The sequence below is a fragment of the Quercus lobata genome, chromosome 3, assembly GCF_001633185.2.
Source record: "Quercus lobata isolate SW786 chromosome 3, ValleyOak3.0 Primary Assembly, whole genome shotgun sequence".
NCBI lineage: Eukaryota > Viridiplantae > Streptophyta > Magnoliopsida > Fagales > Fagaceae > Quercus > Quercus lobata.
In genome coordinates, this window is record NC_044906.1 from 17,945,918 (window position 1) to 18,010,766 (window position 64,849).

At 33.4% G+C, this 64,849-nt stretch overlaps 5 protein-coding genes, 1 long non-coding RNA gene and 1 other non-coding gene across 8 annotated transcripts; 5 read left to right on the forward strand and 2 right to left on the reverse strand.

Moving 5' to 3' along the window:
- The first annotated feature begins 3,196 nt into the window (after window positions 1–3,196).
- Window positions 3,197–7,493, forward strand: LOC115979812. 2 transcript variants are annotated; one of them, XM_031101868.1, is made up of 4 exons: window positions 3,197–3,309; window positions 3,970–5,340; window positions 5,445–6,420; window positions 6,793–6,942. In XM_031101868.1, the coding sequence occupies exons 2-4, from the start codon at window positions 3,976–3,978 to the stop codon at window positions 6,813–6,815; spliced, it is 2,364 nt and encodes a 787-aa protein (XP_030957728.1). In that variant the 5' UTR covers window positions 3,197–3,309; window positions 3,970–3,975; the 3' UTR covers window positions 6,816–6,942. The 2 variants fall into 2 exon arrangements, with proteins under 2 accessions (XP_030957728.1, XP_030957727.1); XM_031101867.1 differs by lacking the exon at window positions 6,793–6,942 and adding an exon at window positions 6,949–7,493 and having other exon boundaries at window positions 3,198–3,309.
- A 2,136-nt stretch (window positions 7,494–9,629) lies between these two features.
- LOC115979816 (protein DEHYDRATION-INDUCED 19 homolog 3-like) lies at window positions 9,630–18,019 on the reverse strand. The gene is made up of 5 exons (XM_031101871.1): window positions 17,565–18,019; window positions 13,022–13,164; window positions 12,060–12,137; window positions 11,076–11,332; window positions 9,630–9,981 (listed from the first exon to the last, which is right to left on the reverse strand). The coding sequence occupies exons 1-5, from the start codon at window positions 17,638–17,640 to the stop codon at window positions 9,873–9,875; spliced, it is 663 nt and encodes a 220-aa protein (XP_030957731.1). The 5' UTR covers window positions 17,641–18,019; the 3' UTR covers window positions 9,630–9,872.
- A 2,152-nt stretch (window positions 18,020–20,171) lies between these two features.
- Window positions 20,172–24,824, forward strand: LOC115979815 (syntaxin-43-like). The gene is made up of 7 exons (XM_031101870.1): window positions 20,172–20,662; window positions 22,679–22,955; window positions 23,195–23,284; window positions 23,564–23,641; window positions 23,825–23,902; window positions 24,020–24,166; window positions 24,252–24,824. The coding sequence occupies exons 1-7, from the start codon at window positions 20,457–20,459 to the stop codon at window positions 24,357–24,359; spliced, it is 984 nt and encodes a 327-aa protein (XP_030957730.1). The 5' UTR covers window positions 20,172–20,456; the 3' UTR covers window positions 24,360–24,824.
- A 2,063-nt stretch (window positions 24,825–26,887) lies between these two features.
- On the forward strand, window positions 26,888–26,961 carry TRNAT-AGU. The gene has a single exon. It is a non-coding gene; the product is annotated as a tRNA-Thr (tRNA).
- A 610-nt stretch (window positions 26,962–27,571) lies between these two features.
- On the reverse strand, window positions 27,572–32,936 carry LOC115979814 (exonuclease DPD1, chloroplastic/mitochondrial). The gene is made up of 4 exons (XM_031101869.1): window positions 32,710–32,936; window positions 30,629–31,292; window positions 28,165–28,370; window positions 27,572–28,065 (listed from the first exon to the last, which is right to left on the reverse strand). The coding sequence occupies exons 2-4, from the start codon at window positions 31,213–31,215 to the stop codon at window positions 27,851–27,853; spliced, it is 1,008 nt and encodes a 335-aa protein (XP_030957729.1). The 5' UTR covers window positions 31,216–31,292; window positions 32,710–32,936; the 3' UTR covers window positions 27,572–27,850.
- Window positions 32,937–48,597: 15,661 nt separating this feature from the next.
- Window positions 48,598–49,602, forward strand: LOC115981962. The gene is made up of 2 exons (XR_004089489.1): window positions 48,598–48,914; window positions 49,317–49,602. It is a non-coding gene; the product is annotated as an uncharacterized LOC115981962 (long non-coding RNA).
- Window positions 49,603–58,831: 9,229 nt separating this feature from the next.
- On the forward strand, window positions 58,832–60,382 carry LOC115980471. The gene is given in 3 exon segments (XM_031102713.1): window positions 58,832–58,984; window positions 59,441–59,953; window positions 60,038–60,382. Coding segments are annotated over 3 exon segments (948 nt in total). The 3' UTR covers window positions 60,320–60,382.
- Window positions 60,383–64,849: the final 4,467 nt, after the last annotated feature.

Sequence of the window (64,849 nt, forward strand, 5' to 3'; positions counted from 1 at the left end):
AGCCTAGCTCTTGGGTTATGGAAATTGGTTAATCACTTACACTTTGACTAATCTTATTAGTTTTGCTTAAAAGTGATTTAGCCTTTAAAAGCATGGTTTAAAGTTCTAAATATTTGCTAGGGTTGCTATAGCATTTTTTATTTAGTATCATAGTCAAGTTCATGGGTTTGAGTCGGGAAGTGTCATTGTGAGGGAGGGATTATTATTGGGGGAGACTACAATTCGACTCCTTACAACTACTCTAAAAATAGGTCCCTAGGGCACAATATCGAATGTTATAAAAGATTTAAGTATGTCTTATTCATCACCAATTGGTTATGAGGTGGAGTGACATAGCTCACGGTTCAGTAAATATTTTGCATTTTTATTAGCTAAGCTAAGAACACACTCCAAGGAATCACTTTCCATAATAACATTTCCAAGTCCCTTCTTACATGCAACTTGAACACCCAATCTTATTGCTGAATCTTCAGCAACAACAGAGGAGCATCCATGTAATAACTGTGTCTCACCCCCACACAAAAAATCCATCACGAGCCACAATTGCAATGGCTACCATTTGAACAGTTACAGCAGTATCACAATTTACTTTGATAACATCTAGTTCGTGTTTACACCATTTTAAATTTGGCTTTTCCCACCGACTTTCCTCAAAGCTTCTACAACCAAAGTAGTCATCAAATTAAAATCTCTAATTGGGATGTGTGGGGCATCATTTGTGTACGAGGCATATGCGTAAAAAAAAAAAAGGGACTGAATTTCTATTTCAACGGTCCTGATTAACAGCTGAAAGTTGATGATGCTCTGCAGTGTGGTGTGCGGTAGTGTATACTATCATTCCTAAAGTCAAAAGTACGGTTCAACTGCTCTTCAACACCAAAGCCCAAAAAAACCTGCTCTTCAAGTTGGAGGGTATTCCCGTAAAATCACCCAACAACAATAATTAGGACACATGCCTAACATGCATCATTCTATTCTCAGTTTGACAAATCGTTGCTTTGGTGATTTTGATTTTGTTATTTACCAAAAAAAATAAAAAAATTACTATTTTGTTGGGCCTCTTCAATTTTACTGTATTTCGTATCAGTTTTGGAAATATTTATTTAGTTTTTTGTTGTGAATTTTTTGTTGAAAGTATTATAAATAAAAAGTAAAAGTTAAATAAAATAAATAGTTGATTTATGTAGAACCTGTAGATAGTAAAAAAAATTTAGTTACAAAATTTGTTATAGCCTAAGACTACAACCTTATTCAATATCTTTTTATTAGAAATAAATTTTGACAAATCCATCATTTGATTACATCTTCTTCTTATATACTTCATACTTGCAAAATTTATAGAAAATTGAAGATCAGTAGTTATATCATCAATAAATTGTTTAAATTTCAAATTTTTGTAATTTAAAATTATGTATAAAATATAATCTTATAGATCATATAGTAAATAATATTTAATTGACATAAAATTTGACATGTGTATTAAAAGCGTAAAAAATATGCAATCCAACAGTTAGATTTTCAAAATATATAGTAATGTTAATGATATTGAGTAAGGTTATAGTCTTAAACTATAACTAATTTTGTAACTAAATTTTATATTAAAAAAAGTAAAAATTAAATTAAATAAATAAATAACTCACATAGAATCTACTAATAGTAAGAAAAATAAACAATAAGTGCAATCCAAACGATTACTTCATTAGGCGGATTGATTAAGGATTTTTTTAATTGAGTAACTTTATAACTATAGTGATATGCAATGACTCAGAAAGATTATGAAGGTAAATGGGGAACTAGAAGATCTCATACCACATGTTATCTTGTTTAGGATATTTTACGATTATTTTTTATTTCCTTTTATGGTCAAATCCTCAATTTAATAGTATTCTTTTGTTGAATTGTAATCAAAAGAAATTCTTCTCATTTTCTTTCTTTAATTTTTTATAGAATCAATTTTTAGGCTCTTACACTTTCTTGATTTTTTTAATCATTGTATAAGCACAATAACCGTAAAAGCCAAAAATAAGGATCCATTAACTTTCAATCTTTCATAGCAATAGTGGGCACCAATCATATCAGCAAATTACTATACTAGCTCAAATAATTAATCACGAAAATAAATGTCCTTTTCACTATTTGTTTTTGTTTTTCTACTAGGCCAAGTTGTGAGTTTCACATATTGCAAAAAACCATCATTACGACAATGGTCCAAACAACATAATTATGTACTCATTTTCTCGGTTTGAGTTTTCAACTTCTTTCTTTTACACACAATTTTTCATAACCGTTCACATTGTGCACATAACAAAAAATAATATTAGTGATGGAATAAATTTTTTATTTTTTATTTTTATAGAGAGTTTCAATCCATGACATTTATTTCTAATTATAATTCTTTATTATTAGACTAAAACATTAATCGATTTTTGATGTAGATGGGAATTGAACTCCATATCTCTTATTTAACTATAAAAAAATTTACCGGTTGAGTTAACTAGAATAAAACTTAGTTATACATAAAAAGGTACACTCTCTTTACTTTTTTGACCAATTCTCATATGTAAAAGGAAAAAAAATAATTGAAAATTTTTTTTTACGATTTTTTTTTTTTTCATAAAAATGGTATAAAAACTTTTTAAAAAAATAAAAGTAATTAACAAATACTTAAAAGATATTTATTAACTGGAACCAAATTTTATTATTGTGATCTACTATTGCTTAAATCATAACATGTTACTTGTTACCTTAACATTATTTTTTTTTAATTTTTAAGTTTTAACTTACCGATACACAATAAAAATGTCGTTAATGATAACCCTATATAAATTTGATGATTCCCTAATCACAATTTCCAAACTTTAAACATCTCTCACTTGTTTTTTTTTTTTTATATATAAAAATAGTAAAATGTTAAGAAATAGTACAAAGATAATATTGCCTTGGAAAAAGGAAAATAAAAGGACGAAAATATCCAAAAGGGTCAAATTCACCGTTCAACTGCCGTAAAGAATAAGGGCATTTTGGTAATCTAACCAGCCGAGCCTCCTCATCCAATGTTGTTGCCGAGTTGCGTAGGCCATAAGTGTCAACGTTATTACGACATAAAAAAATAAAACATATAGAATATTAATAATTACGAAAAAAAAATTATTAATATTAATATTAATATTATTATTAATAATACTCTCTCTCTCTCTCTCTCTCTCTCTCTCTTTGTTTACATTTGAAAGCAAAAACATTTTCAGAATCCGTGTAAAAAAGAAAAACACTTTCATTGTTTCTGGTGCTTTTCTCTTCCTCCTCTCTCAGGTACCAAAACCCCTCTCTTTCTCTCTCTGTGAAAATTTTACTTATGAATATTGTAAAAAAAATATGTATATATTTTTAGATGGGCACAATTTTTTTGTTTTTTGTTTTTTGTTTTTTATGTTTTCTGAGTTTGTTTGAGGTTTCATTGGAAGTTTTTTCAAAAAAGAATGGTGGGTTTTTATTTTTAGATAAATTGGACTTGAAATAAAATGTTATCCAAAGGTAAAGTTTTGGGTTTTTTTTTTTTTTTTTTTTTTGGTTTTTGTTTTTTTTGTTTTGGGTGTAAAATTTGAAGCAATTTGTAGAACAAATCTGGGATTTGAATTTTATTTTATGGCTGTTTTGGTTTTTGGGTTTTTGTTTTCTGTGCTGAAATAGATCGGTGATAAAGGAATTTTGGGTGAATGGTACTTTTTCCTGTATCAGATATAGCTATATATTAAATATATATTTTTTGGTTAGAGCATTTTGAGTTGTGGAGCTTAAGCTAGGAACACAAAAAAGGAGGTTAGAGAAAGAATCTTTAGGATTTTTGTTACTGTATATTTTATTGGATTGGATTGGATTCGATATCATTTGGTGAAACAAAGAATCTTACATATTTGTTTATGTGATTGAATTGGGGTTTTTGGAAATTTTGTTTTTCTGTTGGTTTTGTAGGAATAGATGGGCAGGGGAGGAAAGATGAGTAGCAAGAGGAATTTCAGGAGAAGGGTCAGGTCTGAAGATAAGGGTTCTGATGATTCAGATGAGGATTATGTGGTTTCCAATGAAGAAAACGTGGTCTCAGATGGTTCTGATGAGGATTATTGCTCTTCTTTAGATGGATGTGCTTCAGAAGAGAGTTTTGGTAAGTTTATTGAAGAGGACGAGGACGAGGAGGAAGAGGAGGGGGCGGTGAGGAAGGTTGTTAGATCAAAGGCTAGATCAAAAGTGCAAAAGGGCCGGTCGGGGCAGCAGAAAATTGTAGTGAAAACAAAGAGAAAGAGGAGAAGGGTTATGAGGGATGATGAAGAAGAGGATGAGGACGAGGATGAGGATGAGGATTATAAAGTTGATGATGATGATGATGGGGAGGAAGAGGAGGAGGAGGAGGTGGCGGACGAGGATGAGGTAGAGGAGCCAGATTACGAGGATGAGGAATTTACCCCTGATGAAGATGATTGTTCAGATGCGGAAGAGGAATTGATGCGTAGAAAGAAGAGAAATAATATGAAAGTGAGCAAGAGAGGCTTGCAGAAAAAGGGTCCTGTTAGAGGTAGGAAAAGGAGAAGGAACCATAAGGTTCCAAAGAAGCCTTTGGGTAATAAAAGAAGAAAGAATGGTGGGTTTAGGAGGAAACTTCAATTTGATGATGATGATGACAACGACGACAACGAAGATGACAACAATGATGATGATGATGATGAGTTTGTTAATAATAGACCGGTTGTGAGAGAGAGGAGCAAGAAAAAATCAGGTCGAAGACGGAGGAGGTTTGTTGTTTGTTTGGATTCAGATTTTGTGTCTTCTGGATCATCTGATTGTGAATATACCATTTCCGAGGAAGAGAAACATACTATCTCTGAAGAAGAGAAACATACTGTCTCTGAAGAAGAGAAACAGCCAGTGAGAGAAACCATGGAGTTTTCTAGAAGTTTGAGAACTAGTTTAAGGAGTTCATCTTTGCCAAGTGGAACTCAGGAGGTCGGGAATTTACATCAGCCAAGAAGACGTCTGGTAAGGAAGGGTAAGGAGAAGTTAGAGGAACCTTTGGTTAAGAAGGGTAAGGAGAAGGTGGAGGAAGTGAAAACTGAGGTGGTGAAGCAGGTGTGTGGAATTTGCCTGTCTGAAGAAGATAAAAGAAGATTTAGGGGAACGCTGGATTGCTGCTCTCATTATTTTTGTTTTGCTTGCATAATGGAGTGGTCAAAAGTGGAATCTCGTTGCCCTCTGTGCAAGCAGAGGTTCAAAACAATCATTAAGCCTGCAAGGTCAGCAGCAGGAATTGATTTGAGAGAAGTGGAGATTCCAGTGCCTGAGCGTGATCAGGTATCTTATTGCTTTCCTCTTACTGTTCTGTGCTTATTTATTTTGAATTTCTGGTTGCTTAATGCTTATTTTCTGGTTTGAATTGGGTTCATTGCTTTATACAGGTTTATCAACCCACTGAGGAAGAACTTAGGAGTTACCTTGATCCATATGAGAGTGTGATTTGTACAGAATGTCATGAAGGTGGGGATGATGGTCTCATGTTGCTGTGTGATATCTGTGATTCACCCGCACACACCTATTGTGTTGGTCTTGGACGGGAGGTACCCGAAGGTAATTGGTATTGTAACGATTGTAGTAGACCCAGTGCTATGGTATCTTCAAGCTCCCAAGCACAAGATCATCTGCCTGATCAAAGGATTAGAAGCAACAACATGTCTAATAGACCCCCACCTCTTGTAAATATTAGAGAAGGTTTAGACCTCAATTCAATGTCCTCACCATGTACACCATTTCCCCAAGGATTTGGGAATCTTGCATCACCTAGATTTCCTGTTGGAAGTTCCCCTGCAGCTTCTCCAGTAACTGGAGCGGCACCAACTCTTTCAGGGAGACGTTGGATACATCGTCACATACAACAACTCATTTCCTCTAATAGAAATTCTATGGCTGGTAGAACTGATGGGATGTCAGCTGTCAATTCAAGTAGTGATTTTTTAAATTCTCTAAATAATCAAGGCAGGGATACAACAAGTCAACAAACAAGGACACACGACACAGGGATGCCATATCATATGTTCTTGGAGGATAGGTTACGCGACAATCCCTCTTCATCATCCCAAAGTAGGGATTTCTTTCCCTCGAGATTAAGCTTTGTGAGAAGGCAAGCAGGTCAGGACCAGACTATGACATCTACTGATAGGTCTTTAAATGGGACATTATGGCCTGAACAGTCAGGGATGAATACAATACCGGGTTATGAGCAACTCCATCCATACAACAGATCATCAAACTTTGGGTCTGATGGTAGTGCATCACCTTGTACAGTTAGAGAGGGGATTGAGTTCCACATGGCAAAGGAACAATTGCAATTAATGGTTAAAACCCATTTGAAGAGCTTGGCCCGAGATATCGATTTAGGTATGCAAAAATTTATTTTATTTTATCAACATCGCATAGCCCCTAGACATTGTAAGTATTTAACACTATAGTTGTAGTGTCTAGGGAGAATCTTCAACTACGGCACTCAATTGGAACATAAAATCCTTGTTTAGGAAATACTAATTAGAAACATAAGAATAAGTTCTATAATTATTTTCTAATATATGATGCTGCCACTACTTTTGATGCATTCTATTTTGTTGAGTATTTTTTATAAATAATAAAATTTAATTAAAAAGCACAAAAGGGGTGCAATCCTACTACAGGGGAAGTATACAGAGGAAATGCCCAAACAAAGAAACAAAAATAAAGAAAAATACAAGAAAACTAATGAAAGCTCAATGTATTCAGGAACTCCAGACAGTCTGCAGTAGAAATAATTCTGGAAGTTCAGCTTAATCAAGTCTAGCTCTTTCTCCTTAGAGCAACAATTGTTTCTTGCTGAGTTGATTTCTTTTCTACCATGTCTGTGGAAAAGCTCAAACTGCACTTATTCTTTTGATTCAGGGAATACTTTCAAGGACATTGCAAGGAGTTCTACACACACCATATTAGCTGCATGTGGGCTTGAGCATACGAGGAGCGAGGTTTATTATTCCATTCCCCCACCATCAGTCTGTTCCCACATTGAATTAATGACAGGTGGACAGACAAGTCTGATGAAAGGTTGCTGCTCCTCTTGTTTCGATTCTTTTGTAGGGGACGTGGTGAAGAAGATCATGGACTCAAAAATGCCACCAACATGGTTGAGTCTAGGTCTTTAGGGATATTGATGCAGCAAGTATGTCTTGCTGCACATTTTTTGTTTAGGAGTTAGACAAGAAATTTGTGGTTAACTTGTTTATAGAGATTATTCACTGACATTGAACACACAACACTATTCTTACTCAATTATTTTTATAGCTAATATTCAAGAAGTCAAATTTTCTTCCTCTTAATGCATTGGTTGCTGCATTAAAAAATTTTCAGGGGAAAACCAAAATGGTTCTTAGTCACTGCTTGTACCTGTTTAGCACTGCTTAATGGTAATCTTGCAGATAATTTCACATGAAGGTGTCGTTGTTAATGGCTTAGTTTGGCATTTTTTTTGTTTGTTTGTTTATATATTGCTTTTTTAAAGATTACTTTTTTCAGTTACCTTGGTATTTTTGTTCAGCTTATTTTTTAAGCAAAATTTAAGAGTCAAACACTGAAATAAGCTATACCACACAAAACACTGTTTTCATATATGACAGTTGTTTCAGTTATTTTAATGTAAGACATAGTCGTTAACTGTTGCGGCCACCTTGTTTCATTACAGAATCTTTGGTCACTGAGTCAAAACCAAAAGTACCAGTATCTTGTTAGCTCTTTATTAAAATAATAATAATAATAATAATAATTACACATTTGGTCCTCAATTTTTACCCTTTGTTTCAAAATGGTCTTTTATCTTTTGAAATATTTTATTAGTCCTTGTACTTTTAAGTTTGTGTAAAAAAAAAATCCATATCATTAACTCTTGCTTTGAAACATATATAAAAGAAGTAAACAAAAATATTTAAATAACCAATCTGTCCTATCTTTTGCTTCTATCAAAATCCTTCAATTTTACTTAAAAATCTCAACTCAAAATCAAAATAAGAGTAAAATAGTAGACCTTTTTGACACAAACCTAAAAGTATAATAAATTAAAATGAAACATCTTACTACTTTTCGGCCCTTCTTTTTCTTTTTCCCAAACTTTTGCCTCGGCTCAAGAGTTTTGACAAAGTCTAAAGACAATATATTTCAATAGTTGTTTTATATGAAAGTGACGTCGTGGAAGTAGTTGTAAAAAAAAAGTTCTGAAATTTATTGTGTTTGTAAGTTGTAACATTGTTTTATTTGAAAAAATTATGTGTCCCAAATATTAATCATTATAATTTGGGTTAGGTTAATACCAGTTGTGGCACCAGTGTCAACCAGTTGCAAAATAGAAGAAGTTAAACTTACAAACACACTACCCCACCACAAGCCAAGTTGGATAACACAACAAGTTACAACTTTATTCTTTTTTCTTTCTTTTTGTTTTCTTTACTAACGTAGTTATCTAGAACAAGTTACAAGTTGCTAACACACTACAGCCACCACAAACACTGTAAAAATCATTTTTAACAACTTTATAGGTATCCACCAAGTCCTCCATTATGCAACCACTGACACGGTGACACCAACCCCACAGAAAAGTGCCTTCACTTTGCCGGGAGGATTCATCACTTGAATGGGATTGATCAAGTGCGTCTCTCTCTCTCTCTCTCTCTCTCTCTCTCTCTCTCTCTCTGTATATATATATATATATATATATAATTATTGAAATGATAAGTTGTGATTAATGTACAATAAAAATAACGTCAGAAATAATCTTTTAAAAAAGTGATATTACACTAATCACAATCTTCTATCTTTGTATGTTGTAAAATTTGTTCTCTAGAATTAATGAAATATTTCATCCTAAGTAAAAACAACCAAATTCCAAACACTCAAATTTTTAGCTTCCCTCTTTTCTACTTTTTTAATGGGTACCTATTGGGATGGAATCAAAATTTCATCTATGAGGAGGCAAAGAATGAATTAAAAAGCTTTTAAAGTTTTAAGAATAAATAACTTTCACATTAAAAATAATTTACAAATCAATAAGTCATATTAAAAATCACAATTCATAGACAATAAATTTAGTTAAAGAGGTGGCGATTTTAAAAAAAAAAAATGATAATTTAATAGTTGGAGGTAGAGGTTTTTTTTTGGGGAGGGGGGGGGGGGTGGAGAATATAAACCTGAATATCTGTGTTAGAAACACCAAGTTGAGCTTTTTAAGTTTATGGGAAACATTTGAGAAGATGTTGTATATAACAATTTTAACAAATAAATTCCCATTCCAATCCCAATTTACTGGATGACTCAAAGATGAACTTCCAAGCAATATATACTTAATGCAAATGTCAGTTGCAACATTAATATGCCATTCATGGGAACTAACTTTTTTTTTTCTTTCCAATTTATGACAATTAAAAGATGATATAAATAAAAGTATGTTGCCTAGAAACTGAGCCAAGAGTTTCCTTAAACTTAATTGGGAACAATGAGAATGCTGTTTATATCTACAAAATGATCAAGATGAACTTCCAAGAACATAATTAATGCAGATATCAGTTGCAAATCAAGGCCAATCATAGGAAGAACTCAACTTTTTCTTTTTCAATTTATGACCAGAATTTGAAAGGTGATATAAAAGTATATTTCAGGCCTAGCAACTAAAGTTCACATGCAACATAAATTACACTCATTCCTACACCTTATTCCACACTCTGGGTTTTAATACATTGGCATATTCACTACAAACAAACCATATGTTGATGCAGAGCTGTTGGTTGTAACTTTGAATACCACTAAGCAGCCATTATGAACCTTCTTCATAAATTGTCATCAAGAATGGTGGACAACAACAGCCCATGAACAAACTCACATCTTTTTGCCTTCTCTTCCTGATCCTTGATAGAGAAGGGAGATGACTGAACATTTCTGTCACCAAAAAAATAAAATAAAATAATAAAAATCAGAAATGGCCAGAAAAATAACATGAAATTATATAAAACATGATGAATTTGCCGAAGCAAGCGAAGAGTATGGTCACTTCGTAGTAACATGGCTTGTGTTTCTGCTAAACATTTTCACACTAGCATTTGGCTGTAAGCATTGAAAGTAAGAGTATGGCACGGCACTTGAGATGATGTGTAAAATGGCATACAGTTTACAAATGCTTTTGGTGCATAAACCAATAGATCATATTTCTTCAGGGGTTAATTTGTCATGTTTGCTGCATATACTTATTGGTCATATCTTCCTGGATTAATTTGTCATGTGCTACAATCAAACGTATATGGATGTGGCAAAATTCAGAATTTGTATTTTGCTACAGGCACATGCATGATTGCAAATCTGTGTGGGGATGTTGTGTTTCACTTTCTTTTTTTGATGAATGTTGGTTTTTTTTTTGGGGGGGGGGGGGGGGGGGGGGGGTGGTGTTGTTTCACATTCAACAAGCTTTATTCTGGAGTGTCTAGCTTGGCCTAGAGTTATTAGGACAGGAGTTAAGCCAGCTGGGTAAGATAGGTGTTTTAGGAATGCTTCAGTGTCTGGTATTCTGGTGTTTTAAGAAAATGCATAGAACAGATGGGAAACCAGTTCAGCTTGACTAATTCGACTGCAAAGACTGCACAATCTTAATCAACCTCAAAACCGCACAAAGCAGTACACTACTTATCAGTTATGCAGTACAATACATATCAATTGCAAGTTTGAATGATATTTATAGATTAAAAAACACATAAATTACATGGAATATTCCCAAATCAGACATGAATATATAGAAATGATATTATGATTCCCTCAACCAAATATTCCATCACAATTTGTTATGAGACTTTAACATGCTTCAAAGGAAAATTGTGTGAAATACCCTTTCAACTAGAAGAAAAATCTCCACATGATATTAGCACACAATCAAAGACAATGGCTATATTGATAACACATCAACATTGACATGGATCCTAGCACACAATAAAAAATAACTTACTAAAATGGATTAAAAAAAGGTTGGAAATGCAATTACATACCGCTCTGACACTTTCTGCTCTGTTTTTTTCTTGACTGAGCTTGTTTCAGGTGAAAACTGAGGTTGAGCACTTACAAAATCATCAGCCATAGGCAAAATAAATGATGACAACAATGGATCTGGTGCTGCATTGGATGAAGAGACTATACAGGAAGACCCCCCAAAAAGGGACTGAAAGTTTCCTTCTCGCAGCTCTTTCCTCAATAAAGATAGTGTAGAATGTGCTCCACTTTTACGTGTTTTTCTCTTGCGTTGCATGTAAACAATTGTTAAGGAATCATTGTGTCAAACTCTTGTGATAATTATTTTATTAGTAATTACTCGTACTCACCAGTGAGTCTTGACTTCACAACCTCATCTTCAACCTTGTTCTTACAAGAAGAGGAGGTGCCACTTTATATAAAGAAAGCGGTTACCAAATAATTGGCAATGCACAAAGACTTAAATTTAAGTATATTGATGGACCCAAAGACCAAGAAAGTAGAAAAAATACATCTCAAGAAAAGTTAATTGACCTTCACACATGACTTACTAGTATGTGTTTCATTAGTCTCCTACTGGAAATTTTTGTTTTTTTTTTTGGGCAGGGGTTGTGGGGGGGGGGGGGGGGGGGGGTGGGGGGTGTGTGAGTTAGTTAAAAAAAGAGTAACAAATGAGGGAATGCCGGGTAGACAAATGAATGAGTTAAACAAAAGGCAAGTAGTGGGTGGATGGATGAAAATCAATTCTTCTGTTCTTTCCAGCACCTTCAGAGGAACCAACCCTTCAGAGAAAGTGCAGGAAAAGATAATTTGTCAATTTAAAACATTAGAGATCCATATCATTTTCATTCTCTCAGATGCCATAAAAGTTGTTACTTCAAAACACATGCAGAATGTTCAAGCAAGTTGACTTGGAATTCAACTCAAAAAAACTGAATTGAAAACGATACATGAAAAGATTGCAGACTACTTGTAATAGATAACAACTCAAAAGAAAAGGATATCTTAAATATGTTTCCATGTTGTAGGGTAATGTGCGCAACCATATCAACCCCCACCCTCATTGCACAAACTGGACATACCTGCAGAGAAACAATACCCATAATGAGCAATATTAAGGTCCAATAAGCACCCTCCCATTAGGGACACTGGAAAATTACCTTTTTTATCTATTATATGACAAACAAAAAGCCACTAAACCAAAGATTTAAACTTCCACAATCTTAAACTAGACAGGGTACTAATCAAACTTAAATTTTCAGCCCATCAGAGACACCCTAATCCACACTATCCTGATCATATCCAAAACCACTAGCGGGTTGAAAATCAAAGACCCACAATCATGTGCAAGTAAGTGGCTTTTCAAGAAGTCAAGCCCCACTTTCCTAAATAAACAAAAGGGGTACGTACCATCATCAGCTGCAAAAGCCTATTGGTTGGTATGAATCAATATACCAAAAGTCAATGCAATTAAGGGTTACAATCTCTTACATCAACATTTTTTGTATGTATTAATAGATTAACATAGTTTAATAGGATACCAGCATTTCATCAACAATTTCATTTAATCAGTGAATAAATGAATTCTAATGCCACCCAGGGCAGTAAAAGTTGAAGCAGCAGCTACCTAATACCATAAGAGGAAATAAATAGGACCAGCTTAACTCTCTATTGGCTTAAATTCCAACTCCTTAATCAATAGCCATGCAGAAAAACTCCAATAGTTGGAAGTTAAGGCATTGTAAATTAGGTTGAGCAAAACATTGCTTGATTAAAAACAAATTTATCATGCCATCCATTAGATGCCTAGTTTATAAGCATCAACTAGCTTTTTAATAAACATGTAAACACAATGAACAAGGCATTTTGGGGAAAAGAAAGAAAGAAGATATTTCAAGGTTTCAACATCTTCTTGCTTGTAAGTTGTAACATATGGAGATGGTTATTATTAGACAAAGAGCAATACCCCATTCTTTGCCTCTACAGGATGCTCTTCATCAATGTGGCAGCACAGTCCAACAATATCGAAATACTCTGAACAGAAAGGGCATGGAAACTCCTCCCTTATATCGTCATCACCATCAATTTCTTCAAATCCCATGAACATATCTGCATTGCAAAACTTTACTTCAGTAAGCGCCAAAAAATATCACATTGCATACACATCACAGAACAATTAAGACCTCCATTTTGAGAAAACCAAGTGAAACAATACTGAGGGAAAAAACCAAATAATTGGACTTTCAAAGTTCAATTCTCTTCTGCCTCATCATCATTCTCGCAACCAAATGGAGCTTACAATGAAAGGTTTTGTACATCTAGTCCAATGCAAGGAGTTCTCAATTTTTTTTTTTTGATAAGAAAGATGCTTATTCAAAAAACTGCTGTATGCAAAGAAGCACAAAGCATATCAAACAATACAAAAAAAGAGAGAGAAGCAAAAACATAAAGGGAGAGAATCACTAGATGTGAGTCCCTAAGACCTAGACCAATCATAGAAGGAACCAACAAAGAGAGCAAGCGGCTGGTCATCAGATCCATCTAAATCCTCAAAAGTCCGCCGATTGCGTTCCTTCCAAATACACCACATCAAACAAAGCGGAACTAAGCAATATTTTCACTTTAGTTTCTTTCCCTTGTCTGCCTCTATAAGCAAAGAAACAAAACATATTTACACACACACAAAAAGGAAACTTCAAAGCCAAACAGTGGCATCAAGTTCAATGAAAACTTCATTTCTATACTCTTAACTAATCTTAATTGATTGGTAAGCTACAATATGCATCCCATGTGTTTTTGAACCCACGGTATTACGCTCTACCCACACCTGTGAGAGAAGAATGAGCCATTTGAGCCAAGGCTAATTGGCCTGATTAACAAAAAGTTAAAACCAAAATTTTAAATCCATATTTTTTTCCTTCATTTTCTTAGATATCAGTACACTTGACATTTTGTAAAAATGTTCAGGAAAATATTACAACAATTGCTTTAAAGAAATACCAAATTTGAATTAAAAAAAAAATCCAAAAATCTTTCATAACTCTCTCAGCAGCAGCAAAATACAATAAAAATCTTCAGGTCAAACATTACACCAACCTCTTAAAAGTAAATCTTCCATCCAAAATCGACACAACAAATAATTTAAGCTCCAACACTCAAGTCATCACCATTTACCTCATTTTTCAGCTACCAAACAAAGCCATAAAAGGAAGAGTCATTCAAGCCATATAATCACATTAGTCTCTCTAAAAGTAATCTTTCCCGTTTATCAAATCAAAAAGAAGAAATATAAAAATTCTAAGTTCTAACATTATAGTGATTTCCCTAGTTTTCTCAGCTCCCAAACGACACACAAAAAGTGTTATGTAGGTGATAGAAAACATATTTTCTAATACTTGAGCTCTGACATTAAATTCACTAAAACTTTCCCTCATCTCTCAGCTACCAAACAAATCCACAAAAAAGGAAGTGTTATTCACACTATAAGCATATAACCACATTAAATTCATTACAAATTGACCTTTTCCCTTTCTCAAATCTAAATGACCAAAAACTTGAGCTCCAAAATTCCAATCACCAAAATCAGGCCATATAACCACATCAACATTACTAAAAGTAAAGCTTTTCCATTTCCCATATAAAAATAACGAAGAACCCAGGCCCAAGCTCAAACATTACAATTTTCCCTAGTTTTCAACAATCACCAAAAATTCCCCCATTTTCTCATCTAACAAACAAACTCACAAAAAGGAAGTGTAATTCAAGCTATACAACCACATCAACCTCACTAAAAGTAAACACTTTCCATTTCCCACATCAAAATAAGCAAGAACCTAAGCTCTAACATTATAACCACCAAAAAGTTCCAATTTTCTAATTTACCAAACAAACCCACAAAAAGGAAGTATCATTCAGGCTATATAAACCCATCAACTTCAGTAAAGTAAACATTACCCATTTCCCACATCTAAACAAACAAAAACCTAAGTTCCAACATTCCAATCACCAAAAAATTTCCTCATTTTCCCAACTATCAAACAAATCCACAAAAAGGAAGTGTTATTCAGGCTATATAAGCACTTCAACCTCACTATAAGTAAGCCTTTTTCAATTTCACGTATGTAAATAACCAAAAACCTAAGCTCCAACATCCAACCACCAAATTTTCACTTAATTTCACAGCTACCAAACAAACCCACAAAAATGAAGTGTATTCAGTCTATATAAGGACATCAACCTAAATTAAAGTAAGCCTTCTCTATTTCCCACATGTAAATAACCAAAAACTATAGCTCTAAATTTACAATCACCAGAATTTTCCCTCATTATCTCAGCCTCCAAACAAATCAACAAAAATAAAGTGTTATTAAGGCTATAACACCACATCAACCTCACTAAAACTACGTTTTCCCGTTTACTACATCTAAACAGTTCTAAAGTTTCCAATCACTGGCATTCTCCCTCGTTTTCTCATCTACCAAACAAACCCACAAAATGGAGTTTTTATTCTTGCTACAAAACCACATCAACCTCACTAAAACTTTTAAAAAAAAGGTTCCACTCTCCCACATCTAAAATACCAAAAACATAAGCTCCGACAGTCCAATGACCAGAAATTTCCCTAATTTTCTCATCTACCAAATAAAACCAAAAAAATGAGTGTTATTCTTATTCAGGCTATATAATCACATCAACCTTAATACAACTAAAATTTTCCCCTTTCCCACATCTAAATAACTAAAAACCTAAGCTCCAACAATCCAACCACCAAAAATTTACCTCATTTTCTTGGCTAACAAACAAACACATAAAAAGGAAGTGTGTCTTTTCAGGCCATATAACCACATCAACCTCACTAAAGTAAACTTTCCCATTTTCCTCATCTAAATAACCAAGAACCCTAGCTCCAACATTCCAATCCCAAAAATTCTCCGTAATCTTCTGAGTGGCCAAACAAACACACAAAAAGGAACTGTGATTCAGGCAATAGAACCACCTCAAAGGTAAACATTTTCCATTTTCCAAATCTAAATGCCAAGAACCCAAGCTCCAACACTCCAATCCCAAAAATTTCCCTGATTTTCTCAGCAGCCAAACAAACACACAAAAGGAAGTGCTATTCTAGATATATAACCACCGGAAACTCACTAAAAGTCAACTTTTTCTGTTTCCCACATCTAAATAATCAGAAACCAAGCTCCAAGTTTCCAATCACAGAATTCCCCCTAGTTTTTTCTGCTACCAAACAAAAACACAATTAGAAAGTGCTATTCAGGCTATAGAACAACCTCAAACTCGCTAAAAGTAAATCTTTTCCATTTCCCACATCTAAAAAACCAAGAACTCATGCTCCAACATTCCAATCCCCGATATTTACCCTAATTTCCTCAGCTACCAAACAAACACACAAAAAGGAAGCTCAATTCAAGCTATATAACCACCTGAAACTCACTAAAAGTGAACCTTTTCCATTTCCCCCATCTAAATAACCAAGAACCCAGGCTCCAACACTCCAATCCTCAAAATTCTCCCTGATGTTTGCAGCTACCAAACAAACACACAAAAAGGAAATGTTATTCGGGCTCTAGGACAACCTCAAACTCGCTAAAAGTAAACCTTTACCATTTCCCAGATCTAAATAACCAACAACCCAAGCTCCAACATTTCAATCCCCAAAATTTTATCTAATTTCTCAGATACCAAACAAGCACACAAAAAGGAAGTGTCATTGAAGCTATATGACCACCTCAAACTCAATAAAAGTACACCTTCTCCATTTCCCACATCACAATAACGAAGAATGCAAGCTTAACATTTCAATTCCCAAAATTTCCCTAATTCTCTCAGCTATCAAAGAAACACACAAAAAGGAAGTGTTAGGCAATATAATTACATCAACCTCACCAAAACTAAAACTTTTCCATTTCCCACATCTAAATAACCAAGAACTCAACCTCCAACATACCAATCCCCACAATTTTCCCTAATTTTCTCAGCTACAAAACAAACACACAAAAAGGAAGTGTTATGCAAGCTATATAACCACCTCAAACTCACTAAAAATTAATTTTTTCCCATTTCCCATTTCACAATAACCAAGAACCCAAGCTCCAGCATTCCAATTCCCAAACTTTCTCAAATTTTCTCAGCTACCAAACAAGAACACAAAAGGCAAGTGTTATTTAAGCTATATAACCACCTCAAATTAACGAAATTTTAAACCTTTTCCGTTTCCCACATCACAATAACCAAAAACCCGAGCTCTAACATTCCAATCCTCAAAATTGTACCTCATTTTCTCAGCTACCAAACAAAAACACATACAAAAAAAAGGTGTCATTTAAGCTATATAACCACATCAACCTCACAAAAACTTAACCTTTTCCATTACCCACATCACAAATAACCAAGAACCCAAGCTCCAAATCCCCATCACCGAAAATTTTTCCCCCATTTTCTCAGCTACCAAACAACCACACCCAAAAAATAAAGCTCAAAATCCAGCTCACCTGATCGCGATTGCAGAGCCGACTGGTACCTCTTCGAAGCCGAAGAAAGCCGAGCGCTCCACGAATCACCATCCATAGCTCAACCTCTTTCTCCTTTGTCTCTCTCAAAAAAGTCCCACCCCAAAAAACGCACCGTTTCACACACCACAGGTCCTCAACTATCTGAGCTCTGCAGCTATGATATCCTCTCTCTCTGTCTCTGCTTTTTGATTCACACCCAATTCGATTGAGATTAAGAGTTGTGCGAGAAAAGAAACTGGGTAGGGTTCGAGCTCAGAGAGAGAGAGAGTGTGTGTATGTGTGTGTGTGAGAGAAAGAGAGAGATGAGTATGAAGGAAATTTCACCGAAAGAGAAATGGGAATTGAATTATCACTGTGGTTTTATATATTTTTTTTCTTCCCAAAAAAATTATATAAAAAAAATTTTCTATTTTCTTTTTTCTTTTTGGGTTTTGTTGGATTATTGGGTGTGAGAAATGTGTGGTGAGCATGAGAAATGGACAACAAGGTATCTCATGAATTTCATAGTATTTACAACATCCCTTTTTATAGTATGTGAATTCCACGTAACTTGAGTTTTAATTATAAATGTCAGATTCATAAAATAATTATTGAACGATCGAACATGATCTCAGGGTGGAGACAATGACCATACACGTGAGTTCTATTTCTTTTTTCTTCTCGTCAAAAAATGATTTGAGTGTGTTAGAGAGAGTGAGTTTATCTAGATAGATTTTTAGTAGGTATCAAAGTACTAAGTCACATTTGGTATGGAATAATTTATTAGGATTCTTGAGAATATTGAAAGATTCCAATATTTAATTGCAAATCACCCTTTTTGTGGGAATGTGGATTCCTTTCAAAAAAAAAAAAGTGGGTATTCACATTCAAATGCAACAATAGAGTTACATTTTGTATAAACAAACAATTTTACCTATTCTCTCTTCCTTTAACCAATAAAAATAATATATATATATAAAATAAATTGACAATTTAAATAATCATTTTTGTATTATACATGTCATTTAAAAATGTTCTACTATGTTTTATTAAAAAATTTCATGATTTATAATTTATATTTTGTTTCTCATAATTTATTTGGAAGAAGATTAAAAAAAAGACTTGAAGTTGTATTTACAAATCAAATGGTATTTTGGAAAAAAAAAAAAATTCTTATAAGATTCTTATAAATAAACAAAATCTAAACATCTCATATTTTTAGGATTTTTATTATATTTCAAATCAAATTAAATATAGAAATAATTACATTCTTAGACATTCAAATTTCCATGCATCATATTCCAAAGAATCTGGATGTTAAGAATAATGTGCATTCCCCTGTATCAAACACCACCTAAAAGTAATTATTGAAAATTTTGAGTAATATTTTCTCCTCACATAATAATACTCTCCATTAGTGTGACATTATTTTCACATTAACTCATTACTATCATGGCTTTTATTATATATTAATAACATATCATTTTCTCATTAAAAAAAAAATATATATATATATATATATATCATTTTTTTAGATGTTATGTCCCCTTATTAATTGTGAACAAATTATAAATAAATAAAAACCAATGAAAATGAATGAAAATTAAGTAATATTGTTTGGGGATATCAATACAAGAAAATATAAATGAATCATTTATAATAACATTACTCTTTTACCCCTAATTTATACAAAATGTTGAGTTTGGTAGTGTTGTGTTTATTAAACTGTGTTAGTGTCAAATAGACCGACATCTAACATTGACGTGCTTTAAGTATAGGTTTATTGGATCTAAGTTGAACAAAAGTTAAAACATGTTTTAATTTGAAAACATGATTCATGAAACTAAGATTTTAAATTATTAATTTACAAATGTCACCATTTTAAATTATTAATTTACTATTTTATTCGTAACATAAGTCTCAAAAAAATCAAATAAATGATAGTATATAACACGATTATTTCAAAAAATCAATATACCATGACATTTCACCTATGTTTTAACTATTTTAAAACGTTTTATTCTAATTAAAAAAAAAAAAAAGGAAATTTAAAACATGACTCTAACTAAAATTGTATTTCGTTGTTTGCTCATTTATTATAATTTCATTTTTAATTAATAGTATAATATAAAAGTTTAACCATACTACCATATTTGTGCCATATGGATAAAATTATTATATTTTGTGTGGAATTATACAAATAATTAATTCATCAAATATGAAAATTTATTAGAATTTTAATTGCTTAATTCTATAAAATACGTGAGTTTCAATTAATTTAATTGATAAAGTCTCTAATGATTGAATAAGAAATCTAAAATTCAACCTTCACCTACACAAAAAATAAAAAATCAATTAATATCATACTCTGACAATAAAAAATTACCATTAAAAATAGAGGTAGGAAATTCAAACTTTCTCAAAAATTCCTATAAAATATAAATTGGAGCACTTATTTGGGCACCTATAGGTGTAGCCTATAGTAGTAGACCCAACCAACCGTACCAAAAACTATTTAATATGGGACCCACCCAACAAATATAATTAACTAAAACCACACCAAACCGTTATAACACTGGCTTTCTCTCCTTGGACCAATCAAAATCTCTTTCCTTGACACTATAATTGTCTCTCTCTCTCTCTCTCTCTCTCTCTCTTTAATAACACCACGGCTCTTTTTAACATTTCCAAGTCACCACCGCGCACGTGACCCCTCGATCACCGCTCACGTGACCCCTCTCACCCTCTCTGTCTCTCTCTATTTTCTCTCTCGCTTTCTTTTGGCTTTTCTCGCTCGCTCGCTCGGCCATGAGCGAAGCTCAGATCTGAAGAGATTTCGGGTTTTTTTTTTTTTTCGGATCTGAATTTTGTGGTTTTTTATTTTCTTCTTCCATGGCGTCGAGGAACCGGACGGTGATTTTCAGGAAGTACAGGGATGCGTTGAAGACCGTTAGGGCTCCGACGAGTTCTTCGCCGGCGTCGATGAGCTACGGCGGCGGTCGCGGTAATGGTCCGGTGATTGAAATGGTCAACGCCTCGCTTCTTCATCCTAATCGGTCTTACACTCCTCTTAGCACTGAGGATCCCGGTAATTCAAGGTCTCTTTTTTCTTTTTTTTCTCTCTGTGTTTGGTTGCTGAGAAAATGTTGGAAAAGTAAAGGAATTGAAGATTTTTTCAATCTTAATTAGTGTAATTGAGCTGAGTTAATTTCAATCTCAGTGTTTTCATTGTTAGGAGATGATTATAAAAACGAAGATCTTATACAGCTGAGACGAATACGATTGCTAATTAGTGTGTAATTGAGCTGAGTTTATTGGTAGATTTGAAAGGAAAGCTGGACAACATTGTATAATTTGATTTTGGTTACTGATAGATTGTTGGGAAAGTAAAGGAATTGAAGATTTTCAATCTTAATTAGTGTAATGAGCTGAGTTGATTTCAATCTGCATGTTTTCATTGTTAGGAGATGATAAAAACGAAGATCTTATACAGCTGAGACGAATAAGATGGCTAATTAGTGTGTAATTGAGCTGAGTTTATTAGTAGATTTGAAAGCTGGACAATATTGTATATTTTGATTTTGGTTACTGATAGATTGTTAGGAAAGTAAAGGAATTGAAATTTTCAATCTTAATTAGTGTAATTGAGCTGATTTAATTCAAGCTCTCTGTCTATCTGTGTTTGGTTGCTGAGAAATGTCAGAAAAGTAAAGGAATTAAAGCTTTTAATATTAGTGTTTTCTTATTTTTGATATTTTAGGAAATGATAAAACAAAGATCTTATATAGCTGAGACGAATAACATTGCTAATTAGTGTAAATGAGCTGAGTTTATTAGTAGATTTGAAAGCTTAAAAATTTACATGAAGATTTTTTTTTTTCAAGATCTTGAATTTAAATTATATTATGATTTGGGTTTTTAGGGTGTATAAGCCTTGTTAGGAGTTCATAATTTTTGGATTGCTATAGGTGCTGTTATTCTATAAAATATGTGTGGGTAGTAGTCAAATTTCTTTTTGGGGAAGGATCAATTTCAACCATAGGAGAAAAGAAAAGAGGATAGGATTGCTAGCCTTGAAGCAAAAGAGTGATGCTAGGCATACTACAAATACTAATGTGTCAACTTTTAAATACAACATAAAAAAGTAACTAAATAATTCATTTAGTATGTTATTGATGTGGCACCAACCGAATTCATTGCTACGTTAGTTTGAAAGCTTTTTGTGTAAAATTGATACTAGATTTAGCATTTTTTTTATAAGTAATAGTCAATTTATTGAACAAGCCTACTTCAAGTATATGGAAAAATATACACAAAGTAGACTAAGAATTGCAAAGTGTTATGTACAAGTGGACGATGATTCTCAAAACTTAGTAATGGAGTTACAATTAGTAAAACCCCACAACTAGGACCAATCAAACAACAATCTAGAAAAAAATTCTATCAAATATGTCCTGAAACTTTCCAAATTCTCATATGTACAACCTTATGCTCCCCCCATAGTGTCCACATCAAACATAAGGGAACTAGATTCCAAATATGAGAAGACTATGCTACAAGTGGGCCTGTCACCTGATTTTTAGTGTCGAAAGTCATGATGGTCTAACAATCTTAGTGTTGCTAGCATTTTTAAAGTTTATGAAGATGGGTTGATGGGGAGTAATATAATTTGGATTTTCCTTTGTTTGGCTTTTTCCCAATATAGCAGGGACATTACTTTTTTATGTGGAGCTTGTGTGAGGTTTTTGGTAGATGAAGTAGGCACTTCCAGTGCATTAGGCTTGCCTCTCAATATTGTAGTGTTAGAGATATATCTGATTTATATTGCAATTGGAGTGTAAAAATGTGAAGTGAAATACCAGTGGCAGTTTAAGCCAGGAGAGATGGTTTATCTGGAGGTTGGTGTGAGACCAAAGGGCATTTGTGGGACATCTAAAGGCTAAATTAATGTGAATATATAATATAGTAGAAGGCAACTATAGATTTCTGTTGAGTTTTTCTTTTTCTGTTGGATTTTTTTCTTAACGTTTTTAGTACTACACATTTTCCTTAGTTTGGCACCCAATCATGTAACAAATATTAGTGGGGAAGTCATATGTTTTTTTTGGCTGCAGTAAGGGTGCACTTACTGTGGGTCTACCTCCAGCTTGGGTGGATGTATCTGAAGAAATATCAGCAAATGTACAGCGTGCACGGACTAGAATGGCTGAGTTAGCCAAGGCTCATGGAAAGGCTTTAATGCCTTCGTTTGGAGATGGTAAAGAAGATCAACATTTGATTGAGTCTCTTACGCAAGAGATAACTGCTCTGATAAAGAGATCAGAGAAGAAACTACAGAGACTTTCTGCTGCTGGACCTTCTGAGGATTCAAATGTTAGAAAGAATGTGCAGGTATGACTTGCAGCAAGATGTGTTACTTATCATTGCTAGCACAGCTATGTTGATTGTCTCTGATATTTTGATTTTTGCGCAAGAGGTTGTCAATTATTTTGTTTCTGGACTCTGGTATAAACCATCATCCTGCATATGGCATATGCAACCAATATAAACGTATACATATCAACTTCTATCCTCTCAAATGGGTGGCTATTCTGGTGAACTATGCTTATGTTTGCACTTTTCTGTTGCAGCGCTCTCTTGCCACTGACCTTCAGAACCTTTCAATGGAGCTACGCAAGAAACAGTCAACTTATTTAAAGCGCCTCAGGCAGCAAAAAGAGGTGCAGACCAAACTTTCCTCTTAAAGGGAAAAATTACTAGACAATTGTGACTTTGCAATTACAAAGTCACACAATTCAGTGCCTCCTCCTTTGGCACTTGGAAGCATGTTTTGTCATGCATGGTTCCAATATATGGAATAAAACTACAGCCCTTGATGCTGCTACTTTTCTTTTAGAATATTTGGAACGGATCTCTTTTGTTCATAACCACAAGAATACTGAATAACTTATAAAGCATATATTCTCAAAAAGTTCATCGGTTATTATTTTGTGTTGCAGGGTCAAGATGGGGTTGATTTAGAGATGAATCTAAATGGAAGTAGATCTATAACGGAAGATGAGGATTTGGACAACATTGTATGTGTTTCTTTTTAATCTTCTCCTGTACATTTGGTTAAATTAATCACAAGAAGTATTAAATCAAATGATCTTTTTACTCCAAATTCTTTGTACTCTACGTGATTTGCTCTGAAAATTTAGCTTACTGTTGTGCCTGAACCTTACCTTAGATGACACTAATATAGTATAATAATATGTTAGGTGTTTAGTGAACATCAAATGACCAAGCTCAAAAAAAGTGAGGCGTTCACTGCCGAAAGAGAAAGAGAGATCCAACAGGCAAGTAGAATTTCTTTGTGCACCATTATCAAAATAGCTTTACACTAACCTTCTGCAATTTTATTATTTTTAATTAAAACTAATTTTTTTTCCTTTTTTCTATATATGCTTGTGTAGGTTGTGGAATCTGTAAATGAGCTTGCTCAGATTATGAAGGATTTATCAGTTCTAGTGATAGACCAGGGCACCATTGTTGATCGAATAGACCACAACATTCAGACTGTTGCAACCACTGTGGAGGAGGGGCTAAAGCAGCTGCAGAAGGTCCTTTCTTCCTTCCTCTTTTTTTTTTTTTTTCTTAGCCTCTGGGTTATATAGCAATGCTATGTTGGGTGCTTTGGGTTTGCAGGCAGACAGGACACAGAAACAAGGGGGAATGGTGATGTGCGCTACAGCTCTCATAATCATGTGCTTTGTCATGTTGGTTCTGCTAATCCTAAAGGAGATATTCTTGTAATCTTTGGGCACTTTTATCTCCAGATTTTGCTTACATTCTTATTGTTGTGACCCTCCCCTGAGACTTTTAACGCGCGAAGAAAGGGTGGTGTGCTGTGTGCACGAGAAGATCATGGGAGATTCAAACAACCCCAATATACTTGATAAAGAGACTGTATCTATTTGTTTCTTTTCATTTTCCTGGTTTTTGGGGAGGGGAAAAGAAGGGAAAAGGGGTGGGAGGGTTCATAGGGGACATGCCCAGGAAATGTATAGAGCTGCTATTGTATTTTGTTCCATTGGCAAGGGTATTTTTCAATGGGACATGTAATTGATTTTTCTGATCTCCTGGGGGGTTGTGGCTTAGTTCCTCCTTGGAGTTCGACTTAGAGGGTGATGAGGCTGTTTTATTTGTTTCTATTAATTTTTTCTCATGCAATAAAGATGAATACATCCAAAAATTAATGCATCAGGTTTTGGTATGAAACTATTTCTTTGTGGAGATGCATGGCAATTCCAAGCATGTGCCTATGTGTAAACATATAGTACAGTGAGCAGGGGCGGCTTGGTGTATTTGGGGCTTAAAGCGAAAACTTGGGGTGTGCAGAAAATCCACCGACTTGCCAAACCCGATCCGACTCAACCTGACGGGTTGGGTCAGTTTTTAAGGCTTGGTGAGTTGGGTTGGGTTACACAATTTTTTTTTTTTTTAGTGGGTCGGGTTGGGTTTGGGTTATAAAATTACAAACTCGTCAAACCTGACCAAACTCACTCATATTTAATATATATTTAAAATATATTATATATTTAATAATATTTTTTTAAAATCAGTTGTAGGGCACTTATATATATATAAATATATTATATATTTAATAATTTAAAAAAAAATAGCTGTAGAGCAGCATTTCCTCTATTCCTCCTACTAATACTAATTTAATATATATATAAAATATATTATATAATTAATAATTTTTTTTAAATAACCAGTTCTTTCTATCCTATATAAAAGCCAATTAGTTCACACAAATCCTAATAAATTACTATTGTTGTTTAGTCATTAATGTTGTTTGCCTTTAAGGAGTTATATTGATATTAATCTTTAGGTTTTTTTAATATATTAATATTAATATTTTTTTTCTACTCAATTTAATAATAATAATAATAATAAAAATTTGTCAAACCTATGGGTTCAACCCGACCCAACCCAACCCATGTGGGTTGGGTTGGGCTGAATTTTTTTTTACTCACCATGGTGGATTGGGTCAAAAAATCCCCTCAACTTGACCCATGCACACTCCTAGCGAAAACTGATTATCTTTTTTTAAATGTAAAATTACTACTAATTAACATAAACCACATTTTTTTTTTTTTGAAAGTTTATAGACACAAAAAATTTGATAAAACTTTTCAAACTTGTTGATGTTGTAAATTGATAGCAGTAAGTAAAAGAGTGTTGTTAATGATGGATCTAGATAAGAACTAGTAAAAATTTGCCAACTCAAATATTGTAAATTTTTTTTTGTATGGCTTTTTTTTTTAGAAGTGTTACATTCACCATATTTTTCACAATAAATCCTAGATGTTAGGTTGTTACTGGTTCTAATTTGAACTTAACACTAAAATATTTTTTTGCCGTCAATAACATCTTGCTACTTAGAATTTGTTGTAAAAGTGTTGTGAAAAATGTTGTGGACGTAGCATTTCTCTCTCTTTTTTGTTTGTATTTCATTTGATAAAAAATATTATTTTATTTGTTGGCTAATATTTGGGCTTAATTATTACTATTACATTGATAGAAATAATTCTATTGGTTAAAATTTGGGAGCCTTTTTTTTACTTGGGGCCTTAGGCGACCACATCAATTGCTTTTACCATTGAGCCAACACTGACAGTGACACAATAAATTTCACAATTTAATGAGATAACATGTTGTGATTGGTGTACAATAAAAATGGTGTTAGTTGTGGATCCTTGTGAAAGTAATGTTTCACTAATTAAAATTTGTCACATCAATAAATTGTAAACAAAGTTGTGAGATTTGAAATTACAATAAGGATTGAGATTTATAAGTTTTGTATCCCCATTTTGTTTTCATCGGTACAATCTTTCTTTCTTTCACTTCCCTTCTTTTGTCTCTCATTTTAATTAAAAATTAGCTAAAACTATGACACGCTTTCACTTTTTTTTTTTTTGGGGACAAAAGTAAAAGTTTAGAAAATGAAAATATCCACCAATTCACAATTCCCTTTTGTCTGGATAATAGAGAAAGATTTATGTTTCGGAACTTTAGTTTAAATGACTTGAATAGAGTATGAAAATATAATTTTGTTTCCACTATATTGAAATTTTAAAAAAAGTACACTTGTATTGTACTAACAAATATTTTATATATATATATATATATATACACACACACACACATACAGGCAGTTTTAAATGACTTCCATTTGTTATCAAAGAATGATATGGTGGAAAGTTTCAAATGAGATCTTCTCAAAAGCCGAAATATTCTATCTAATATATTGTTTTGGAAACTGTACAAAGCAGTCAGCTTTCGTAGCTCAGTTGGTTAGAGCACCCGTTTAGTAAGCGGGAGGTCTTGAGTTCGACTCTCAACGAAAGCAAACCTTCCACTCTTTTTCGTGCATATCCATTTCTTTGCTCGGTTCCTTTTTAAGTGGGTCAAATTCGAAGTTTTCTAGTTGAAGAATGACTTTGATTAGGGCTTTGTACATTCCATCTTTTATGTGTCACAGATTCAAAGTTAAAGATGTTTCAAATTCAAAGTTTTTCTTGTTCAAGAATGACTTTTATTAAGCCTACATTCCATTTTGTTGCTTGGGCACCATTCAAAGTATTCCAGCAAGAATGACTTTTTGAGTAGGCCTACGTTGCATTTTGCTGTCTGGGGTACCATTTCTACTACAGAGATAATCATGTGGAAAATAAATATGTATCCAGATATCCCATCAATACAGGTTTACCAATCAACTGTAAAAAGCTCCAAGGTTAAACTCAGTCTGTCTAGCATTGGTTCAAACAACCTACATGAAAACTCCTAACAAAACACATGCACCAAAATTACTTGGGACATCATTCCTACCATTTTGTGTTATCCATAAGTTATTCAAGCCATTCTCTTATTCAAGTAAAGCTGAATCACTTCGTTCTTTTAGCAAACATACTTAAAGTGAAAGAAGAAGGCAATAAAAGTTTGAACCCCAAAACCTTAACTTTTAAGACTGAATAAATAATGACATTTTTATTGTAATGAATGAGTTAAAATTACAACAATAAAGTTTCTTTCTTTGAATTACAAAAACTAATAACCCAATAATTGGTTGTATACTTGTATGCCACCCCAAGCATGGTCACCAACATCAATGAATTTCAAATTCTTCAACCTGCTTAAATGAATTCTATTCTCTTGCAGGCCTTACCCCATATCATTGGACCAATCAGTTATTGGTTATAGTAAAATGGTTAATACTGAAGCAAATTCATGGCTGGAAACTAGCGCAAACTCTTCTTCTTGGATTTGGGTGAATCTGAGGGAAGGAACGACTTCATTATAAGATCAGAGATTGACCATTTCAGCACAAAAGTCAGCCTTGGAAGAATGATAGACAGTAAGTCTACGTCTGCCATGGCCCTATGAGCTTTACCGGTTAATGGAATTTCAAAGCTTTGACGAAGGGCTTGCAATGAAATTGAAGTACTTTTTTCACCTGTAAATAAAATCAATACAAATTCCTTTGTCAAGTGTCAACACACATAAAAAAAAAATGTTTGTGTTTGCACTGAGAGAGAGAGAGAGAGAGATTGACCTTTAGATTTCATCATCTCACGTGCCAGAGTAAGCGTATCCACAAACAACCAATTTGAAGGAAACTCAGCTTTACAACGAGTAAATTCACTACGCAAAAAAGGCACGTCGAAACTGCGAGCATTATGAGCGGCCAACACTACATATCCCCCAGGTTTCTGACGGCTTCTTACAAACTGCAGTAAGATTGGTATCAGGTCCTCCATCCTACATTTAATTCACAAAACCAAAGTTAACTTGATTGTAATCAAGTCTGAACTTTACTGAACAACAATAAGTAAAATATGAGCACTAATAAGTTTAATGATACTCAATAACCTATCTAAATAAACAAGCAGTTTTCCAACCCTCATTAGCAACACACTACAGCCAGCGAACAGAGCCTGTCCTCAGGGTATCTCACATCATACTTAGGCCCAAAGTCCAAGCACTTCGCTTAACTGAAGCAAAGCTTGTTTACCTTTCAGATCAGGTGCTTTTTGAAGAGGCATAAATCATGCCTATATTGCTAAATATAATATATTAGTAGTTAAATTAAGAACTTGATCTTAAAGGAAATGACATGAACCATTAAAAAAAAAAAAAAAAAAACTTATCAAAAGACACGAACAAGGATAATTTACTATTCTTGTGTTTTTTGGTCTTAGCCTATAGGATACATTTTGATTAAACCTTATGCTTCATTCAAAGATATTAAATTTATGTATAAAAATGTTATATTTCAACTTTATATGACTAGATTATTATCACTTAGTCTATATATAAATTGCACAATTCATTTAAGGTAATAGGCAAAACATATTCCTGTTTTAATTTTATTAAACATTTTATGTTTTAGTTTACTATCAAGAGCACTTGTGCTTTGCGTCTGAGCATCAAAGGGCTATGCGGTGCTTGATGCTTTTATTATCAGTGCACAAGAGATTACAAACTTGAGAGACCTAAATGACAAGTTACCTACCCAATGAAATAGAAAACAAAAGCCAATGAGCTAATGGCATCTCCTTTCTTTATAGAAACAATGTGAAGGATGAAATCATGGGTTCAAGACTAAGCGAATGTGTATGTAACTTACCAATGAAAAAATAGCAATAAAATGCAAAGATTCAATCAACCATTGAAATCAACTTCAGATTAAGTCATCCACAGTTACTTAACCATTTAAAACTATAAGCAAGATCGTTTCCTAAAATTGTGGTAGGTTAAGTAAATCACACATGCACTCATGAGTATTGAACTTATAACCTCGTCATTTGGGCCAGAGCTTGTATTGGCTAAATAATTGCGGAACCATTTCTATTGTTATGGGTGTTCCTCAGCTGTTTAATGTCAGTTGTGATCTTCTTTTCTAACAAATAACAGGATCCATAATTCCAGGACTTAACAAGTTGAAACATTTATTGGCTAAACTAGAGAACAAAGCTTGACGGACATTTAAAGAAGAAAAATTCCTTGGAATTAGCCAAAGATTGGAGTAGAGCATAATACCCAATATAAAAAAACCTTATTATAAATAGCATAAATCCTCTTTAAAGCTTTCACTTTATCTAGATAGACAATTTGAGTTAGACTATATTTTCAGAATCAAAACATTTCCTCACTACATGCATGAATTTTTGACCTTCTTCATCATAATTCCATATTATTAAGTTACTTCAACAATGAATGTGCTCAATTCAGATTCCAGGCATTTCCATCATCCTATAGCTCTTCATATCCTTAAGTGCGCCATAACGTGTCCATGTCCAACAGACCAATTTACGAATCATCCAATGTTATCATTGTGTCATAGATCTTCCTTTACAATAATCAGAATGTGCTGATCATACAAACTATAAATTATGTCTAGTGAAGTCACAGCTTTACTACTATCAGAAGCATTATGCAGGAACTTGTGATAAAAAACAATTTGTTTGTGGGTCTTGGTCCTAACCATGAGTTCTTACCCTAATCATGTTTGAAAACAGAAATTTTCAGATAGGCATAAGATTATTTTAGACTTTGGAGTTTGAAGTACTTTCTATGTTTCCACTTTTACTTACCACCTTAGAATTTGGTATCAATTGATTACTCCAGGCATATATATGCTACTTCTGTATGCTTTCTAGACATGCAAATACAAACACACACATGATCCAAGGTTCCTTCAAAAACGTGAAAGCAAAGTATAACATCATAAAATTATTTTTTATAACATATACTGAGAAAATGAAAAGAAAACAAGAAACTTTGGAGTCATTTTATGACTAAAGAATTGAATAGCACATAATAAATTATATTCCATAATCACATCAATAAATGGTCCCAGGCACAGACAAGTGTAGAAGAGTTATTACAAAATTAAAATTAATTGCCCATATATATGACACAAAATAGAAGCTGTAACTTTTTATTTATTTATTTATTATTATTATTTTTAACTTCTTTAATGGGACTGCATATCAAACAATTAAAATATAGAATACCTTGGAACATCAGGTTTGTTGACCATACGGGTTGTAATGCCATGAACATGTGAATTTGGAACAAAGCGTTGAGGGTTTACTAGCGTCTGGAAAGTACTGTTTTCACCACCCTCAAGATCTCTAAGTGCAATCTCAATGATACGTTCATTCTCTCTGCTAAAACCAGTTGTCTCGATGTCAAAAACAATAACTGTCACAAGGCTAGCCAGTTCCTTATTCTCAGCAATCTTTTGTCGAATATCACAGTATTCAATATTTTGGAATTGACTAATTTCTGTCTTATTTACACTAAATGTATCACTTTTTGAAACCACTCCATCTAAAATTTCATGCCCAATGTTGCCTGGTTTGCTTTGCTGGGTGATTTTATTTCTTCCCTCTGCGTTTGTAAATACAGGTCTTTGAGTCCATTTCCTATTGTAACTTCTCTCAAGCCCATAGGTATTAGAACCAAGTAGCCTAAAGCTAGAACTGTTTTTGTCAGTCCTACTCAAACTGTGGAAGCTTTCCCTCCAAAAAGTAGCTAAGGTGGGGATTCCGCATCTAGGAACTTGCAAGATGGAAAAGCACATGGAACCTGTCCTCATCTTAACTCCAAAACTATAGAAGAGCAAGGTTCCTATACAGTTGTAGATTCCACATAACACAATCAATCAGCTTTGACCTGGGGAAGAAAAAAAATTGATAAGAGAAATATTGGAGGGAGAAAAAAAAGTTATCACACTGAATCAACTGCAAATTATCTACCACCTCAAGCATCAGTGCTGCATAATGAAATATTGCAGCTCACTAAACACGAACAATGTATATTAATGATAAACTATGAAATTCAAATTTAAGGGTCCAGTAGATCACTTGATTTTAGCATTCTTCCCAAAAAAAAAAATTCCAAATCTTCATTAAAGTAGAAGAGCCCAACAATGTGACATACATCATCCAATATACGAAGCCAATCAAGCTCTAAGATGCATACTATAAGCCAATTAACAATGTGTTTGTCACCAGACCAAACCACCTTTCAAACCCAAGAAAAACCAGAATAAAAGGCTTCCAATCAGACAAACCAAGGGTACCTCCCAAAAATGTACATAACTCTATAGTGGAGAAGTCACTAAGAAAGTCCTCACAAATTTCATTCACAATCATAAATTAATTCCACTTCTACCCTACCTTAATATAAAAACATAACTTAATGCTTATTCCAGTAGCAAAAGCCTAAAAAGGTGGACTCAATACCAGGGGTGGGGGAATACTATCAATGAAATTTTAAACTTTATCCCCAATAACATACCAACCCCTTCTCAGCAACATTTTCAAACCAACCTTAGTCACATAATGTGATTCAGAATCATCCAAAAGTGGAGGTAATCCATGCCTTAATCTTCTTAAGAACAATGAAAAACTCAAAATTACAACAAAATAAAATGCCCCATTTGATCAAATAAATCAAACTCATTGACCTGCATACAAATGGTATATAAAGTGATCAACTTTTATAGAACTAACTAAAATATAGACCAAAAAAAAACCCAGGACCTGAACTAAAAAATCCCAAGCATTCAAATTGCAATCACAAAAAAGAAAACAAAATAATATTATTGTTGAAAAAATTTAAAACTTTATCCCAAAAAAATACCAACCCATTATCAGCAACATTTTCAAATCAATCCTAGTCACAAAATGTGACCCAGAATCATCCAAACTAAAAGCCGCCCATGCTTAATTTTCTTAGGCACAATGAAATCCTCAAAATTACAACAAAATGAAACACCCCATTTGATCAAATAACTCATACTCATTAACCCACATATAATTGGCACATAAAGTGATCAACTTTGATAGAACTAACTAAATTTTTTAAAGAAAACCCAGTACTCTTTTCTGACACAGACAAACAGAAAAAAAGAATTTCTGCTAAAACAGTATTAGAAGCTGAGTTCAGTTTGATTTGGTTTCATTTCATAGAGCATAAAAAGACACAAAAATCAGTTCCAAGTTCATATTTTCTTTTTCTTTTTCTCAGTTCATTTTCTAAGTAACCAATAAGAGAGAGAGAGAGAGAGAGAGAGAGAGAGACATGCCTGGTAACTGTTAAGATTGAAACCCAAAAAACAAGCGGATTTGTATGAGATTTGAAATGTGATATTTTAGAGTGAAAAAGAGAGTTTCTTTCGGATGGCGTATGGAGAAGCGAGTTTTTGTGAAAGAAGCAACTGTGACTGTAAGAAAGCAATGTTGAGGAAAACCGTAAAATAAAATAAAATAATTTTAGTATTTTTCGAGTTTCAACTTCCAACCTAAACTTTCGGATCCATGAATGATGCCCCATCCGGGTTCAACTCCTCTCAGGTTTTGTACCTTACATTTTTTGATACTCTGTCCAATTCTCATGCCATATCAGCAAAGTCTATATGAAGTGGGTCCCAGAAAAGTGTAGTTCTCACTTCTTATCCTATTTATTTGGTTAATAAATCACTAATCCATGTGATGCACATGCAAATTATGTCACAACAGTGATTTGATCATGTCATGAATTAATTAGGATAATTTTGATAGACTCCAACGTTGGTGATTTTAACCTATTCTTAGTTTAGATTTTTAATGGTATCTCTAGTGTCTTTTGTGGCTATAATTTTTTTTTTAAAAAAATAAATAAGAAATAATTTCAGTTCATGATAATTATTCTTTTTCATCAAGTTAAGATATCAATTAATTTTTTGTATATCAAATCAATTTTTTATTAGTTGAGCTAATTGAAATCCCGTTAATGACTATTATACTTGATATATAGTTATTTTTCAATATGATAGGAATTAAAGACAATTTTAACAAATTGTTGCTATATGTGATCACCAAGTTGCCTTGCTAAAATAACAAAAACAAAAGTTTCTTGTAATGGAGCTTTATCTCAAATTTTATTTTATAGTATTAGAGCACTCGCATCAGCTTATATAATAGAAAAAATACCACATTTTATCCGACTTAAGCCCAAAATTCACCCACATTAGATTATGCAAAGTTATGTAAAAATACATGGTTGTTACAGTAGTCATGTAAATTTACACTAACACTACGCATTTTGCATTTAGTTTTTTTATTTTTTGTTTATGTATCTTGAAGACAATAGGAAAAAGAAAAAGAAAAAAAAGAATGGTAATTGTTATGTGAGAAGAAAGAGAAATGATTAAAAAAATGATGAATTTTTTTATTATTATAAAGAAATGTAATATAAAATAGATAATTTGACTAGGGTGTTTTGAAAAGTGAGTACATAAAATAGAAAAAAAGTATGTTCTTATATTAAAATAAACCAAAATTTTTGCACAAACTGATATAATAATCTTACTCTTAATATCAGATAATACTCTTGCTCTTAGTATTAGATAATGGAGTTCATAAGTATAGAGCTTGAAAAACATATTATTTTTTCAAGGAATCAATGAAGCATAGTAGACCACATGAAGATCAAGAGAAAGAAAATCTGATTGTCTAGTGGTTTCAATTTAATTCTTTGCATGCTGGGAATATTCTTGACCTTCCCAAATAAAAATTACATTAATTGACTAATTGCATGATATTTCAACTGTCACATGTCTGAGTACTATATATAATTTGAACAAATCCTTGTAATTATGTTCATTGGGCACAATGTCAATTGTTTCTTGCTCAAAAGAATTACTATTACAATAAGAATGATTACAATGCAATCCAAATGATGATGGTTACCTGTTTATTAGGCCACCATAATATATTGTCTTGAAATTAACAACACCATTAATTACGTAGATCTCTTTGGCTTTGGCACCAATTTTGGTATTGCACTAGCTAGTTGATAAAGTCAATAGTATGCTAGAACGTGAAGTTTTGCATATGCTCTACAAAGGGAAGCATTAGCATCTTGTGACTTTGATTATGCCTTGCTTGAGATAGTTGGGCACATAGGATCATAAGACAAATGCACTACAAGTAATATTTACCAAACTGCCAAGAAAGGAAGAAAATTATGCATGGTGTTTTTCTTTTTTTTTTGGAAGGAAACAGTTTTTCTTTCTCTCATTCCCCCATTCCGTTGTTTCCCCCACAATCACATTCACAATACAAGAACAATATGGGTTACTATCGAAAAATTCTATAGTCACAATTTTTTTAGGGGAATAATTATAAAAGTTTTCACAACCTTTTCTCAAAACTTGTTAATGTGGTAAGTTATTATCAGAACATTATTTTTTTTTTCTCATTAACTCACTATTAACATCATTTTTATGATACATCAATCACAAAAAACAACATCAATAATTATAAATTAAAAAAAATTATAAAATTTGTTTGGATCTTTTGATTTATCACATGTCAAACCCCTTCAATATAGAAGTTAGAAAGGGAGTTAAGTGCATATATAGAAATTAAGCCTTACATTGGCCATCATTGTTTAACCTTGAGAGTGAGAAACTATATGGGAGGAGTAGAGTGGGCTAAAAAACTATATGTGAGCCATCACTAATTTGAAACACCTTATTACAAATGTCCACGGGCCCAAACTTTGACCACCCTTTCTATAGTTGGGTGCCATGAAAGTTCAATATCAAGGACACATGATTTTTGGCTAGGAATGGCCTACAACTCTTATAAGTTAAAAACTCTTTCAATCTCCCTAAGCAAGATAAGGAAAATTTAGCAGTAGGCCCACATGAAATTTCCAAAGTACAAATTTAAGAAAATTCCACCTCAAAATTCATCATACGCAAGAGATAGAATTTTATGTGTGTATAACCTAGGTTTTTTTTTTTTTTTTTTTTAATCTATTTTTATGAACAAAAAAAAGGGCTCATATGGCATAGTATCATTGCCCTGGCCCACTTAAACCCAAATTCTATCTCATGGGACCACTGAAACTGCTTGGGGCTATCCATGTGGACACAACATTTTAAACTGAAGCGCCATGACTCGAACCACAACCCTCAAACTTGCAAGGGTGATGGTTTTAGGGACTGTCCCTACCATCAAGCTACCACCCTTCGGTGGTATAACCTAGTTAGAGATACATAACAAAATCTCATAAATAAATGAAAAAATAACATTTTAGTATGGACATGTTTAGAAAAAAATAAAAATAGAAAAAGGAAATGGTAGTAAGAAGTCATGACATGGATAAGTAAGATTAAAAAATATAAAAGATTAGATAAAAGAAAAAGAAAATTATATTACTTTAAGTTGTTGGCAAGCAAGAATATATTTCTTGCTTACTTGTGTTTTTGTTCTTTCTTGTTTCCTTTTCTCTTGAGTTGGAGAACGAAATTTTTTTTTTGATACCATAGGATACACTATATATAGTAGAAGTCATTAATGAGTTCTTCATGACCTTGGTTCTAACAATATTGAAATTGAGGGTAACTTGGAGGCTTCTCTAGGTGTGTTCCGAAGCCAAGATTGAATTCTTTTTACTGTATGTATTAATAGTTGCTTTTGCAAATTTGTTCATATATATGTGTGTTTTTCTATTATTATTCATAAATGGTAAGTTGCTATGCTTGCTTAAAATTTGTCATATAGATATTAAATGTAGTAAATTTCTATTGTACTTGGATTAACACTACATTTTTGTATCCTCAAACTATAGGCACATAAATTGAAAGTTATCATTATAAAAGGCTTTGCTCTTTCTTTTTTGTATCCTCAAACTACTATAGTCACTACTAAATTTTTTGTTGGAAGTTTTGTTTGAATGTCACTGTTATTTTGAGTTATAGTGACTGGTCTGACTTAATTGAAAAGTTGCATAATAGAGAACTAACCATATTAAACATGAAAGCAAATTTAGTTGATACATAGAATAAAAAAAAACTTGGATTTGGGTTAAATAGTTTTTGATGAATGGTAAGAAATGACATAAATAGAACAAAGTAAAAAAAAAAAAAAAAAACCTTTTTGAGTCTGAAGAATTGGGGGAATTTAAAGAAATGGTTGGAACTTTTCTTGTTAAAGTATTCTTGTAAGGACACAATTTGTAGCGACCCCAAAATGATATTGGGTTCGTACGTTTAAGGGCCCAAACAATATCATTTGTAGAGCGTGGGCTTGAAAGACTAGACCTGGGTCACCGAACAGCGGTTAGCCATGGTTTCTATGGAAATTTACATGAAGGTGAACCTGACGTGTCTAACAAGACCTTCTTCTGATGCGACATGAGTGGTTCCGGTCTTTAGACCTCGTCCGAGGAGCTTAGTGTTATTATTCTCCTTTTTTAAGACTTCATGGTCTGGGAGACCCCCCCCTCTTCAATTGGTTCTTTTTCCCATTTTATACTAACATTTACCCTCCTTCCAGTGTCCACGTGTAAGCTCCACTTTATGGGGTCGAGACTTGTCCTATCAGCTCATACCTAGAGTGGTTAGGGATGGTTGTAAAAGTTGAATAGCATGGTGAAGAGAATGGACCTGTCAGACGCAGAGTTCTTTGTTGTAGTATTGGCAGCTTTTTCACTTGGCCTGTTTCTGCACTAAGCTCGTCCTTTCCTTTAGGGCTCTATGGGGTGCCGAGCATAAGATCGTCCTCGGCCATATCCTTAGGCCTTTTTTGGACTTTCATTATGCGTCCTCGACAATAGTTCTCCTCGGCTCAAGCCTTGGGCCCTAATGTAAAGTGGGTCGGGGCCACAAATTCTCTAGCCCCACAATTCTTATTATTTATTCTTAACTTTTTAGGTGCATTTCCTTTAAATAAAAAAACAAGATACAATTTTAAAAATTACTCTCTGACTCAATACTTCTTTTAAGTTTAACATTGCCTTCCACTTTTGAGATTGCAAAAAAAAAAAAAAAAAAAACAAAAAAGCAATAATAAAATCTTTAACTAGAGGAAGTTACAGATTGTATTGTCTTTATCTTTACAAGAGATGAAGAAATCATCTATCATAGCAGTTTTTTGCCGCAACCATAAAAATATTTCGTCCCCACCAAAGCCTCTTAAACAGTCAAGCCCAAATCCAATTTTCATTCCAATCCAAACTTCTTTAGTTTCTTTCATTAGACACAAAAAATCAAACACCTCATGTGCAAATTAAATGCTGCTCTCACTCACGCCCAAATTCTGCACACACTCCTCCTTCATAAACGTTTGATCCCACCCAAAACAAGAAGCCTTCAATCTTTTCTTAAATTGAAAAAATCGGTGTTTCACACACCTATTTCTCTTTCTTTGTTTCTTTTCATCTATATAAATTTGGATTCAGCTTATTGGCCCTGTTGTATTGACTTACATTTTTATTTTTCTCTAAACAAATTGGATGTTATTTTGTTTGTGACTCTGTGCATGTCATACAAGAAGATGGAGCAACAACAGCAACTTCTACATTTTTGCGATTCAAAGCATCCCTTGGTCTACCATCCAGACTACAGAGGTGGAGCTACTTGTTGTGGGTGCCAAGAATCAGTTTATGGTCCTAGCTACTATTGTAGAGAATGCGAATGGTTGCCATACATACATCATAAATCATGTGCGGATGTACCCTTTGGGTTGGGCACCATCCTTTGCACCCATTACATCCTTTTATTCTTTTTGATGAAAAAACTGGTTATCTTTAGAAAGAAAACACTAGATGCCAAGTCTGTAATGAATCTCGTAAGGAATACAATTATTGTTACCGTTGCGACTTCAACCTTCACATGAAATGTGCTGTTTTGGAACTTGAAGCTGAATTCCACGATCACCCATTGACTCCCTTTTGGAGGTGAATCACGTTCACTTGCGACATTTGCAGCAAAGAAGGCAAGGGTGCTCCCAATATGTGTGTCCCATGTGGTTTTTGTATTCATAGAAGATGCGCTTCTTTCCCGCGCAGAGTCAAAGTTGTATGTCACAGACACCCCCTTCACCTCACCCATTCTTCTTTTGAACTCCGTGAATCCGACTCCCGATTTTGTCTACTCTATGTTCAAAAGGTGGACACGCGCTACGGGCTTTACTATTGCTCCAAATGCAATTTTGTTGCTTACCTCAATTGTGCTATAGATTGGAGAAACAGGGAGGACATAAATTTGCTGGAACTTAAAGATGAGGAGAACGAAGATGCAAAGCTCGATCAATCTGTTGAGTCAGCAGCAGCTTACAAAGTCAAAAATATCAAAGTGGGGGAGGACGGAACTGGAATAGCCACAGAAATTAAACACTTCAGTCATGAGCATGACTAAAAGCTCATTGATGAGGAGGTTCACAATAATGAAAAATGCAACGGATGTGTAAGAGCCATTTTCCCTCATTTTTTTAGTTGTGCCAATTGTAATTTCTTTCTTCATAAATCTTGTGCTAGTTTACTAATGAAAAAGCAACACCATCTTCATCAACACCCACTCACCGTCCAAAATTATTGGCATTGGTGTACTGCTTGTGACTAGTCAACAAATGGCTTCGTCTATTTTTGTGGGGCATGCTTTTTTAAACTTGATGTTCAATGTAGTTTGGTCCTAGAAATCCTTAGCCATGAAGGTCATAAGTATCACCTTATCCTCTCCTCTACAAGCTTTGAACAGAGTTGCAGTAATTGTGGTGATAGAAGAAATCTAGTATTTTGTTGTACCACTTGTGAATTTGCACTCGACTTTAAATGTGCGACACTACCACAAACCACAATGTACAAACAACATGAGCACCCCTTCATTCTTAGTTATATAGCTGAAGATGACTCCAGTAAAAATTACTGTGATATTTGTGAAGAAGAACGAAATCTAAACCATTGGTTCTACTACTGTGCAGATTGCACATATCCTGCACATCCCAAATGTATTCTCGAGAAAAATCCATATTGGAAGTAAGGAGGTGCTTAAACATTTGATTGTTACCGACACCCCTTACTTTTATTGAGGAAACTAAAGATCACTCTTCATGTCACAAATGTAGTCTTCCTTGCAAAGAGTTGCTCTATCAATGAGCCCCATGTAAATTTCTATATCCACTTTTATTTTGTATAGAAAGGACAAATGTGGTTTTAATTCTAATTTTTACATTTTTCTTTTGGGTTAAGCATTAATTTTTTTATTGTTCCAAGTGATTCTTTGATTTGGAGCAATCTGTTGTAGCAACATAGAAGAGATTACTTGGTTTTAGGAGTTGTACTTGTAAATTGAACCCTTCTGTTGCAAGGGCAACATATTAGAATCAAGAATTATTTATTGGTGGCACTATTTCTCCTTAAGATATATGTGTTGTAACTTGTTGCCATGTTATATCTAGTATGTTGTGTTTGGTATTCCTTAGCATGTATGGCTTGATATGGTACTGATATTTGGGTCTTGTTAATGAGATGCTGAGCAATATTACACATTGCATCTCTTAATTAACTTCCATTTCAGTCTTTATATTTTAGATCTCTCCTTTTAGAAAGCTTGTGATATTTGAGGTTTTTTTTATTATCTGAGTTGGGAAAGTTGTATCAGTTAGGTTTGATCCATGTCAAAACTGGTGTGGTTACCTTTAGTTTTATATTTTATATGCACTACTGATCCAATCAGTTCAGAAGCATATCTACTTATTAGGTACCATCCTTCATTTGTGACCACTTTGATGTATGTAGTGTATAGGTAGTTGCCAGGTACAGTTGCACAAATCCACATGCATTTTCACTTCTATAAACATTAACCATGAAAGCATGATCCCTATTTTATACAATTCATTGTAGACATACATTGCATTTGAATACCTTCTTAAGCAGATATCTGATTTTAAGTAGTATGACTAATGCTTCCCCATTAGCCTATTGTAGAAAGGAAAAATGTGGTTCTAATTTTAATATTTATATTTTCCTTTTGGGTTGAGCCTTAGTTTTTTTATTGTTTAATCTAGTGTGCTATTAAGGTTGTCCACTAGTTTAGTTCACCCATGGAAGCTGTGTCGCTGACCTCATTAGTGAAATTAATAAACAATCTTCAAATTCAACAACCTGATATGAGTTTCTCTCTCTTTCTCACTCGCCCTCTATTTTTGATTTATGATTTCCTTTGTTTTTGTTTTTGTTTTTTGGTGGAATTGAGATGGTTTGTGGCTGATTTGCTTTGGGTGGGTGCATTTGGGTGTTTTGAACAACATTTTAGCAGGTTGTGGGTGAATGAGTCATTGGGAGTTGGAACATTCCCTTATTGCTGATGATGTGACCATTGTGGGTCTGTTGGTGGTGTTTCAATTTGAGGTGTATCCTACCAATTTGACAAAAAGTCTTATAGACCTCAAGTCTCAAGTTGCAGCAATAATATACAACTAAGTAAAACTGATAACTATAAAAATTCCTTCTTTTTTTCTTTTTGGTAAATTTACCTATTATTTTGTTGCAATCATAATTATTAGTTATACCTAACGTATAAATTCTTTGAAGGTATATGAAATTTCCTAAAAGTATTTGTTAGTAAAAATGTGAGGCTGGACTTTTCTTCTAAAGACGTCTACTATTTTGCTTAAATAATGCATAATATACCAAAAATAACAACTTTCATGCATCCTAAGTTTGGAGAAATCCTCTTATATGGAGGTGCAGTTGTGGCAATCAAAAAAGCTCCTAGAATGAAGAAAATAAGTTTCAAAGACGTGAGACGGAAAGTTATGTTTAGTGATATGACATACTGTTTAATCTATCATTGTCTCTATATGGTATTTTTATAACTAGACATAACTAGTAGAATTCATTTGAGATTTTACATTGTGTTTACTCATGATGAAAACATGGAAGCCCACCAGTTGAAAAACATTTTGTAATTTATCATTGCTTTAATTTTTGCAAATGGTGATAGCATGCTATTGTGTAATCTTTTAGTTTTCCATTATATATCTGACTAGTGAGCTACCAAGGTGCCAACACTGAATGGATTCATTTTATAAACCCACTATGTTGCAACAATCCAAATTGAAATTAGAAATTGCTTCAATCAATGATTCCAGTTTTTCAAGTTTGATGTTTATGGATCACAATGATGGGTCATGGTCATACACTGTCCATTATCTGGTTATAAATGTTGGCACTTCTAAGAAGGTGGGTTTGTCTTTGATTGAAAAGTCAAAGATAAACGAGTTAGATGAACGATGGAAGAAGCAGGGGAAACAATATGATCATTATCACTTGAAGTGGAATGCTTTGAAGAGAGAATAGAAAAAGGACATATTGGATCTGAGTAATGGGGTTTATCAGAATAAGAATAATGGAGAACGAGAGCTATTCCTGTCTTAAGTGTTTTTGCTTGGTAGGTTCCTTTCAGTTGGATGCTATAATAGCTTAGATATTTCAAGGCCAGCTTTGTGGGAAAGAGTGGTAAAGATGGGTCGTAGTTTGATGGAAACCTTAAAGATAGAGGAGTTGGATAACAATACAAGAAAAAACAATGTTAAAAAATTCTTACTTGTCAATGAGTTATAGCTAAATTTTAGTAGCAGCCTGGTAGGTAGATATTTTTCTTGATGCTCCCATAATGAGGCATTCTTCCACAGCTCACTTATCATTTGGTTCCTCACGGACTTGCCCATGGACTTGATCACCAATTGCAGACCACAACATTTCCTAGCAATTGCTCTTGTAAAAATAGTAACATATTCTGGCTCAAACTATATCTTCTGCATTTTGCACAAACAAGTTCCATGCCTTTTCTTCATTCAAAAAATCTGCCATGACATCTTGATTTAGAGGTATGTTCCTTTTTGGTTTAAATGGTCTGTTGGCTATCAAAGATGATTTTATTGAGCTTATTTGTTTTGTTTTGTTTTTTTTTTTTTTTGGTACAAACGTGAACTTATTAGTATTGATTTGCTTAGTATGAGGTAAACATTTCAAATTGAATGAAGTGGATATATATTTTTTTCGTTATTATTAAGTGTTTTTTAAAGTGGTACTATAGTTATTTGACATATATAGTCCTTGAAATTTGATGCTATTAGCTAATATTAGCACAAGAATGCTGTTACACACTTTGTTGTTCGCCTGATTTCACACTTGACCTTTAGACCTTCATTTCAATTTAATCCTTGAAATTCAGAACCATTATGATTTTTTCCTGTGTTACTCGAAGTTTGTAATTGAAAAGGGTTTAAGATCCTCTCATGTTAGTTTATTTTTAATTACTTAGTATTTAGACTATGTCACAATCAAAGCACACATGCTATAAGATGCTACACTTAATTTATTTTTGGACCCTATCTTCCTCCCTTTTGTTTGCTTCCCAATTACTGTATTTAATTGAACTTCTTCAGGTAATGGCTTGGCTTCCTATGCCATGTCATCTTGTAGGTCACTATTCTGGACATTAGTAGACACAGACTTATCATTAGTCATGACAATTGACATTTTTGGATTGAGTGTTAGTTTGATCTGAATTTTACACTTGAGTGAAATATATACGTAATAAATGCCTTTTTTAGCCTGCTCATGGTTGTCCTTTATTTTAATTTTGGGCCATTATTTATAGTCTTTGAGAGATGGGATAGAGATTAAATTTTTTTTTTAGGAAATATTTTTTCTTTTATTTATTTATTTATAATTTTTGGGGGGTTTTCTCTTTTTGTAGTTAAATAACTTAAATCTCTATGTTGTGCTTTTATTTCTTCACTTTCTTGCTTATACACAATCAATACAAGCTCAAATTTTAATGCCATTGACTTATTAGGCATAGAGCAATTGTTACAAAAGACAACGAGAACATATTCTTGTAATAGATATGGAGTATTTTCTTTTTCTTAGAAGATCAAATGCCAAATGGCTACAAAGGTCTATATCTTGGTTAAAATCAACTAGTTACTACAATGTGGGGAAGGGATCTTGCACACCTGGACCTGGTGTTTGATGAAATGATTGTCTGCTTTGGCTCAACTTTGAAAACACTTAATTTTACTCCATTTAAAAGTTATTTTGTTTATTGTTTAGAATGACAAAAAATATGACGGGTGAATGAGAATCCTTTTTATAGTTGTGCAAAGTGTAGCTTCTTCATACATCTTGTGTTAAATTTACCTTGAAAAAAGCAACCCCCACTCACTCACCTCCCAAAGACACACTATACATGACTGATTGTATAACTGCAATCTGCCTGCAAAGGATAAGTACTGAAATGTCCAAGCATTTGTTCTTCTTGTTATTTTTTTTAAGGGCCTGCAATCATAATAGCTTAGCTTACCAGGGACTAGAGGCATAGCCAGATATCTAACTAGAAGACTACCCTCCTTAAAGTGAAGAGCATCCAAACTCTAGTTCTTTTGACCAACGGATACACTTGCATAAAGTACTTTACTTTTAGAGCATTAATCTCCAAGCCAAAAATCACTTTGAAGTCTTCCAAACACTTTTCACTTAAGTGGATTGGGAGTAGCTCAGCTCTTGTGAAAATCATTCAGTCATTTGCAAAACAAAGAATAATAAGCTGCATATTTTCATATCTGGGATGGAATTCAAAGTTCTTGTGACCAAGTATCCTCTTTTTTAGCATCTAGGTTAGGAACTCCATTGCTAGCACAAGAAAATAAGGGGATAATAGATCCCCTTGTCTCAACCCCTTAGCTCCTCATAAGTAAACAGCTAGTCCTCCATTTATAGCCACAGAGTACTTAGGAGTGGTAATACACTCCCTCACCCAAATTACATATCTGAAGGCACTAAAAAACACAAACCACCATTCCATTGAATCATAAGCTTTCCTAATGTCCACCTTGATGGTACACCTGACTTGGCCTTTTTCTCTATCGTAGTTCTTAATAATTTTATGAGCTAATAGCAGAGTTTCAGCTATATTCCTACCAGGTACAAAGGCAATTTGGTTGGGGGCTAGGGGCTAATAATATCATTCAAGCATGCTCTAAGTCTAGTAGCCAAGATCTTTGTGATTCACTTATAAATGATAATGTAACAAGAAATTGGCCTGCAAACCCCCCATGCTTAAAGGATTGATTACTTTAGGGACAAGAGTAACAATTGTTGCATTCATCTCATCAAGTAGCTTACTTGAATTGAAGAATGATTAGTTCGCATGGACATTTGACTGAATAACAGGCCAAACCTTTTTGAAAAAACAAGTTGTGAACCCATCAAGGCCAGGTGCAATCTCACCATACAAAGAAAGCATCTCCATACTTGAGACTACCCTATCAAATTTTCTGTCTGATCTGCTGCACTTTGGAAGTCTAAAACCTGTTGAAAGTTTCCCATATTTATTGAGACAGATACCCCTTAGAGGTTCCTAACAGATTTTAATAATAGTATCCCCATAGCTAATTGTTTTATCTGTTGAGGATCTATTATCCTATTCCCAAAGCATCCTTTAGAAAAAGTTTTTAGTATTGTTATCCTCTAACAGCTTGATGAAAGAATGTAGTATTGTTATCCTCTAAATTGAGCCAACTATTTCTAGATTTTTGTTTCATAAGAGCCTCCTTTGCTGCTATTCTTAGACAATTATACTCATGCAAGCATTCCATTTATAATATTTAAAACCTTGCTGTGTGAAGAGACTGCTTCAAATCTTGTTTGAAGAATGTCTTTGTTACATTACACTTCTAAAATTTCAAGGTAAAAAACATTTTCGGTGACTTACCTGTGTACTTGTGTTAAAAAAACCATGCTTTTTTTTATTTTTTGCTGGATTAATTTTTAAGCATTCCAGTACTGTCCAATTGTGTTATTAATTTTTTTTTTTTTAAATGATGCAATATGTTATGCCTATATCGATCATCTAACTTTGTCATCTTTTTTCCCTACCCAATTCTTATGTTCACATTTGTTTCAGTCTCCTGATGACTAAAATTTCCATACCTAGCATTATTTGCCATCATGAGACAGAGTGCTTGGCCTCTCTTGAGGTTCTCTACTTGCTTCTCGTCGTTTTTAAATGGCTTATATTCATTTTTCATTATATTTACTAGGTTTTGTCATAGGTTGATGTCCTTTCCGTCTTTCTCTAGCCATCTATCTAGGTTCTCATTTCTAAGTCCTTTATTACATATAAATGCAATGCAAGATCTTTGGAGGAAGTTTCCAGTTACTTGGGCCCTATTACCAAGGCATAATACCTTGCAGTTTAGCTTGACAAGAGACACTACAAAAGAACTTGGAATTGGAAAGTAAATAGTTGCTGAATAACTATAAGTGCGGTAGTAATGAGTTCCTACATGTCTATACTCTTTTGTATTTTGAGTATGTGAATCCTATTTAGAGTTGGTCTCTTACCCCATCTTTTTCCTATGTACTTGCAGTTTTGAAATTATGTATATCTTGTAGGCTTAGTATAGCAATCCCAAACACACCAAGCCTAAAAGCTTTTTAAAATGGATCATGGTTTAGTCAATGCCTATAAGTCATTTTCTTTTTCTTTATTAAATTAAGGAATAACAATAGAAACAAATGAAGAATTTTGAATCTGTAATGATTATGTAGGGAAGAAAGCCCATGGAGAGAAAGGGGGAGGGGTGGGGGGTGGTGTTTCCAAAATATACTTGATAGGGACACATGTCATCTTCCTTCATATTTGGAGTTGAAGCCTAAGGCTCCAAATATCTTTCAAACCAAACTTTTTTCTTTTAATACTGAATAACAGTAAGCATGACTGTTACAAGAAAGAGTATTAATGAAATGATGGGATTTGCAAAATATTATTATGGAAAAAATTATGTAGTACTTTTGCAAAATTTGCCTAAATTTAACTTGAACATAGTCTCCATCAAATATTCATCCATTTTTATATCAATGGCCTTACTTGAAAATGCGACAACAACAACGACAAAGCCTTAGTTTCAAAATTTTGAGGTCAGTTATTGATCTTCAATACATTAGCTACAGTTGGTTACATTTATTTTTTTCCTCCATTCTATTCTATCTAAAGTTATATTTTCTGTTACTTGTTTAATTGACATATCCCTTTTTTATTACTTCTACTAAACCAGACATGTAACTGTCTATGGGTGCCTAAAACATATTTTTGGTGAATACTGCCAGTGTGATAATTCTTTGATGGATTTTTTTATTTTTTTATGGCGGCTCTGCATTTGATAGAAAAAGAGGAATTGTAAGAACAAGTGTAAGGGCATCTTGGTAAAAAAATTTGATTAATGCACTGGATGAACTGCTGAAGGTATGTTTAGAGATTAGATGTGAGCATGGATGGAAATACAGACATGAAATATACAGAGGATTCATCAAATGTAGAAACTCTAAGCATTTTCTATTTCTTAGATCCTTATTTGAGTGGATTTCAACTTCAGGACAGTTTTCTATGTCTAATTTACTTGAGATGCTTTATCTTTGTATTATCGTGAATAGTTGTTGGTGTATCTCTTGTGTGCTTACCTTGTACATGGGTTGTGCCCTTGCTCTTTAATGAATCATTTACTTATAAGAAAAAGATTGGAATGGGAAAATCACTTGATGCCAGAACTTTTAAGTTGCTATGCTTGCTTAAAATTTGTCATATAGATATTAAATGTAGTAAATGTTATTGCACTTGGATTAATACCATATTTTTGTGAGCTATTACCAAAAAATAGTTTGGTTTATGTTACTATATTCTTGGATCCATGCTTTTATTTAATATCTATTTATAAGTTAATCACATGCAAAATTTCAAAATAATAAGTTACCATTTACCGTTAAAATCTATAAGGTTAGCCATTTAGCATATTTAAAATCTATAAGAGTTCTTTATAGATTTGTGAGTTTTTAATGCCTCACCTTGATATTCAAAAAGAATAATAGACCACCTTAATATTTGATAAGTATGATAGTTGTAGCAAATAAAATTATTCCAACTATGTGTTTAGCATACTATTATCATGAAAAAAAGGTATTGTGCAATATAACTTTTGTAAAAGTTATTTATGATCTAATTTGAATCTAAACTTCAAAAGTTATAATGGGAGAAGGGGAATTTGAACCGTAAATGTTATGAACATATTAAAGGGGCCAACCAGTAAAGCTACAAAACTCTTTGCTATCAAATAATCAAAAAAAGAAAAGAGAAAAAGTAATAACTATCGTTTGCAAACATTATTAAATCTTTTTATATTCCTATTTATTACACATGGGGAAGAGAGGATTTAAACCTAATTTCTTTTAATGAAGAACATCTAATAATACCCCTAAGTTACAAAACTTTGACAAAATATTAACAAATATAAAGATTAAAAGAGTGATAGATTGAGCATTCAAAAAAAAAAAAAAAAAAAGTAAAGAGAATGATCGAAAGACAAAAAGAGACACAAACATAGCCTTTATTCAATTAAGAATATACAAATACAATTATTACTAAATTTACTTGAAATGATAAAATTGAAAGTTATTATTCTTAAAGGCTTTGCTCTTTTCTTTTTATTTTTAGTATCTTCAAACTATAGTCACTACTAAATTTGTTGTTGGAAGTTTTGTTTGAATGCCATTGTTGTTTTGAGTTGTAGTGATTGACTTGACTTAAGTAAAAAGTTGCATAATAGAGAACTAACCATATCAAATATGAAAGCAAACTTAGCTGCACTCCCAACTTGATATATAGAACAATAAAAAATTTAGATTTGGGTTACAAAGTAAAAAAATAAAAAATAAAAAACCTTTTTAGTCTCATGAATTGGGGGAAGAATTAAAGACATGGTTGGAACTTTTGTTGTTAAAATTTTCTTATTATTTATTCTTAACATTTTAGGTGCATTTCCTCAAAATAAAAAAATTCATATATAAAAAATAAAAATAAAAAATTAGTCTCTATCTCCAGAGTTTTAAGTTTAGCATTGCCTTCCACTTTGGGATTGCCAAAAAAAAAAATTAATAATAATAATAATACCTTTAACTAGAGGAAGTTACAGATTGTATTGCCTATGTCTTTACCTGAGATGATTTTAACATCTTTCATAACAGTAGTTTTTTGACACAACCATAAAATTATTCATCTCCACCTGGGCCACAGTCATGCCTCTTAAACAATCAGGCCCAAATCCAATTTTCATTTAAAATCCACTGCTTTACTTGCTTCTTTAGACACAAAATCAAACACCTCACTCACGCCCAAATTCTGTACACACCCGTCCTTCTTAAACGTTTGTTCCCACCCAATGTGTGTGTCCCGAGCGGCGCGGTAGGGACACACACGTTGACTCACGTTTCCAAGTTTGCTTAATAGCTTGGGCTTGTTTTTGAGCCCATGAAAGAAATTGAGTCCATATTCCATTATATAAGCTAAGCAGCAATTTAGGTTAAAGTGTCTTTTAATTTTTGTTGAGAGAAAGGAAGCGGCGGCAGCCTATGATGTGGAGAAATGCGTATTTTCCAACTTGTTGTCTTCCCTTTTGTGTAAGGGTTTCATTTCATGTTCCTACTTGTTCTGTTAATACTACTTGTACAACTTCTGCTATTGCTAGTAGTTATAAAGTCGAAAACCCGGATCAGTTCATTAATTATGTGAGAATTCGATACAAAGAGTTTGATCATGGGTTAGTTCCGTTTGATAAACTGCTTCATATGAACATTTTGTCTGCAATTATAGATTTCGTTAGTTTATATTTTGCAATTGCACCAATGAAGTATTATTCGACCGTGATTACTTTGTATAAGGATTTGAATCTAAAATGTCCTCCTCAACTTGTCTTTTTCAAATGTGTAGATTAATTGCTTTTGCCATTTGAAATAGATTAGTCTTCAATTTTGGTTAGATTGTTGATGATATGCTTTGATTTGCAATATTATCATTGACAGTTTATGTAAGGACAGATTCAAAAAAGTAAAAGGATTTGGATTTTGAATCCAAGAAAATGATTTGGAAGTCAAGAAAAACAACTATTGGATTATGCATTTCTCTTGAAAAAGAATTTGGAAGCCAAGACAAAAAAAAATTAGAAACAAGCTGACAAAAAGAAGAATGAGAATGGATGGATATGCAAAGAAGAAATTATGATGCTAGTTGATGATAATTGTTTGTAAAATTGTAATAGAAATATTTAGTTTGATCTATAAAAGTGTTCATCTCTTATTTTTCAAGTTTCATGATATGTTCATCAATGGATATTGTAAGAAAAAGAATTAATGAGAAAATTAGTTAGTGCTCTTCCATGTGTATATATTCTGTATCTGTATGTGTTAAAAATACTTAGCATCTTCAAGATCCTCTTTATTTTTTCACCCAAATTTGAAAAATAAATCAACTTTTTTATTTTAACTATTTTCTTTTTTATACACATCCTCCAATGGCGTCTCTATTAATTCTTTACTTTATTAAGAAATTTTATTCTTATTATTATCATTTTTCTTTCAAAATCGTTCACTTATTATTATTCCTGCTGGTGGCTGAGAAACCTAGACCAAAATAGTTAAAATTCTCCCCCCACACCTTATATTCTTTAGGCGACTGGTTCAATCTACAACTGTATCCACATTCATATCCATTATAAAATTCTGTGTGTCTTACATGTAGCGTGTATCTTCAAATGGCACCTTAAACATAGCGTGTCTGCCTTGCATGTGTCTTCAACTGCGCTCTCAACTGCTTTATATCATAGCGCTCCAAGGTAGTACAATAGTAGCTATCAGTATGATGGTATTCACATTAACAAGGACAAACGAAATGTAGCAAACTTGAGTGTCAAATGCTACTTTCATGAAAGCAATACTCCATGTAGTCTCAAATTTCTCTGGTTATTGGATATGGAACATACCAACTCTTCCAAAAATTCAGCTTTTTGTTTGGAAATGCTTGCGGTGGGGGTTTAATTAGAGTTGGTAAAGGGAATTGTGCTCAAGGGTTATTCTAGAGCCATAGTACACACCATGCATAGTTACTGAGCTATGGGGAATGGGGTTTAAGAGATGGGCTAATCCATTGCTCTCATATGCACTTAGACGTAGGAAGCACGTACACTTCATTTAGGGTGTTAAACCAGTGTCGTATCTACCATTTTAGGTTATAAACTTATAATTTTTCAAAAATTGCTCGTGTCACCATATCGTACTCGTGTTTGTGTCTATGGCTCCTAGCTTTGAGGCTATAGAAATTGAGCTGGACGCACATGCAATTGTTTGTCTATTAAACAGTACCTCTGAATCCCTTGGTGAATTTGCTTCCATTGTTGGTGATTGCAAAGACTTAATTAGGAGCATCCAATAAATGTGCCGATTGCTCTGGACATGAGAGGAGTTAGAGAGGAAAAGGATTTTGTGACTTACGATTCTCCTCTGTTATTGCTTTATTTGGACAAACTTGGCATGTATTATGATAGGCACTATCTGTCTAATGTTCAGACTGTTTACTTCTTAATGTTATATCGTTTATAACCACAAAAAAAGAAAAAAAAAGAAAAAAGAAAAGAAAAAGGAATATATCAACACCATTGATCATGTAGATCTCTTTTGGCACCAATCTTTGTACAGCACTAGCTAGTTGATAAAGTCGGTGGTATAACTGTAATGACTAATGTGAAGTTTTGCATATCCCCTACAAAGGAAGCATCACATGTGATTATGCCTTGCTAGAGATAATAGGGCACGTAGGATCATGGAACTAATGCCACTACAAGTAAAGTTTTACCAAACTGCCTAGAAAGCAAGAATATTATTATGCATTATGTTATGAGAAAACACTATTTTAGTCCCTATATTTTAGGATTACTGTCAATTTAATCCATATATTTTGGTATTAATCAATTCGATCCTTTCTATTTTCAATTTAAAATTAATTTAGTCCTTACCATTAACTACTAACGAAAAAATATTTACATGGCAAACAATGTGCATAGTTGACACACGTGGTTGATAAAATAATATTTAATTGCGATTAAAAATACCACGTCATAAATTTTAAAAATAAAAATAAGTCACGTCATACAAATAAAATAAAACATTTGAAATGGTGAATTTTGTATATAAAAAAAAAATCCAGCTTTTCTTGCACTTTCTTGGCAACCAAACCCAACCTAAAAACACACAAGTCAAACCAAACAATTATCCATCACAGGTAAAAGATCCTACTAGACAGATCACATTAACTTCAAATCAAAATAAACCCCACCGTGAACCCAATTAACGTAATACCACCATCACAAATCAACCTAAGGAGGTGCTTCAGAGATGAACTCACAGTCCCAGTCTCCAGATCTAAAACATCAACCACGGTAAACACATTGCAACCTGCCTACTCAGGACAATTATAATCAAACACTAAGCACCCAAGCCTCCCATGGTACCACAACATAACCACATCAATTTTCTTTTGGATGATGTAGCTTCCTCTTGTCCAGGTTACAGATTGGGCTTTTGCTTGAATTCAAATTCATCACCTAGATTGAAATGTGTTTCTAGCGTGGGACTTTCGATGGGCTGTGAGTTTGGTATGAGCTGGGTTGTGTGGTTTGTGATTTGGTGAACGAGGTAGCGGGACAAATTTACTTTTTCTTCTTCGGTTATTTGGTGAACGAGGTGTGGGTTCGTGATTTTGTGTTTTTAGGTTGTGTTTGGCTGCTAAGAAAGTGCAAAAAAAAAGCTAGAATTAATTTTTTTTTTAATTCAAACTTTCAAAAAAAAAAAAAATTATTGGTCTAACATGGATTTTTTTTTTATTTTAAATTTTAGACATGGCATTTTTAATAGCAATTAAAATTTTTTAATCATTTTATTAGCTATGCTGATTGTGCACACCGTTAGTGAGTTAATAGTAAAGACCAAATTGACTACAATTCCAAAATGTAGGAACTAAAATAGAGTTTTTGCCTTTTTTTTTTTTTTTTTAAGGAAACTGATTTTCTTTCTTTCATTCCTCACGTTGTTGTCCCCCTCAATCACAACACAAAGACAGTGTGGGTAACTTACTAATAGGGGTGTGCAGCCAACCCGCCAACCTACTAAAACCGACTCGACCCAACCCAACCCGCCGGGTTTGGGTCATAAAATTTCAAACTCGCCAAACCCAACCCGATCCACCCATATATTTTATATATATATATATATATATAATATTATATAATTAATTAACTTTTTAAAATAACCAACTCTTCCTATCCTATATAAAAGCCAATTAGTTCACACAAACCCTAATAAATTACTATTGTTATTTAGTCATTAGTGTTGTTTGCCTTTAAGGAGGTACATTGATATTAATTTTTGAGTTTTTTAATATATTAATATTAATATTTTTTTCTACTCAATTTAATAATAAAAATTAAAAAAATTTGTCCAATCCATGGGTTCAACCTGGCCCAACCCGACCCATGTGGGTTGGGTTGGACTTATTTGATGGGTTGAATTTTTTTTTTTTACCCACCATGGTGAGTTAGGTCAAAAAATCCCCTCAACCCAACCTAACCCGACCCATACACACCCCTACTTACTAATACTGTTGAAGCAATCTTACTTTTATACCTTTATTTTCTCTCTCTCTCTCTCTTTTTCTTTTTTAGGTCATAAAGTAGAAAACTTATCAACTTTGTTGAGTGACCCTAAAAAAAAAAAAAAAAAAAAAAAAAAAAAAAAAAGCTCTGCCACTATTCGTTCCCCCCCCCCCCCCCCACCTTCTTGTAGTATTTAAATGGTATCAACTATCAATAATTGTTCAAGTTTTATTGATGTTCATCCTATAGGGGTAAGTCATACCATTTTTCCCCAAGCACACATTTGAAATTAAGCAATACTAGAGAAAAAAACTTTTTGAAATTTGTTAAATTGTCAATTATTGGAGTAAATATCACTTTCAAACGAATTCATCGCTAACACTACTTCTATTATGCACTAATCTTAAAAAAATTCAAGTCAACAATCATAAAAATTTGTGTCACCAAATGTATTGTTTGAAATTTGGTTCTAAGTGCCAAAGCCCTTCGTTTAGAAATTTGAAGGGAGTTGGTTTCAAAAGAAAAAGAAAATTGAAAAGGAATTTGTGATTAAAGGGCTTGCACAGCTATTGAGTCATATATGGGCTATAGCTAGGACTGTTCAGCCTAAAGACCAAGAAAAAGTAAACTGAAACTTGGTGAGCTGGCCCAAGTATCAGAGTGGCTGTGTCACCCAATATGTGTAATATCTTAAGACAAATGTCCACAAATCCAAACTCCAACCACCCTTTATATAGTTAATCCTGATAAGTATGTGGTTGTGTAATCAGCATTTGAGCCAAGCCTAAACTAGGCCTAAAACTTCAATGTCCAGAAGCTTGGGCACAGGATTTCAGCCCTCTTAATAAGTTAAAACTATTTTAGACTCCTCCAAGCAAAATTTGGAAAACTTTGCAAAAGGCCCATTGACTCTTTATCTCATATTCCCTTTACCTTAGTCCACCTTGTACTGAAGGCCCAACAATGCCCATTCTGGCCCACGTCTAACTCCAACTCAGAATTGATGGTTATCCCTACTCTCCTCACCAAGCGCATGTGCTCAACTGTCCATTCTCCTTGTAGAAAACTCACATAGCATTGAGGCTTTACTAAGTACTTATTCTCGGCAATCTTTTATGGAATATCACAGTTTTCAATATTTTGGAATGGACTAATCTGTGTCTTATTTACACTAAATGTATCACTCTTTGAAACCACTCCATCTAAAATTTCATGCCCCATGTTGCTCGGCTTGCTTTGTTGGGTGGTTTTATTTCTTCCCTCTGCGTTTGTAAATACAGGTCTTCGAGTCCATTTCCTATTGTAACCTCTCTCAATCCCATCGATATATATTAGAACCAAGAAGTCTAAAGCTACAACTGTTTTTGTCAGTCCTACTCAAACTGTGGAAGCTTTCCCTCCAAATAGTAGCTAAAGTGGGGATTCTGCATTTAGAAACTTGCAAGATGGAAAAGCGCATGGAACCTGTCCTCATCTTAACTCCAAAACTATAGAAGAGCAAGGGTCCTATACAGTTGTAGATCCCACATAACACAATCAATCAGCTTTGACCTAAGGAGGAAAAAAATTGATAAGAGAAAGACAGGAGGGAGAAAAAAAAGGTTATCATAATGAACCAATTGCAAATTATCTACCACCTCAAGCATAAGCGTTGCATAATGAAATATTGTAGTTCACTCAACGCAAACAATGTATATTAATGATAAACTATAAAATTCAAATTTTGGGGTCCAGCAGATCACTTGGTTTTTTTAGTATTCTCTGTAAAAAAATTATGAATCTTCATTAAAGTAGAAGAGCCCAACAACAATGTATATTAATGATAAACTTTATCCCCAACAACATACCAACCCCTTATCAGCAACATTTTCAAACCATCTTAGGCACATAATGTGATTCAGAATCATCCAAAAGTGGAGGTAATCCATGCCTTAATCTTCTTAAGTACAATGAAATACCCCATTTGATCAAATAAATCAAACTCGTTAACCTACATACAATTGGCATATAAAGTGATCAACTTTAATAGAACTAGCTAAAATATAGAAAAAGAAAACCCAGTACCCGAACTAAAAAATCCCAAGCATGCAAATTGTAATCACAAAAAGGAAAAGAAAATAATATTATTCTTAAAATTTAAAACTTTATCCCAAAAAAATACCATGCCAATATCAGCAACATTTTCAAATCAATCTTAGTCACAAAATGTGACCCAGAATCATCCAAACTAAAAGCTACCCATGCTTAATTTTCTTAGGTACAATAAAATCACAGGGACAGAACCAGGATTTGAACCTGGGAGAGCCAAAGCTTAAAAAAATATATATATATATATATATATATGAAAATAAAAAGTTTTGGAGAGAAATTTTGTAGTTCTAAAAAAATGTTTCATAATTTCCATATTTTGCAGTTCTATTGTACCAAAAATTAGTCAAATAAAAAAACAAGCAAATAAATACGCCCTTACAAGCCACAACAATATTAATGTTAAATTGTTAATAATGTGTTAGATACACCAACTAAAAAAAGGGTGAAAAAAAAAAGAATACAATGAGTCACTTGTGGAAATGTCTAAATGGAACTCACAACCAGACTTAGAAGATCTGGCTATAAAATGAGCAACTAAATTGCCTAGACGTTTCAATAAAATGGAAATGTCTAAATTAGTCTGTTGTAATAGGGCTAATTTACACATTTCCATTTTATTAATTTTTACAAGATGCTTTCTCATTTTTCCAATTTCCTCTTTATTAAATCTTTGGGCACTACTAGAAGGTAAAAGATTAGAGTGTTCCCGTGTTTGCCTTATTATAACCTTTAGTGTGTGTCATGATTAAGTGCCTCCAATTATTTTTTCTTAATTAAAAAATCCACTAGAGAGGAGGTTAAACTGAGAGAAATAGAAGAGATTGCAGATTGTTCACTAGACTAAGAGTGTTTTAAGGGTTAGACAATTTGTGGTTTTGTGTTTAGTTAACAAAGAAAATATGGGATTTTTTCTTTCTTTCTATTTTTGTTATTTGACATCACAATTTTTTTTAATTAATTTTTATGGAACAAAGTAAAGTTTAGCTCGAATTCAGCTTAAAACTATTTTCTCCAATCCCTTAACGTGGCAATTTAAAAGACTATTCATGTGTATTTTTTTTTTTTTTGGTGAAATATTCATGTGTATTATTTAAATAAACCACATGCCTTATTAAAAAAGTCTGTGACTAAAGCTGTACATAGCTGGTCTCTTTTATGAGTTTAACATCATACAGTGGGTTGCAAGATGATAACTCTATATCAATTTAGAATTAAACTTCTTTCTTGTAATATTCAAGAAAATATTGCGTCCCACTTGAGCTTCTCTTTGTTTGTTTATTATTACTCCTTTGTTTGTTTATTTTATTATTATCATTATTATTATAACAAATAAATTCGAACCACTTTCTCTCGTTGATGATTGCAATTATTGAATTATTTGACATCGCAATTTATTTATTTTGTTCTAGGGACAATTCAAGAAAATATTTCGTCCCAATAGAGTTCCTTTGTTTTTTATTTTTATTTTATATTTTATCAAAGAGTGAGAAACTATATGGGAGTAGTAAAGTGGGCTGAAAAACTATATGTGAGCCATCACTAATTTGAAACACCTTATTGCAAATGTCCACAAGCCCAAACTTTGACCACCCTTTCTATGGTTGGGTGCCTTGAAAGTTTCAATATCAAGAAGGGCACATGATTGTTGGCTAGAAATGGCCTACAACTCTCATAAGTTAAAAACTCTTTTAATCTCCCTAGGCAAAATAAGGAAAATTTAGCTATAGGCCCACATGAAATTCCCAAAGTACAATTTTAAGAAAATTCCACCTCAAAATTCATTATACGCAAGAGATAGAACTTTATGTGTGTATAACCTAGTTTTTTTAATTTTTAATTTTTTTTATTTTTATGAACAAAAAAAAATGGCTCATATGGCGTGGTATCATTGCCCTGGCTCACTTAAACCCGAATTCTATGGCATGGGATCATTGAAGCTACTTGGGGCTATCCATGTGGACACAACATTTTTAACTGAAGCACCATGACTCGAATCACAACCCTCAGACTTGCAAGGGTGATGATTTAAGGGACTCCTACCCTTAGGCTACCACACTTCGGTGGTATAACCTAGTTAGAGATACATAACAAAATCTCATAAATAAATGAAAAAAATAACATTTTAGCATGGTCATGTTTAGAAAAAATAAAAATAGAAAAAAGAAATGGTAGTAAGAAGTCATGGCATGGATAAGTAAGATTAAAAAATATAAAAGATTAGATATTAAAAAAAAAAAAAAAAGGAAAGTATATAACTTTAAGTTGTTGGCAAGCAAGAATATATTTCTTGCTTCCTTGTGTTTTTGTTCTTTCTTGTTTCCTTTTCTCTTGAGGTGGAGAACGAATTCATTTTTTGATACCATAGGATATACTACATATAGTAGAAGTCATTAATGAGTTCTTCATGACCTTAGTTCTAACAATATTGAAATTTGAAATTGAGGGTAACTTGGAGGCTTCTCTAGGTGTGTTTTGAAGCCAAAATTGAATTCTTCTTGCTGTAAGTATTAATAGTTGCTTTTGCAAATTTGTTCATATATATGCGTGTTTTTCTATTATTATTCATAAATGGTAAGTTGCTATGCTTGCACTTGGATTAATACTATATTTTTGTATCCTCAAACTATAGGCACATAAATTGAAAGTTATTATTCTAAAAGGCTTTGCTCTTTCTTTTTTGTATCCTCAAACTATAGTCACTACTAAATTTTTTGTTGGAAGTTTTGTTTGAATGGCATTGTTGTTTTGAGTTGTAGTGACTGACCTAACTCTATTTAAAAGCTGCACAATAGAGAACTAACCATATCAAATATGAAAGCAAACTTAGCTACACTCCCAACTTGATATATAGAACATTAAAAAACTTGGATTTGGGTTAAATACTTTTTGATGAATGGTAAGAATCAACATAAGCCGAACAAAGTGTATATATATATATAATTTAAAAAAAAAAAAAAAAAAACTTTTTAAGTCTAAAGAATTGGGGGAATTTAAAGACATGGTTGGAAGTTGGAACTTTTGTTGTTAAAGTATTCTTATTATTTATTCTTAACTTTCTAGGTGCATTTCCTTTGAATAAAAAATCATATTTAACTAAAGAAAAAAAAAAAGAAAATACAATTTTAAAAAATTGGGGATGTTTGGTACATGTTTTCAAACAACAATTTTCAGTTTTTAAACAACATTACACATTTTTTCATACATTTTTTCGCTCACACGTATTTCCACACATATTTTCAAACAATAATTTTTAGTTTTTAAGTGCATGTACCAAACACCTCCTAGTCTCAAACACAATACTTTTAAGAAACATTGCCTTCCACTTTTGAGATTGCCAAAAAAAAAAAAAAAAAAAAAAAAAAAAAAAACAATAATAAAATCTTTAACTAGAAGAAGTTACGGATTGTATTGTCTTTATCTTTACAAGAGATGAAGAAATCATCCATCATAACAGTTTTTTGCCGCAACCATAAAAATATTTCGTCCCCACCTGGGCCTCTTAAACAATCAGGCCCAAATCTAATTTTCATTCAAATCCAAACTTCTTTGCAAATTAAATGCTGCTCTCACTCACGCCCAAATTCTGTACAGAGTCCTCATTCGTAAACGTTTGATCCCACCCAAAACAAGAAGCCTTCAATCTTTTTTTAAATTAAAAAAATCGGTGTTTCACATACCTATTTCTCTTTCTTTGTTTCTTTGGATTCAGCTTACTAGCCCTGTTGTATTGACTCACATTTTTATTTTTCTCTAAACAAATTGGATGTTATTTTGTTTGTGACTCTGTGCATGTCATACAAGAAGATGGAGCAACAACGGCAACTTCTACATTTTTGCGATTCAAAGCATCCTCTGGACTGTTGGCAATACTACAACAGAGGTGATACTTGTTGTGGGTGCCAAGAATCAGTTTATGGTCCTAACCACTGGTGTCCAAGAGTTGGATGCTCGGCCTATGTTCATCATAAATCATGTGCTGAACTACCCCTTGGGTTGCACCATCCCTTGCACCCATTACATCCTCTTATTCTTTTTGACGAAAAAACAAGTTAACTTGAGAAAGAAAAGAGCAGATGCCAAGTCTGTAATGAATCTCGCAATGATTACACCTATCATTGTTACCGTTGAGACTTCAACCTCCACATCAATTGTGTTGTTCTTGAAGCTGAATTCCATGACCACCCATTGACTCCCTTTTGGAGGTGGATCACGTTCACTTGCGACATTTGCGGCAAAGAAGACAAGGGTCGGCCCTATCTTTGTACCACATGCTGTTTTTTTATTCATAGAAGATGCGCTTCTTTCCTGCACAGAGTCAAGGTTGTATGTCACAAGCATCCCCTCCACATCACCCATTCTTCTCTTGAACTCCGTGAATCCAACTCCCAATTTTGTCAACTCTGTGTTCAAAAGGTGGACACACGCTACGGGCTTTACTATTGCTCCAAATGTGATTTTGTTGTCCACCTCAATTGTGCTATAAATTGGAGAAACAAGGAGGACATAAATTTGCTAGAACTTAAAGATGAGGAGAACGAAGATATAGAGCTCGATCAATCTGTTGAGTCAGTAGCAGCTTACGAAGTCAAAAATATCAAAGTGGGGGAGGACGGAATTGAAATAATCACAGAAATTAAATACTTCAGTCATGAGCATGACTTAAAGCTCACTGATGAGGAGGTTCACAATAAGGACAAAAAATGCGATAGGTGCGTAAGAGCTATTCTCCCTCCTTTTTACAGTTGTGCCGAATGTAGCTTTTTTCTTCATAAATCTTGTGCTAATTTGCCAATAAAAAAGTGAAACTCACTTCATTGACACCCACTCACCCTCCGAAAGCCGCTCTCCTTCCACCGGTGTGATGCCTGTTACCAGGCTCGTAATGGCTTCTTGTACACTTGTAAGTCATGCTACTTTGATCTTGATGTTCAATGTAGTTTGGTCCCAGAAATCCTTACCCATGAAGGTCATAAGCATCGACTCGTCCTCTTCTACACAAGCTTTTAACAGAGTTGCAGTAGTTGTGGTGATAGAAGAAATAAAGTATTCTGTTGTACCAGTTGTGAATTTGCACTTGACTTTAAATGTGCGACACTACCACAAACCACAAGGTACAAACAACATGAGCATCCCTTCACTCTCAGTTATGAAGCTGAAGATGACTCTGGTGAATATTGTTGTGATATTTGTGAAAAAGAACGAAACCCAAACCATTGGTTTTACTACTATGCCGATTGCACTTATCTTGCACATCCCAAATGTATTCTTGGGGAATATCCAAATAAGAAGTAAGGAAGCTCTTAAATATTTGATTGTCACTGACACCCCCTTTCTTTCACTAAGGAAACTAAAGATCACCCTTCATGTCACAAATGTAGTCTTCCTTGCAAAGAGTTGATCTATCAATATGCCCCATGTAATTTCTATATCCACAATTATTGTTTACAGAAAGGAAAACCTGTTTTTAATTCTAATTTTGATATTTTCCTTTTCAGTTGAGCATTAGTTCTTTATTGCTGAATTGAATGTATTATTACGACTGTAAAAAATGGGTCTCTTTCACCTTTTATAACATTATGTTGAGATTGTTAGTGTGAATTTGTGTTTTTATCCAAACAAGTCATCTTTCCATTTTATTCTTAACATTACTTACATCATTAGTTTAGTTTTATATATTTTTGCAATCATCCTGTAGTCAAAATCTGCAGCTCTGGTTATAAAAATTATGAATTTAACAAACAGTCATTCAATCATGCATTTTAAACTTCCCAATTAGATTTGATCCTATATTTGTATTTTAAAAGACCATCTATATCCTGAAGTTTTTCCTATGATGTTTCTTTCTCATGTTTTATTGATAGAGTTCATAGTTAGGCTAAGTACTGTTCCAAGTGATTGTTTGATTTGGAGCAGTCTGTTGTTGCGGCATAGAAGAGATATATCACTTCGTTTTAGGAGCTGTACTTGTAAATTGAATCCTTTTGTTGTAGGGGCAATAAATCAAGATCAAGAACTATTTATTGATGGCACTGGCGTTTCTCCTCAAGATATATGTATTGTGACGTGTTGCCATGTTACACAGGAGTTTTCTAGAATCTAGTATGTTTTGTTTGGTAATTTTCAACATGTATAGGCCAGATTTGGTACTGATATTGGATTCTTGTTAATGAGATGCTAGGCAATGTTAAACACTGTAGCTCTTAATTAACTGACATTTCAGTCATTACATTTCAAATCAATCCTTTTAGAAAGCCTATGATGTTTGACGATTGTTTCTCTATTTGAGTTGGGAAAGTTTTACTAGTTGAGTTTGATCCATGTTAGAACTTGTGTAGTTACCTTTAGTTTTATAAATTTATCTCAAATGACCTCCAATTTTTATGCACTAATGATCTAATGAGTTCAGAAGCATAATTACTTGTTAGGTACCATCCCTCATTTGTGACCATTTTGATGTATGTAGTGTGCCGGTAGTTGCCATGCACAGTTGCACAAATCTACATGCTTATTCACTTCTATAAACATTAACCATAAAAGGATGAACCCGATTCTATAAAATTCATTGTAGACATACATTGCATTTGAATACCGTCTTAAGCATATATTTGATTTTAAGTAGTATTACCAATGCTTTCCCTTTAGCTTACTATAGAAAGAACAAATGTGGTTTTAATTTTAATTTTAATTTTTATATTTTCCTATTAAGTTGAACTTTAGTTTTTTATTGTTAAACCTAATGTGGTATTAGGGCTGTCCACTAGTGCTGTTCACTAATGGAAGCCAAGTTGCCGACCTCACCAGTGAAATTAATAAACAACCTTCAAATTCAGCAACCGGAGATAAGTTTCACTCTTTCTCTCTCTCTCTCCCTCTATTTTTTTTTCCCTGATTTCCTTTGTTTTGTTTTTTCGGTGGAATTGTGATGGTTTGTGGCTGATCTGCTTTAGGTGGGTTTGTTTGGGTGTTTTGAACAACATTTGAGTGGATTATGGATGAATGAGTGATTGGGAGTTGGAACATTTGCCTACTGCTAATGACATGACCATTGTGGAGTTGTTGCTGGTGTTTCAGTTTGACAAAAGGTCTTATGGACCTCAAGTCTCAAGTTGCATCAATAATATACAACCAAGTAAGGCTAATAACTTTAAAAATTCCTTCTTTATATTTTTTTGATAAATTTACCTATTATTTTGTTGCAATAAAAACTATTAGTTATACGGTTATACCTAACTTACAAATTCTCTGAGGTATATGAAATTTCTTAGAAGTAATTGCCAGTAAAAATGTGAGGCTGGACTTTTCTTCTAAATGATATACTATTTTTCTTAAATAATACACAAATTACCAAAAATAGTAACTTATTGCATCCTTAAGTACGGAGAAATGCTCTTAAATGGAGGTGCAGTTGTTTTCATCAAAATAACTCCTGAAATGAAAAAGATAAGTTTCAAAAACATGTGAAATGTAAAGTTATGTGTGGTGATATGATGTACTGTTTCATCCATTCATTGTGTCTATGTAGTGTTTTTATAACTAGACATAACAAGTAGAATTCATCTGAGATTTTACTTTGTGTTTACTCACGATGAAAAGCCCACTAGTTGAAAAACATTTTGTAATTTAGCATTGCTTTAATTTTTGCAAATGATAATAGCATGCTATTGTGTAATCTTTTAGTTATCCATTATATATATCTGACTAGTGAGCTCCTAAGGTGCCAACGTTGAAATTGATATAGTAGTGTAGCTCACGTTATGTTGCAATAATCCAGACTGCAATTAGAGTTTTTCAATTTTTCAAGTTTGATGTTTGTGGATAACAATGATGGGTCATAGTCATACACTATCCATTATCTGGCTAAGAATGTTGGCACTTTTAAGTTGGGTTTGTCTTTGATTGAAAAGTCTTAGATGGAGGAGTGAGGTGAACAATGGAAGAAGCAGGGGAAGCAATATGATCATTATCACTTGAAGTAAAATGCTTTGAAGAGAGAACAAAAAAAAGGTTATACTGGATCTGAGTAATGAGGTTGATCAGAATAAATATAACGGAGAACAAGAGCTATTCTTGTCTTAAGTATTTCTACTTGGCAGAGTCCTTTAAGTTTGGATGCTATAATAGCTTAATAGCTTAGATACTTCAAGGCCAGCTTTGTGGGAGAGAGTGGTGAAGATGGTTTTTGGTTTGATAGAAACCTTAAAGATAGAGGAGTTAGATAACAATACAAGAAAAAACAATGTTAAAAAATTCTTACATGCCAGTGAGTTATAGGTAAATTTTAGTGGCAACCTGGCAAGTAGGCGTTCTTCTTGATGCTCCCATAATGAGGTAATGGACCTTGTAGTGGGCTAAGTACATTCTTCCACAGCTCGCTTATCATTTGGTTCCTCATGGACTTACCCATGGACTTAATCGTCATTTACAGACCACAAATTTCCTAGTAATTTCTCTTGTAACAATAGTAACATATTCTGGCTCAAACTATATCTCCTGCATTCTGCACAAACGAGTTCCAAGCCTCTTCTTCATTCAGAAAATCTGCCATGACATCTTGATTGGTCATCATTTGCCTTCGCACTCCAAAGATTGTGTTGTTAGTAGGATCTTACAGTTGGCTTGGTCATCGTTTTGTGGAATTCCCACAATGTCAAAATCAATCTTGTAGGGTCAAAATTTCATAATGGTAGAGAATAAACTAAATGGTATGGTCCCTGAATGCCAGTAGAAACCAAGGGCATTGTAAATAACAAAGACAGCCCAAAAAGGAGGACTTGGCATGAGATCAAAAATAATTAAGAGAGCTTAAGAATGGAGGCTCAACTCAACTTTGTAAATACTAACAAAGAAGGCCAGAAAATGAAGAATCATTTTGAAGATGATGTTGGTGAACTTGATTAGAGGTATGTCTGCTTAAGTGGTTTGTGGTGCATAATGAATTAATGAGCCTACTAGCATTGATTGGCTTGGTATTTAGTAGAACTGTCAAATTGAATGAAGTGCGTATATATTTACATTATTAGTAAGAACTTTCAAAAGTGATACTATGTTTGTTTGACCCATATGATACTTGAAATTTTATGCTATTTGCTAATGTCAGGAAAAGAATACTATTTGCAGTTGCACACTTTGCTATACACTTGTTATTCACACCCAACCTTTAATCCTTCATTTCAAATTAAAACAGAGATCTCATTTCCTTGAATTTCTAAACTAATATTTTTTTTATATGTTACTCAAAGTTTGAAATTGAGGTGAGTTGAAGAGCTTCTCATTTTAGCTCATTCTATAATGACTTGGTATTTAGATCATGTCATAATCACATACATGCTATAAGATGGTATTCTTATTTATATTGGGACCATTTTTTCCTCCCTTTTGTGAAGTAGTATGTGGATTATTATGTGGCCATTTAATTCTTAAGGCATGATATCCAATATGGTCTTGCATTTTTAGTTTTGAACCACGGTGACCTATTGGACTTGGACACAAGGTGTCCTCCTTTGGGCACTTTGGTGGTGGGTGGTAGCTTTTTTTGTCAGCATGTCAAAGTAAAGTAAAAGATAGTTTGATGGAAGTATTTGGTTGGTAACCTTTTTCTACACTAATAAATGAATATCATATGGATGTTGCTTTTTCTACTAATATTAGAAGATGGCGCATGCTAATTTATGTTGAGATTGACACCGTGAGATGTTAATATGTCATTGGCTATGGAAATTGAGATATGACATTTGAGCATGTGAGATATGATTCTTGGGTTCTCTAAGGGGGTCTCACAAAGTTAGTGAGCATTTTCGTGGGGAATTGTACTCTTTCGTTCAT

What these genes read in the sequence shown, in the direction of transcription:
- LOC115979812 (XM_031101867.1), top strand. Translation starts at nt 3,976, where the DNA reads ATGGGCAGGGGAGGAAAGATGAGTAGCAAGAGGAATTTCAGGAGAAGG. An exon ending in CAGTGCCTGAGCGTGATCAG is followed by an intron (nt 5,341 to 5,444) that starts GTATCTTATTGC and finishes TGCTTTATACAG; the next exon opens with GTTTATCAACCCACTGAGGA. An exon ending in GGCCCGAGATATCGATTTAG is followed by an intron (nt 6,421 to 6,948) that starts GTATGCAAAAAT and finishes CTTTTGATTCAG; the next exon opens with GGAATACTTTCAAGGACATT.
- LOC115979816 (XM_031101871.1), bottom strand. Translation starts at nt 17,640, where the DNA reads ATGGATGGTGATTCGTGGAGCGCTCGGCTTTCTTCGGCTTCGAAGAGG. An exon ending in CTGTAGAGGCAAAGAATGGG is followed by an intron (nt 12,138 to 13,021) that starts GTATTGCTCTTT and finishes GTTTCTCTGCAG; the next exon opens with GTATGTCCAGTTTGTGCAAT. An exon ending in AACATGGAAACATATTTAAG is followed by an intron (nt 11,333 to 12,059) that starts ATATCCTTTTCT and finishes ACAATTGTTTAC; the next exon opens with ATGCAACGCAAGAGAAAAAC.
- LOC115979815 (XM_031101870.1), top strand. Translation starts at nt 20,457, where the DNA reads ATGGCGTCGAGGAACCGGACGGTGATTTTCAGGAAGTACAGGGATGCG. An exon ending in GAGGATCCCGGTAATTCAAG is followed by an intron (nt 20,663 to 22,678) that starts GTCTCTTTTTTC and finishes TTTTGGCTGCAG; the next exon opens with TAAGGGTGCACTTACTGTGG. An exon ending in ATGAGGATTTGGACAACATT is followed by an intron (nt 23,642 to 23,824) that starts GTATGTGTTTCT and finishes ATAATATGTTAG; the next exon opens with GTGTTTAGTGAACATCAAAT.
- LOC115979814 (XM_031101869.1), bottom strand. Translation starts at nt 31,215, where the DNA reads ATGAGGACAGGTTCCATGTGCTTTTCCATCTTGCAAGTTCCTAGATGC. An exon ending in AACAAACCTGATGTTCCAAG is followed by an intron (nt 28,371 to 30,628) that starts GTATTCTATATT and finishes AATTAAATGTAG; the next exon opens with GATGGAGGACCTGATACCAA. An exon ending in TGAGATGATGAAATCTAAAG is followed by an intron (nt 28,066 to 28,164) that starts GTCAATCTCTCT and finishes TTTTATTTACAG; the next exon opens with GTGAAAAAAGTACTTCAATT.